Source organism: Podarcis muralis, chromosome 5 (assembly GCF_964188315.1).
Source record: "Podarcis muralis chromosome 5, rPodMur119.hap1.1, whole genome shotgun sequence".
In the NCBI taxonomy this organism is placed as follows: Eukaryota; Metazoa; Chordata; class Lepidosauria; order Squamata; family Lacertidae; genus Podarcis; species Podarcis muralis.
The window spans coordinates 97,700,157-97,771,129 of NC_135659.1; the positions used below are offsets into that span (position 1 = coordinate 97,700,157).

The 70,973-nt window shown below is 47.5% G+C and overlaps 2 protein-coding genes across 4 annotated transcripts in view; one reads left to right on the forward strand and one right to left on the reverse strand.

The window, feature by feature from the left end:
* Positions 1-35,170: 35,170 nt before the first annotated feature.
* PSMF1 (proteasome inhibitor subunit 1) lies at positions 35,171-50,060 on the forward strand. Its single transcript, XM_028735526.2, has 7 exons — positions 35,171-35,530; positions 38,591-38,743; positions 39,947-40,029; positions 43,578-43,772; positions 45,860-45,913; positions 46,029-46,187; positions 47,418-50,060. The coding sequence occupies exons 1-7, from the start codon at positions 35,402-35,404 to the stop codon at positions 47,467-47,469; spliced, it is 825 nt and encodes a 274-aa protein (XP_028591359.2). The 5' UTR covers positions 35,171-35,401; the 3' UTR covers positions 47,470-50,060.
* A 14,181-nt stretch (positions 50,061-64,241) lies between these two features.
* Positions 64,242-70,973, reverse strand: part of TMEM74B (transmembrane protein 74B) — a 7,710-nt gene continuing 978 nt past the window's right edge. Inside the window, exons 1-2 of one of the 3 annotated variants that reach the window (XM_028735528.2) lie at positions 70,920-70,973; positions 64,242-65,352 (exon numbers count right to left, since the gene is read on the reverse strand). The exon at positions 70,920-70,973 is cut by the window's right edge and continues 746 nt beyond it. In XM_028735528.2, the coding sequence (XP_028591361.2) occupies positions 64,611-65,312 (702 nt within the window). In that variant the 5' untranslated portion in view covers positions 65,313-65,352; positions 70,920-70,973 and the 3' untranslated portion in view covers positions 64,242-64,610. Of the gene's footprint in view, positions 65,356-70,919 lie in introns of all 3 variants that reach the window. The other 2 variants (XM_028735527.2, XM_028735529.2) reach the window with 2 other exon arrangements.

Genomic DNA, 70,973 nt, shown 5'->3' on the forward strand with positions numbered 1-70,973 from the left:
TCCCTGCTAGGGTGAGAGAGGACACATCTGTATAAATTATACTCATCATTTCCAGATTTGCACTTACACATATCAATTGTCATGTGCAAATTTTACGCGGAGCCTAAAAGAAAAAAATGTTTTCTTTTGGGGGGGGGGGTGATGCACTGAATGGGTCACTCTGCTTGGCACCAGCCAGATAGAAGGAAGAGCTAGCAACTGGTATTCAGAAGCGATTGTCTCTTTTAAAGGCACCCAGGTTGGCGGCCATCACTGTGGGAGTGAGTTCCATAGTTTAACTATGGAAGAAGTTAGCTGTGTGGAGAAGGACTTTCTCTCTTCTATCCTGAATCTTCTATCATCCGGCTTCATTGGGGTGGAATCTGCATATAAAAAAATGCTTTTAAGAAAACGTTTTGAAAAATATATTGAATTTGCCATAAGCTCACCATTGCCATCTAGTGTCACATTTGCATAATGCACTTAAAACGTTATATTTGCAGGTGTATAGCTCAGTTCTTGGTGTCCTCATAGTTTAGTGTTATGAGAGAGGGAGAAAAACTGTTCTTACTCCACTTTCTCCATGCCACAGATCATTTTATAAACGTCTATCAGGTCATAATTTACTTGCCTAGTTCAACATCCTGTTTCCAGCAGACCCACCTGGTATGCCCACCACAGGAGCCAATTCCTAGGGGCTGAGGTCCCTTTGCCCCCCCCCCCAAATATTTGAAGGGGGGAAAGTTGATGGGCATTGCCATTCAAAAGGTGTGCGTGTGCCATGTCATGTCATCAATTATGTGGACTGGGGCTTACCTGGGCCCTTCCAATCTTTTATTTAGGTTGGCACCCCTGAAGCCCACAAGCAGGCCATAGGAAGCTGCTGGCACCTGGGCCAAAAGGAAGAAAATCAGCCAGGACTCCACAAACACCTGGGTCAATTGGAGGACCCTGGGGGCTATAAATTGTTTGCATTTGTTTTGGCAAATAGAATGAAAAAAATTCTAAAAGAATTTATTCATCATGACCAGGCTGGATTCCTTCCAGGCAGACAAATTAAAGATAATATCAGAAATGTACTGAATATTATAGAATACCTGGAAGTGAGAAATGAGGGAAAAAAGCAGCATTAATGTTTATAGATGCTGAAAAAGCATTTGATAATGTTTCTTGGAGCTTCATGAAGAGGGTGATGGAGGAGATGGGATTTGAAGTAAATTTCAACAGGGGAATGCAGGCTGTTTACTCAGAGCAAAATGCAAAAATAATTGTGAATCGGGTGATTTACCTAATGGTGCCAAGTTCTGGTGCCGCCCAAAAAACTGGGAACAAGGATGTGATGACAACACAGCAGTATTGCTGCGGGGACCCACCTGCCTGCCTTTCAACTGCGCCACAAAATCAGAAAGTGATTTTTTTAAAGGCATCTGGCAACACCTTGCTCTCCTGGGATGATCTCATGGAGCATCCCTCACCCTATCTCCCCATCTTTGGCTAGAGGGAGACCACTGCTGGTACCTTTCTGGGAAAGAGCAAAATTCAGACTCAGGACCCAGCCCACAAAGCAGGTGCCTGGCGATGTTCTCTCCCATAACCCTTGCTTTCTCCAAAATCCCTTCTCAGACCTGGTTCCCTTCAGTCCTCTTTCAAACACCTAGCTCTGCATTTGCAAGGCTCCTCTGAGCATTTCTTAACTAGCAAAGTGGAAAATATATTGATTGCTCCCTACCCCAAATGGCAATGAATGGGACCTTCAAATACCCTTTGTGGTATATGATTGTTCAGTAGGTAAATGCCCCTTTAATAAAGGCCAGTAATATTTTCACACAGACCCCTCAGTCCTGTTTTAAGTGAAATTATTTTTTAAAAAAGAAAATCACCGCTTTGCTGTGATTGCATCGCCTTGATGTTCCTCCTTCAAGTGGTCTGCAGGCTCCGCGGATGTGAAATTGTTTTTCCAATCTGACCACAGAGAGTGGTATTTCTCAAAGCCTGCGAATTTGGAGAGCCTTTTGCTATGTAGCAGTTTTCTGGCTGATGTGAGAGACCAAAGCTTTAAGCTGAAGCAACTCCCCAAACCATTTCATAGCTTAGGGGAACCCACCCTTATGTTCTGAAGGGAAATTGCTTGTCAGAATTTTCCCGCAATTGCAACATTAATGGCGCCTGGCTTGACACGAAACAGCCTTTTGTCTGAAATGTGTGCCTGTCAACTTCTTAGATGTATAAAGCTGAAGACAAAATTTCCCCTCTACCCCCCATGTTTAAATTAAGGCATGGTAGGTGCTTTACGCCTCATAAAAGCAGAAATATTAAAATCCAGCCACATGATCAATTTTCCAGGAATTCCTCTGAAAGGAGGAAGGATTGTTCATTCACTCAGAGTGAGGGCAATGCTGACCCAAAAAGCATTGACCTCCCTCTCAGTTGGCTTCATTTGCCCTCAGTGATGTCATCAGCGACGCCATCAGATCTGATAAGCTATGCAGATGGGAGCACCCATGTGACTGTCCTCATGGAGAAGACCTCCTTGCAAAATGGCTCCCAAACAGCAACAGAGAAAAGAAATAACGGCAATCAGCAAAAATGAGCAGGGATCAACTCCCCGCCCAAAAGCCATTGCAACATGTGTGAACATTCAGCAGAGCTCTACGTGAAACTAAAGTTGCCGTTGAAATTCCACTTAAAAAGGAATTTGAAGAAAATTATTCCCCAGATGAAGCGTCTGAGAAATTTCAAAAGAAGATGAGTGTTTCAGAAAGACTAGAAAAGTTTCTCAAGAGAGTTCTGGGCTTTCCTAGGATGTTTTGGAAACCAAAATGGAAAAGCTGGGATGTAAGCATTGTTGTCAGCTCTTGTCCCTCTAAACCTTAAAGTTTAAGAAATTAATTAAGGACAGAATTTGACTCATGTGGCTCTTCCCCAGCAAAGTGCAATAGACACCGTAGCTAGAAGAATTCCACCTCGCCCCCTCACTGTATGCCTAACACAGTTGCACTGCACAGAATGTTGGTTGAAAATTTCTTCCTATATAAATAAGAATGTAGCATGTCGACACGTTCTGCAGTTTGCGTGGCCACCAACACCGTGTGCTTCCATCTGAAACTATTAATTAAAGCTTTTGTATTTCAGAGAATGATTGTAATCTCTAATTATTTGTATATAATGATTATTGTCGTTGGGTTACTGAGATGATACAAAATAATATATTTTAGAAATGGAATTCCTCCTTCAGGTTTTGCCTCTCAGGATCTAACGGCTGGGGACAAGTGGGGGTTGTGCACTGCGGACACTCAGCCAAGTGGCTAAGCTCACCACAGTAAACTTAACAGAGTTGACTTTACCAGGCCAACACCAACACACACTTTTTATACGTAAACACACTATTCACAGATGTTACAAGTAGTCTTCACTCTCTGAGCCCAGAGAGGGTTCCTTGCTTAGAAATTCCTTGCTGTGGACTTTGTCAAAGTCCATAAGTCCTGAGTTTAGTTGCCTACAAAGTCCTGCAACTCTTCACAAAGTTCTCCTCTACAAAGTGCTCCACAGTCTCCGCACTATCCCAAAACAAAAAAATGAAATACCGTGAAAATCCCTGAAACGAGAAGTAATCGACTAGAAATATTATCTTGTGGAAATAAACTAAATAATAAAAATCAAAAAGTTTAAGGGGGGAAATTAGAAAAACCTAAAATTGAACAAAGCCTTAATGGGATGCTGGCTACAAAACTCATTTCACAGAATTATTCAGTTTCCTTTGCTTTACCTTGGTAGAGCTAGGATTATACTACTTCAGAATTTTGGGGAGTTCTGCCCTTTTTTTTTTTTTTTGAATTTTGGTCATTTAAAGATTATGATTTTCCTATTTCCTTCTGAGGAAACTGAATAATTCAGTGAAATAATTCAGTGAAACAATTCACAATATTTCATTTGTTTTGTTCAATTTCTCCAAAATTGATCGGCAGAACTCCAGGTGAATCCTGGGTGCACTTAGATACAGTGATGTCAAAACTTTTTTCAAAGAGGGCCAGATTTGATGAAGTGAAGGGGCGTGGGGGCCGACCAAAGTTGTTGAGCTTTTTAAGGATTTTACCCCAGGAAATAAACTGCCACAAGGGCCAGATTAAACCGACCGGCAGGCCAGTTTAGGCCCCCAAAACGGACTTTGGACATGCCTGACTTGGAACATGATGCACCAAGGAGCCTTCCAAAGAGTGGAGTGGAAGCTGGTTAAAGGCAGGAAGTTACTCAGAAAGACACATTCTGGCTGTGGGAGGCAAATCGTGCATGGTTGCGTCAGAAGTTCCAAAAAACATGAGCACAGGCGAAGAGCCTAGCTACTGGATGAGGCCAAAGAAGAGAAGTAAAAGGTAAAGGTAAAGGTACCCCTGCCCGTACGGGCCAGTCTTGACAGACTCTAGGTTGTGCGCCCATCTCACTCAAGAGGCCGGGGGCCAGCGCTGTCCGGAGACACTTCCGGGTCACGTGGCCAGCGTGACAAAGCTGCATCTGGCGAGCCAGAGCCGCACACGGAAACGCCGTTTTACCTTCCCGCTGGTAAGCGGTCCCTATTTATCTACTTGCACCCAAGGGTGCTTTCGAACTGCTAGGTTGGCAGGCGCTGGGACTGAGCAACGGGAGCGCACCCCGCCGCGGGGATTCGAACCGCCAACCTTTCGATCGGCAAGTCCTGGGCGCTGAGGCTTTTACCCACAGCGCCACCCGCGTCCCTTAAAAGTAGCTGCCCTTAAAAAATGCTTGGAAGCTGCAGCTGGTGGAGATTGCTGCAGCCAGATTGCTTACTGTGGCCAGTTGCAAGAACCATGCCACTCCCCTGTTAATTCGACTCCACCATCTACCGGTCCATTTCTGGGAACAATTCAACATGCTGGTTATGAACTACAAAGCCCTATATGGCTTGGGCCCAGGCTACCTGAAATTCATATCTCCCTTTGGGAATTGATGTATACTGTAATGAATTAAAGATGTTGTTCAGATATACCTTTCCCCCCCCCAAAAAAACCAGAAGCATTTTTGCTAGGTTTCATGGGAAATGAGATCTCGAAGGTGGATCAAAGACTATTTATGTATGCCACAGTTGCAGCAAGGACGTTGTTGGCCCATAAATGGAAATTGCAAGAAGTACCTACCATTGCGGAGTGGCAGGCGAAGATGATGGGCTTTGCAGAGTTGGCCAAACTGACTTGCAGGATCCGGGACCAGGACAGTCAGAAATTCCAGAGACTGGAGTAAATTTATTGCATATTTGAATGACAATTGTAAGAATTTGAAGACACTAGCAGGATTGAAATAAATCCTACAATGTAGACATAGAGTAAAGAGATAAATTGTGCAATGGGAATTGATATGGGATACCTGTTGAAGGGGCAGGGACGAAGGTGGCACTGTGGGTTAAACCACAGAGCCTAGGACTTGCCGATCAGACGGTCGGCGGTTCGAATCTCCATGACGGGGTGAGCTCCCTTTGCTCGGTCCCTGCTCCTGCCAAGTGCAAGTAGATAAAGAGGTACCGCTCCGGCGGGAAGGTAAACGGCATTTCCGTGCGCTGCTCTGGTTCGCCAGAAGCGGCTTAGTCATGCTGGCCACATGACCTGGAAGCTGTGCGCCGGCTCCCTCGGCCAATAAAGCGAGATGAGCACCGCAACCCCAGAGTCGGCCACGACTGGACCTAATGGTCAAGGGTCCCTTTACCTTTACCTGTTGAAGGGAGGGAGGGAAGCCATAAGCTCAGCAGAGCAAAAAAGTTTTTTTGTGTTGGTTATTATATGGTTGGAAATGTTGTTTAATGGAAAACACTCTGTCTGTTCACTCTGTCTCTCTCTCTCTCTCTCTCTCTCTCTCTCTCTCTCTCTATATATATATATATATATAAATTCATATCTCCCTTGACAAACCTGCCCAGGTGCTAAGATCCTCAGGTGAGCATCTTCTCTTGATACCATCAAGATCAGAGGCATAGTTAGTGGTAGAGAGGGAGAAAGTGAAAGATGGACAGTGAAAGATGGAAAGAATTTGCTGAAATAATTAATAACTAGAATACAAAAAAGGGAGGTGTGAGGAGGTCGATGAAACAAGTTAATGAGAGATAAAAATATGGAAATATTGGATGTGTTTTTAATTGTTTTTGCTTTTGTTTTTGTTTTGATGTATTGTGTCTTTTGTTTTTTTTATATAATGTAATGTATTGATTTGTATTGTTTACTTTTTCTCTTTCTTTTTTACTTCTTTCTGTAATCTTAAACTTTAATAAATATTATTTTTTTATAAAAAAAGAGAGAGGGAGAAAGAGAGAAAGGGGGAGAGAGAGAGAGAGAGAGAGAGAGAGAGAGAGAGAGAGAGAGAGAGAGAGAGACTTTTCTGTGGCTGCTCCCATATTGCAGAAGTCCTTGCCCAGAAAGGGGTTACCCTGGCTCCCTCCTTGTTATCCTTCCACAGCCAAGCAAAGACCTAGATAGGCCTTTGGAAATGACGAGCAGACAATGTTGACCACTGAGCCATTTTTCAGGCAACTGGAAATTTTAATGCTGGTTCTAAATGTGTTTTTTGTCCCTTCCAACTCTGCAACTCTGTGAGAGAGGGACGGAGAGAGGTCCATTTTGTCCAGTATCCAGCTTTCACAGTGACCAACCAGATGCCCTGATAGAAGATCCATAAACAGGACACAAGCATTGTGGCACTCCCCCCGCAAATGACCCCCCAAAAACCAGATATTCTGAGGCAGGCTGCCTATGGACATGCTTAGGTGTCATGGCTACTGCGCCTCTCCTTCAATATTGCCCCCAGCTGTGGAGGCAGCGCATAACTGTTTCGGATGGTAGCTGAACTTCAGATTTCCCGGGGGGGGGGCAAGCGAGAATGAATTATCCTCTTGGCCTCTGGCTCCCAGCCTTCCCCAGCAAACGTTGTCCCCAATACATCAAATCCTCTCTCTTCTTGGAGTCCTCAGAAATTGGGGTGGGGGTTGTGTGTCAACGAGACGCACATGTGCCGAAAAGGGGAGGTGGGGATTTTCCTACAGACCCAAAATTCAAACCATATTTGGAGACACAGTAGCGGGGGGGGGGGGGGAGAGGAGGAAACAGAAGGCAAGAGGAACATTCGGAGCAAGCCGCATAGCTTTCATCAGAAATGTTAAAAGCGAAGGCAATTAGCACTTCCAAACTCCCAGCATGCTTGAATTAAAGATTTGAAGCAGACATAAACGCTGGTTGGGTTGGGTTGCCAATAGGCTTTGGAAAACAATGAAGGCAGCGAAATCTCCGTTCTGTTCCTCTCTCTCTCTCTCTCTTTCTTCCCAGAACCATGTCTTAAAGCTGTGGTCTGGTCTTGCTTGCCCTGACCCCACCATGACTCATCAGATGGCTACATCCAAGAATGATTCGATTTTTGAGAAGGGTAAAACACTGGAGGCATCATTAGCTTGTTCCACATATCCTGGATTCCAACGGAGGTTAATAACCAGGGGGATTTACGGCACAAGCGATATTGAACGGGGGACAAAACCGGGGGAGAGAGAGAGGGGTTGGTTTCCATCCAGATGTGCTCACCACTGTCTTCTTGACCCAACACCGCACCTTTTCAATGAAAAGCACATGTTGGAGCTTCATGGGACAGATTTATTAGAGAAAATTGTGGAGGGCTATCGATGGCTCCTGGCCACAATGGCTCTGCTCTGCTTCCACAGCCAGAGGAAGCGATGCTTCTGAAGACCAGATGCTGGAAACCACAGGAGGGGAGAAAGGTCTTGTGTTCGAATCCTGATTGCAAGTTTCCCATTGAGGCATCTGACTGGCCAGGATGCCGGACTGGATGAGCCATGGGCCTGATCCAGCAGGCCATTCTTACATTCTTATTTTTTGTTTAAAAAGTTCGTGAAGACTTTGTAACAAAGGAGGAATTCGAAACATAAGAAATATATAGGATCCCTATCGGATCAGACTAAAAACTGGGTCAAAATGATTACCATTTCAGGCTCAGTTCATTTTCATCTGCAATTTTTAAAATCTTTCCTTCGATTCCAATTCAGGTGCTTCTGGGATAGCTCAGTCGGTAGAGAATGAGACTCTTAAATTCAAGGTTGTGGGTTCGAGGCCCACACTGGGCAAAAGATTCCTGCATCGCAGGGGTTGGACTAGATGACCCTTGTGGTCCCCTTCAGCTCTCCATTTCTATGATTGTATGATTCAGGGCTAGGGGACCTTTGGCTCTCCAAATGTTGCTGGACCACAAATCCCATCATCCCTATCCCACTGGTTGCGTTGGCTGCAGGGGCTGATGGGTATTGGAGTCCAGCCACATTTGGAGGTCCCAGGGTCTGCAGCCGTGCTTTGAAGAGTGGTTAGCAGCTGAATCAAGTACATTGCATATTGTTGTTATTGTTTAGTTGTATAGTCGTGTCCGACTCTTCGTGACCCCCTGGACCAGAGCACGCCAGGCACTCCTGTCTTCCACTGCCTCCTGCAGTTGGGTCAAACTCATGCTGGTAGCTTCGAGAACACTGTCCCACCATCTCGTCCTCTGTCGTCCCCTTCTCCTTCTGCCCTCCATCTTTCTCAACATCAGGGTCTTTTCCAGGGAGTCTTCTCATGAGAAGAGGTGGCCAAAGTCTTGGAGCCTCAGCTTCAGGATCTGTCCTTCCAGTGAGCACTCAGGGCTGATTTCCTTCAGAATGGAGAGGTTTGATCTTCTTGCAGTCCATGGGACTCTCAAGAGTCTCCTCCAGCACCAGAATTCAAAAACATTGCATATAAACAGATGTAAAAAAACCCCACAAAACCATTCCCTGCAGTTGTAATGAACATCGAGCAAGAGAGGGAAGAAGGGGAGGAAAACTTCTCGCTATCTGCTTTCTCAAGCCTGCCCCTGCTAACTATTCCCGAAAGAAAAATTGCATACTCAAAAGCAAAGCCTGGGAGCAACATCACGTGTACTTTGGGAGCAAGACCCTAAGAGCCTGTTGAACCGTAATCCTGTCAGAAGAAAAGAATTCTCAGGGGACATTTAAAGGCCACAAGGAAGCGCCATTCATTTGCTCCACCAATAGTGAAAAGGACTGTTGTTCGGGAAGCGTTCTTGAAAGCGTAACTCTTTAAAACAAACTTTATGGTACTCTCGGGAGGCTGAATTTCAAAGCAGCATTGAGGGGGTCTGTGATCTCCCACTGGGAAGGCTGGCTCGCTTCTGCCTCTGACGTCCCAAGTGATGACTCCTTCGCCGCAGGTGAAATGGAAGCAAATGTCGGAGAATCTCTACATGCAAAGAACTTGCAGGATTTTCAGGCACGCCCAGAAGAGGTTCCTTAAGACTTGCAGCATTTCTCAGAGAGGCCTCCCATCGTGTCCCTCCTCAGAACTCAGAGGAGGGGGCCAGCTGAGCCAAATTTTCATGGTTTTTCATTTTCTTACTAAAATTGACATTTCCAGCAGACGGGATTATTTTTAAAAATCTATTTAAAAAAAGGCTACTCCATCTTTTACAGTAAAGCGCAGTCGTGTGAATCTACATACTCAGATTTCAGGATGGTATTACTCCATGATACAGAACGCAACACCTCTGGGCTCTAGTAAATGTAGCCTGACAATCAAATCCAATAATAAACTAGGGAATCTACTACCACATAATTTAGCCCTGCCCAATCTAAGACAATCATAAATGGGAATTAGGCATGTGACAGTAGCCAATGGGTCTCAAACCCTTGGTGAGTTAGGTATTTTCCCTGCATCCAAAGACAGGCTCCAGTAGATTGAGTGGACAAGACCAAAAGAGGGTTCACCTTGCCAACAAAGGTCCGTATAGTGAAAGCTATGGTTTTCCCAGTAGTGATGTATGGAAGTGAGAGCTGGACCATAAAGAAGGCTGATCGCCAAAGAACGGATGCTTTTGAATTATGGTGCTGGAGGAGACTCTTGAGAGTCCCATGGACTGCAAGAAGATCAAACCTCTCCATTCTGAAGGAAATCAGCCCTGAGTGCTCACTGGAAGGACAGATCCTGAAGCTGAGGCTCCAATACTTTAGCCACCTCATGAGAAGAGAAGACTCCCTGGAAAAGATCCTGATGTTGGGAAAGATGGAGGGCACAAGGAGAAGGGGGCGACAGAGGACAAGATGGTGGGACAGTGTTCTCGATGCTACCAGCATGAGTTTGACCAAACTGCAGGAGGCAGTGGAAGACAGGAGTGCCTGGCGTGCTCTGGTCCAGGGGGTCATGAAGAGTGAGACACGACTAAACAACAACAACATGGCCAAGAAGGCTGTTTCTACACGTGTTGTAGAGGGAGGTGAGGGGCAGATGGGGCTTGTCAACCTAGGAAGGGAGCCCATCTAGGAGAAGGAAAACTCTGGTCGTAAACCTCTCTTGCCTTGCAGATACACTCATTTGTGAGAGAGGCTTCAGGACTAAAGCCTGAGGAACAACCTGTTCCCCTCTGCCTTGCAGGACATTTTCAGGAGAAATAAAGGCTAGGGAGTAACCCCTTAGGAGTCCCTAAGAGAGTTGGATGGTGCCTTGTCCACCTCCTTCCGGCAACTCCCACAACCAAGCTGTTGCCAAATGTATTGCTCTGCTTTCCTTTGGACCACATCAGAGAGGCTGAGAGGGGGATCTTGAGAGCCAGTGTGGTGTAGTGGTTAAGAGCGGTAGACTCGTATTCTGATGAACCGGGTTCGCGTCTCCGCTCCTCCACATGCAGCTGCTGGGTGACCTTGGGCTAGTCACACTTCTCTGAAGTCTCTCAGCCCCACTTGCCTCACAGAGTGTTTGTTGTGGGGGAGGAAGGGAAAGGAGAATGTCAGCCGCTTTGAGACTCCTTCAGGTAGTGATAAAGCGGGATATCAAATCCAAACTCTTCTTCTTCATCATCTGGTAAGCCTAGGACCTCCGTACAAACTGCCCAGGCATGCCTGTCTTCTGGGGTAGGTGGGGAGGTGTGAGAAACGTTTAGCAGAAAGGAAAACACAGTTGTGTTGCCTTCGGCCACCTCACAACGATTCCAGAGAGCTGTTGTTGCCAGGCTGAAAAAGCTGGGTTGTGTGGTAAATGGTGATGCCATCACATATTCATCACGGAAAGACCATGACTCTTCAGTAAATGGGATGCAATTCAGACCAAGTGCCAGAGCTGATTACTGGCTGAAGACGTTCTGCTTTCCAGGCTCAACATCTCCTCTCCAGGAGGACCTCATAAGAAGTTCCAGTTGCTGTGACTTTTGCAGAATCAGAGCCTCATCCGAGCACCGTTCCCAAACGTTCCTCACTGTGGTTCTTGGTCAGAATTACTTGGCGGTATGGAATGTTGGCTGTGCCGTTAAAGGATCACGGCGGCGTCACAGGAAGGTAAGAAATCCCTTCCTGCTTCGCCCTTTTCCACCCTTCCCAAAAATGCCCAGCTTTATAGGAAGCCACTTCTGAATAATCAGGCAGCAGCAGCTGTTGTTTTTCCATTGCCAACGCACAATCATTTCGGGCTGACCGGTGGATTGAGAAATCTGTTTTCTGTCCTCCTTGTTAAAGTCAGATATTGCTCCAGTGCCCTTCTGCGAGGAGCTGCGAGCCAAGGGAAAACTACGGAGGCCAAGGAGGAATGTGGTTTGCGTGACGGTGGTGGGGCAGCGTGCTAGCTTCTGTGGCCACTGACACATCATTCTGCTGGCTGCGTGCAGCTGCGCTCAACATCCTCCCATCATCAACTGAGCGCAAGGATGGGTCTAATTTGCCCAATCCTAATCATCCGAGCATAACTAGGATGGGCCACCACCCGGTCAGGGGCACAAAAAATAGGCATCATACAATTGTAGAGTTGGAAGGGAGCCCCAAAGTCAATCTAGTCCAGCCCCCTGCAATGCTGGAATCTCAGTTAAAGCATCCCTGACAGATGGCCATCTAACCTCTGCTTAGAAACCTCAAATGTGTGGGAATGTTCAGGGAGGCAGGAGAGGATATATTGTTTATTAATACCCTTCCTAACATGCACTCCCCTTCATGGATCACTGCCTTGCCATGGCGAAGGGGCTTGAAGAACTCAGAGAAGCTATGAACTACGCCGAGCAGGGCAAACAAGATGAACAGGTCATAGTGGAGAGTTTTGACCAAACGTGATCCACCTGGAGGAGGAACCGGCAAGCCACTCCAGTATCCTTGCCAAGAAAACTCCATGGCCCAGTAGTGATGTATGGAAGTGAGAGCTGGACCATAAAGAAGGCTGATCGCCGAAGAATTGATGCTTTTGAATTATGGTGCTGGAGAAGACTTTTGAGAGTCCCATGGACTGCAAGAAGATCAAACACATCCATTCTTAAGGAAATCAGCCCTGAGTGCTCACTGGAAGGACAGATCGTGAAGCTGAGGCTCCAGTACTTTGGCCACCTCGTGAGAAGAGAAGACTCCCTGGAGAAGACACTGATGCTGGGAAAGATGGAGGGCACAAGGAGAAGGGGACGACAGAGGACGAGATGGTTGGACAGTGTTCTCGAAGCTGCTAACATGAGTTTCACCAAACTGCGGGAGGCAGTGGAGGACAGAGGTGCCTGGCCTGCTCTGGTCCATGGGGTCACGAAGAGTCGGACACGACTAAACGACTAAACAACAACAACAACATGCACTAGCAAGTTATTTTACTTAGCAGAGTTTTACATTCCCCTTTTAAACATGCACAGCAGATAGCTGGTTGCAGGCTTGTGTAAGCCTCTCACTTCCATACAATTCAATACAGTCATACCTCAGGTTACAGATGCTTCAGGTTGCGTTTTTTCGGGTTGTGGACCACCAAAACACGGAAGTACCAGAATGGGCTACTTCCAGGTTTCAGCAGTCGTGCATGCGCGGAAGCGTTAAATCGTGCTTTGCGCATGCGCACCGAATCGCCACCCGCGCGTGTGCAGACGCGCTGCTGTGGGTTGCTGATGCTGCGGGTTGCGAACGTGCATCCCACACGGATCACGTTCGCAACCTGAGCATCCACTGTATTGAATTGTATGTTCCTGGTAAGTTCCCTTTTTTTATCCCTCTTAAAAAGAATCAACACACAACAATCTTATTTCAAGCATACAAAAGAAGTTTACTCACATCAGTTCACAGATGGATTCCTGAAGGCAGAAATATACATGTGGACCTATCCCATATGGGGGAATGATCCCAGTGACTGCAAGGCAGCAGTCACTCAAGCTGACATGATGAAACAAAGATGGAAGAGAGAGTGTGTTGTGTGCCCTGTCCTTTTGTTACCTGGGCAGGTAAGGTCACGCCCACCTACTAGTCACATGCAAAGGAAGTATGTCCCAGCCAGGAGGAAACAGGAAGTTTTCGACTGGCTGGACCAAACATTCCCCTGCATGTCCACTCTAGGAAAACAAGGAATGTTGTATTTGACTGCTCCCAGTAGATTACATCCCACAAAATGGAGCAGAGTACCCCACCTTCTGAGGTGATGGCATTTCGTATATTGCCAGTGATTAAATTTTTGGATAACCAACATGGTATCCTCCTGACATTGACTACCACTCCCATCATCCTTGACCATTGGTCACACGGGCTGCGGCTGATAAGACAGAAATCCAATTACATTTTCAGAGGGAAGCATAGGCTGTTCTTGAACGAGTTTTATTTTTTGTTTCTGCGTCTGGTTCAAACAATTTAACCTGTTTCCAGGGTGATGGGCAAGTGCAGAGAACCCAAGCAATGTCATAAGGAGTGTCAGAGAGGATCAAAGTTCCATCTGTTGGTGTTGGTGTTGGTGTTGACCTTTAAAGCTCTAAACAGCCTCAGTCCAGTATACCTGAAGGAGCGTCTCCACCCCCATCGTTCAGCCCGGCCACAGAGGTCCAGCGCCAAGGGCCTTCTGGCAGTTCCCTCACTGTGAGAAGCAAAGCTACAGGGAACCAGGCAGAGGGCCTTCTCGGTAGTGGCGTCCGCTCTCCCACCAGATGTCAAAGAGATAAACAACTACCTGACATTTGAAGACATCTGAAGGCAGCCCTGTTCAGGGAAGCTTTTAATGTGTAACATTTGAATGTATTTTAAATCTTTGTTGGGTGCTGCCCAGAGTGGCTGGGGAAACCTAGCCAGATGGGTGGGGTACAAATAATAAATTATTATTATTATTATTATTATTATTATTATTATTATTATTATTATTATTATTATTATTATTATATTTGGTCCAGCTTCCTATTCCCACAGTGGCTACCTAGACACTTCCTGGTTTGCTATCATCTCCTCCGTGACCTCCACTTCCTCTTCCTTCGCTGGTGCGGCAGGTGTGCTTCCAGAAGTACCACAACAGAAGAAGGAAGGAGAGCGAAGGGGACAAGGTGGTTTTTCCCCTCCAATTTTTGGGTTCCGTGCTCCAGTGGAAGCCAACTGTCTCGTGCCACAGTGCAGAATGGGGGGGTGGTACTCCTCTTCTTGTCCCATGCTCTGGTGTGGCCAGAGCACTGGAACCAAAATGGGCCACTTTGAGGGGAGGGGACGGTCAATGTGAAAACAAGATCCTGGACTAGAAGGGTCAGTGGCCTGATCCAGCAAAGCTCTTTTGATGTAGACTTCTATACATATAATTTACCATGTTCAAATGTGGATCCTCATGGGCCCATGCCCTTGTGATAGGGATTTTGAGGTCTTAGATATATGTTGAATGCTCATAAGTGTACCAACCAAGCAAGGACATAGATCAGCACAGGAAGACCGACCTGAAACCATTTTTGATTCCCAAACTGACCTCAATTATTTCTCTGCAAGGTCAAAGTGGGAAACCTCCCCATTGCCTCTTTCCTCACAAATCCTGTCTTGAGGGCACATTTAAGATATGAATAGGGTGTGAGCCTGTGACCTGGCTCAGGAACTAAGTATTTATCATTACAAAACACTGGCCAGGCTCCCCAGGCTATCCAATCACGTGACCATTCAACAGGTAACCTTGCAGACAAGAGGTAAACAAAGCACTCAGATTTCTGCTGTAGACCGCCCTTTCTGTGATGTATGTATGATGTTTCTGGGGGTGGTCTTGATCTAAAACTTAACGGGACCCCTGACCATTAGGTCCAGTCGTGGCCGACTCTGGGGTTGTGGCGCTCATCTCGCTTTATTGGCTGAGGGAGCCGGTGTACAGCTTCCCGGTCATGTGGCCAGCATGACTAAGCCACTTCTGGCGAACCAGAGCAGCGCACGGAAACGCTGTTTACCTTCCCGCTGGAGCGGTACCTATTTATCTACTTGCAGTTTGACGTGCTTTCAAACTGCTAGGTTGGCAGAAGCAGGGACTGAGCAATGGGAGCTCACCCCGTTGCGGGGATTTGAACCTTCTGATCGTCAAGTCCTAGGCTCTGTGGTTTAACCCACAGCACCATCCGCATCCCAGGTCTTGATCTACATGGCGGCCATTTCAAAAGTCTATATAAGAACTTGCACAGCATTGTTCTGGGTTCCTCCTCCCTCCTGTGTGTGGTGGGTGAAGACCCTGTTGCAACAGATCAATAAAGATCAGGCTTCCTAGCTGCTTTGCTTCTCAATATTCTCTGGTTGGCCTCTGTTATTTTCTCCTACCATTAGGGAACCTACGTAAGGACTCTCTATGGGCTCTTGGATACCCCATAAGGGGGAAAAGGGCAGATTTTTGTTTACAACACCCTGCACCTTTTAAGCATCCAGCAATGCCCTCGCAGAATTCATTTTCCTCCTTCTTGCTCTCCCTCTGACCAACCTGTCAATCAGCTTTCCCCTTTTAGATGGTTGGTCTGTCCCGCTATCTGTGCAATGGGGACTCCATGCAAGGAGCTGTCTCACGCTGCCATAAACACCCTTTGCAGCTCTCACCAGCTAATTAATGGCTCCGTTCAAGTCGCCCACTGCGGTTTTCGTCGTTCAGTACCTCCCACAACGTTCCCCAGACCACAGCGATGTGAGAGGAGCTGGGCAGTTTCATGTGGCCTTTGGCTTCCATCGTAAAGAAGCCACAGCCCTCGACTCACAGGCTTATTGGAGAGGTTTGCATGGCTCCCTCTTCTTGCTCCTTGGCCTGGAGGAAAACTGTGAGTTCAGCAGCATTCAAAACTCCTGGCTCCAGCAAACACGTTGGCTGCTCAGCTACTTGCACACTGAGTAAGGTAAAAGGAAAAGATAAAGGACAGAAGAAGAATTTGGATTTGATATCACATTTTATCACTACCCGAAGGAGTCTCAAAGCGGCTAACATTCTCCTTTCCCTTCCTCCCCCACAACAAACACTCTGTGAGGTGAGTGGGGCTGAGAGACTTCAGAGAAGTGTGACTGGCCCAAGGTCACCCAGCAGCTGCATGTGGAGGAGAGGGGAAGCGAACCCGGTTCACCAGATTACGAGTCTACCACTCTTAAACACTACACCACACTGGCTCACAATGGTGACAGCTAAGTCCAGTCGAATTCGACGGGGGGGGGGGTGTACAGCGCTCATCTCATTTTCAGACTGAGAGAGCCTGCGTTTGTCAGCAGACAGCTTTTTCCAGGTCATGTGGCCAGCATGGCTAAACCACTTCTGGCACAACGGGACACCATGATGAATGCCAGAGCGCATGGAAATGCCGTTTACCTTCCCACCGCAATGGTACCTATTTATCTACTTGTGCTGGTGTGATTTTGAACTGCTAGGTTGGCAGGAGCTGGGACAGAGCAACAGGAGCTCACCACATCGCACGGATTCGAACTGCCGACCTTCCAATCGGCAAGCTCAAGAGGCTCGGTGGTTTAGCCCACAGCGCCACCTGTGTCTTTTCACCTTACTTTTACACCGAATATGGGTCCGGCTCCAGAGGGCGCAGGCAGAGGACTGGTCTCATCATTGCCCTATGTGAACTGTGAATGCACACTTAAAAGGTCTGAGAGCCAGTGTGGAGTAGTGGTTAGAGCACTGAACTAGGATGTGGGAGACCAGGGTTCAAATCCTCACTCAGCCATGTGTGATAATAATTCTTCAGGAATTATTCTTAGTTCTTAGGGAATTACCTGAAGGAGTGTCTCCCCCCTTCCCCGCAACATTCAGCCCAGATACTGAGGTCCAGCTCCGAGTGTCTTCTGGTGGTTCCCTCACTGCGAGAAGCAAAGTTACAGGGAACCAGACAGTGGGCTTTCTCGGTGGTGGGGCCTGCCCTGTGGAATTCCCTCCCTTCAGATGTCAAAGAGATCAAGGTGTTAAGGCGCCACTACCGAGAAGACCCTCTGCCTGGTTCCCTGTAACTTGGCTTCTCACAGTGAGGGAACCACCAGAAGGCGCTGGACCTCAGTGTCTGGGCTGAACGATGGGGGTGGAGACGCTCCTTCAGGTATATTGGACTGAGGCCGTTTAGGGCTTTAAAGGTCAGCACCAACACTTTGAATTTTGCTCGGAAACTGTTATATACTGAAGTTCTCACCCAGGGCCAGCAGGGGGATACTGTAGATAGTTTTCACTCAGGTCCGCATATGCAAATAAGGAATTGAAAGTGACATTCAGTGATTGGATAGTTACAGAAAGTTGTTACTGTTGCGTTGTACTGGAGCTCTATATAAGCAGGCTGACTGAACCCTTCAGTTCTGTTCTGGCCTGTGAATAAACAAGAGCTGTCTGAAGAATCGATGTGTCGTCTGATATGTTCACCCACAACTTAACAGAAACGTAGGGGGAGACAATGTAGGTCTTTCAAGACCAGTGTTATATGGTCTCGGCGGCCGCTCCCAGTCACCAGTCTGGCTGCCGCATTCTGGATTAATTGCAGTTTCCGGGTCACCTTCAAAGGTAGCCCCACGTAGAGCACATTGCAGTAGTCCAAGTGGGGAATAACTAGAGCATGCAGCACTCTGGCAAGACAGTCCGCAGGCAGGTAGGGTCTCAGCCTGCGTACCAGATGGAGCTGGTAAACAGCTGCCCTGGACACAGAATTGACCTGCGCCTCCATGGACAGCAGTGAGTCCAGAATGACTCCCAGGCTGCGCACCTGGTCCTTCAGGGACACAGTTACCCCATTCAGGACCAGGGAGTCCTCCACACCTGCCCGCCTCCTGTCCCCGAAGAACAGTACTTTTGTCTTGTCAGGATTCAACCTCAATCTGTTAGCCGCCATCCATGAAGATGATTAAACTTTGGGCCTAAGTTTGGGTTTAGGGCCTAAACAGCAGTGTTGCCAGTAATATGTTCCTGAGCTCAACCTGGCTGCTGCAGTCTGCACTAGCCGTAGTTTCTGCATCGGATACGAGGGCAGCCCCACATAAAGCGCTCTACAGTAGTCAAGCCTTGAGGTTGCCAGTGCATCGGCCCCAGCCATCAGGTCAAGTGGAAGCAATTAAATGGACAGAATGGAACATTGCCTTTCTTCCACTGCTGATGACGCACGGCAGCCCAACGCAAGCACAGCTATAAATCCAACAGGACTATTTTATTAAAAGATAATATAGTTGTTCTGTTTCCCCCTCTGCCTTACGTACTACACTGGCGCAGCTGCCTCGGACGCGGGTTGCCAGCAAACAAAGCAGGATTGCAAACATATTTTTTTCCAACACACACACACACACACACACAATTGACTCGGCTTACGTTCCTCACATGGGTCACTGCCTCTGAAAGCTTGCCATGCGTTTGCCAGAGCATCTTTCGGATGAGGGAGTTGGGTATGCATAGCCTGGTGAAGAATGAGAGGTGATTTCCTAGCCATCTTTTTTTTTTTTTTTAATTATATTATCTTTATTAAACATTCAACACATATTTACCCAACAGTTTGCCACATTACAGTTTATGCACGGACACTACACAAGAAAAAGAAAAATACAACAATAAATAAATAAAAAGGAAAGGGAAATAAAAAATGAAAGAAGGATAAAATAAACTTCCGCTTGTTCTCAGAAAACTAAGTCTTTTTTGTTATTTTTTTTGCACAGCATCATACTTTGTTTCCTTAATTTCTTTCAGAGAAATATTGATTAGTTTGTTGTCTATACATTACAAGAATCATTTAAGGTCTGCCAGGAGGTTTTTGCTGTCATAATAGGTTTTCAAATACTCTTTAAATACTATCCATTCTTTATTCACCTCTAACTCTCCTTGCCATTATTGCCAATTGGGATGTATTCTGTCATTTTTACCTGCCATTCTGACTTTGTAGGTGTAATTTCACTCTTCCAATTCATCGCGGCCAAAATCCTGGCAGCAGATGTTGCATACATAAAAAGTAGTCTTACTTCTTTCTTGATTTCAGTTGACATTATCCCTAATGAAAAGAAGGCCTCTGGTCTTTTTGTGAAAGTGAATTTGAATATCTTTTTTGATTCGTTGTATACAGTGTCCCAAAACTCTTTGATTATTTTTTTTCACATTCCCACCACATATGCATATATGAACCTCTCCCCTTTTTACATCTCCAACAAATTTCAGATCTTCAAATATCGGAAGGGCTGCCACATGGAAGAGGGAGCAAGGTTGTTTTTTGTTGCTCCAGAGGGGAGTAAACACGAATTAATGGCTTCAAATGTCAAGGAAAAAGATTCCAATGAAACTTTTTGACAGTAAGAGCTGTTCGGTGGTGGAACGGTCTCGCTCAGAAGATGGTGGACTCTCCTTCATGGGAGGTTAAAAAAAATAATTATTAATTTTTTTAACATATCATTTCCAACAATCATATAACATAACTTCTTATCTTATACCATGTTTTAGACTTCCGCCAACACCTCTGATGGTTTTCCGTTCTTTATCACTTATTCTGCATTTCTTAATTTATCTATTACTCTTAATTGTCATTAACTAATAATTCTCATAGTCTTTCTTGCAATATTTCAAATAGTCCCCCTTACAAAACTTCTTGCAGTCCTACTTGCGTAATCTGTTCATTACGGTTACTTTTCAAATAGTTCCTATATTTACTCCAGTCTTCTAAGAATCTCTGGTCCTGCAGGTTTCGAATCCTTCCTGTTAATTTTTCCAATTCTGCGTAGTCCATCAGTTTCATCCGCCATTCTTCTTTCCTCAGTAATTCTTCTTGCTTCCATTTTTGTGCCAATAGTATTCTTGCTGCCGCCATTGCATATAAAAACAACTTACAGTCCTGTCTATCAATATCATCTCCTACAATGCCAAGTAAAAATGCTTCTGGTTTCTTAATAAATGTATATTTCAACATCTTTTTCATCTCATTATATATCATTTCCCAGAAGTTTTTCACTTTTTTACATTCCCATCACCTTCATGGGAGGTTTTTAAAGCAGAGATTGGATGGTCATGTCTCAGATTCTTTAGCTGTGGTTCCTGAATTGTGGGAGCTTGGACCAGATGAGGCTTGGACTCTCCTTCGAGCACGACAATTCAATGATTCTATGAGTGGTGAAGGAAAGAAGTTGATGCACAGAGAGGCAGCCTCAGAGACCTTGACTCATGTCATTCAGGAAAGCCAGAGTAAATTTGTGAGTCGAGGACCCGCCACCCGCATAGGAATATAATAAAACACAAGGACACATTATTTTGGGTTAATGGGCAAAATTAGGCCACAACTTTTATTGGTTACAGCATGTGAGTAGTATTGGCTTAGGATGAAACAGCAATACCAGACTCCACCCCACACAGCCGGGAGTCATATCAGGGTTAACAATCAGTGGGAGGATCTTGCTGATGCAAATACAACTGGAAGCTCCCCCATGACGTCACTGGGGGTCGTGCCATGGCCCTTGCCACCAGCAGGGCATCGGACAGGATCATAACTGTCAACTTTCAGATTTGAAAATAAGGGATCAGCAGCCTCACCTGTCTCGGAGACGGTCTACAGGATATCTACCAATCTGGGATAGCAGCGGGAAGCAGCGGGAAACGGCACTGAAATAAGGGAATTTCTCGCAAAAAAAGGGAAGGTTGACCGCTATGGACAGGATCCACGCCCGCCAGATTCCTTTAACAGAATACCCAAAAGAGGAGGTGTAGATGATGGCCCATACCCAATCCTCCAACACAGCACACATATTCCAATGCCTAACTGCCAATACCAGAAAGTTGTGACGAATTGCTTCGAGGCAGGCGAAAAAACCAAGAGGCTGGTGCCAGTTTGCCAACTGGATAAAAAAGTCCTACTAGGCCCCTTGGGCAACCAAGGCAACCAACTGAAGTCCATAGCAAGGTCAATATGCAAAAAGAAGCTGACCTAAGAGGAAGGGAGGAAGATCTGAAGAAAGCAGGAACCAACTGGGAGCAGAGCGCTGCCGCGGCCGTTTAAATACGGCTAGCCCCGCCCTCCAGCCAGCCCTATTGGTCGGTTGGAAGGCTTGGCCGCGGCAGCAGAAGCAACCAGGAGTAGGGAACCGAGCACGCCTCCCTGCCCCAGCAGGAAGTTGCTCCCGCTCACAACCACTACCCTCTGGGAGGAGGAAAGGCCTTGCCATCTTTTCTGAAATGACAGAGGTCATTATCTGCATATCAACAGAGCAACGTCCAGAACTCCTGTCTGCACTACAAAGGAAGCTCTACGCTCTGTCCAGGATTGCCATGAAATTGTCACTATTTTTTAAAAAGAGTTCACTAATTTTTAGCAATTAAACAGGTATAATATTTTTAAAAAGAAACAAAGTTTTATTCATACAGTGGCGCAACAAAACATCAGTTCAACAAATGTAGTAAATATTTGCAAAAATATTTATAGAATGCCATTTCATTTATAAAAAAAAAATCAAAGTGGTTGACAACAGTACTACATCAATAGTAAATTAATAGTACATCAAACCATACAGTACAAGCTGTACAAACCACATAAAAGGCTAAAATGAGTTATCAATTAACTGCTGCAGAAAGATGCATTCTGAACTGCCCACATTGTCGGCATCCGTCTGTCTGGAGAGACTATGGAGTGTGCCTCCGGTATTCTTATTTTAAGCGACCAAATTAGAGGCACTTCTCTCCTGAGCCAACTTGCTGCTGTTGCCTGCATCGACCTAGTAGAACAGACATAGGCGTAGATTAGAATCTTTATTTGCATCAGCCACAAGGCATGGCAGAATAGAAAAGTTTCTAGCAAGAAGTTGGCCCAGAAGGTGCTGACTGAATGTCTAGCAACAGAGGGTTCCAATGGGCCAATGACACAAAAGGTGTCGGTTTCTAGCTGTTATCGAATGATCCCTAAAATCTGTTGGGATCTCTTCTCTTTCCCAGATTTTTTCCATGAGCTTGTGAAAAAGTTGTGTAAGTTCAATTAGGCCCACTTTGAAGATTTCGGCAGGTATCCCATCAGGTCCACTGGCTTTGTTGTTTTTCATTTGGTTAATAGCTGTGCACAACTCTCCCAGATTTGGAGATATTGCAAACTCATCTTTCACTTGTTTTTGTGGAATGTGTGAGAGGACCTCAGCAGCCACGGGAGAGTTGTGGTTAAGAGTTGTGGTTAAGCAATAGCTTCTTTATCTTTTAGAAGTGTGGTACTGTCTGTTGGGGATGCGGGTGGCGCTGTGGGTTAAACCACAGAGCCTAGGACTTGCCGATCAGAAGGTCGGCGGTTCGAATCCCCGCGACGGGGTGAGCTCCCATTGCTCAGTCCCTGCTCCTGCCAACCTAGCAGTTTGAAAGCACACCAAAGTGCAAGTAGATAAATAGGTACTGCTCCGGCGGGAAGGTAAACGGCGTTTCCGTGCGCTGCTCTGGTTCGCCAGAAGTGGCTTAGTCATGCTGGCCACATGGCCTGGAAGCTGTACGCCAGCTCCCTCGGCCTATAGAGCAAAATGAGCGCTGCAACCCCAGAGTCGGCCACGACTGGACCTAATGGTCAGTAAAGGCTAAAGGGCAAAAATGACTTAAGAGGGTAACTCTCAGCTTCAGGAGAGCCCAAACAAATTTGTAACGCAGTGGGCAGTATCCGGTAACTTGATATTTCACTCAGTTTCATTCCACTTTTGATTTGTATACCGCCTTTCTATATTACTATACACAAGCCGGTTTGCAGCAATAAAATATACAACAAAGAACACACGCCTTATAATAATCTGATCCTATACAGAAAGTCGTAATAAAGCATAACTTTAAAATGGAACGACTTATATCAAAAAAAGTAATATTCAATATTCTATTAGAATATAACAGTACACAATTAAATTAACTCTCAAAACATAAGCAAATAATAATTAAAGTGAAATTCACTCTTAACAATTGCAATAATTGCTGAACTATGGTCAGTAAAAATAATTGCAAGTCACAATGCATAAAATACCACAATGCATACAAACTGATGTGAAAGGTTCACATTGAAAAACAAAGACACACAACTTATAATTATTATTTTTAATGGGGTCTCAACTGGCAGCGACTCTCCAGCAAAGTGATCTTGGGGTCATGGTGAATGAAGTTTGTTTTTATTTATTTCGTAAAATTTACGCAATACCATCTCTTAAGCAGCTTGCCAGAAGTATTAAGACCATCAAGAAAAAGCAGGTAAAAATGTATGAAAGCAACCGAGATTTACGGTAAAAGAGATTAAAGCACATCAACATGCATGTGCCTTGATTGGGTTGGCGAGACAAAAAATGACTCAAATGGAAAACTTGCATCTATTTGCAGCGGGAGAGCAGATCAATTCTGTCCTAGGAATTATTAGGAATTATGAGGAAAGGGAAGGAAATTGAAAACAACTTGCATCGTAATGATCCGACATAAATCTATGGTGACGGCTAGATTTGGAAGATCGCGCATGGTGTGAGTTGCTTCATCTCAAAAAGGGTATTTTCGAGCTAGGAAAACATGTGTTTAGCGGGAACATGGAGCACTTTCCCAAGAAGGGTGCGCTTCATCAACTGGGCGCCTTCCAACTGGGGCCGGCGGGAGTTATAGTCCAAACATCTGGAGGGCACCCGGTTGCCAAAGGCTGAACAAAAGCATTGCGAAGTTTTTAATTTTGGGTGGTGGGGGAGAACTACTGTATTTTTTTACTCTATAAGACGCACCCAATAATAAGATGCACCTAGTTTTAGAGGGGGAGAACAAGGGGAAAAAATATTCTCTCCTTCTCTGCGCAGCGCCCCTTCAGCAAAGTGGCAGGAGAAACTGAGCCCCTTCCATTTCCCCTCCCGCTTCGCTGAAGGGGCGCTGCGCAGAGAGGGAAAGCTGTGCAGCGCCTCTCCAGCAAAGCGAAGCCAGGAGAGCAAGCGGGATCGATGCGCACCAACCCCTCTTGCTCTCCTGGCTTCAACGAAAGCAACGCAAAGCCTCCGGAGGCTGAAGCCATGGAGCCTGCATTCGCTCCATAAGACGCACACACATTTCCCCTTACTTTTTAGGAGGGGAAAAGTGCGTCTTATAGAGCGAAAAATACAGTAAGAGGGAAACAGGAGTCAGCTTCACAAAAATCAATTATGTCTAGCATGGAGAAAGTGGACAGGTTTTCCCTTCCTCTTTTCTCATTATTCACGCCAGAGAATCATAGAATTGTACAGCTGGGAGGGACCACTGGGGTCTAATCCAGCCCCCTGCAATGCAGAAATATTTTGCCCAATGTGGGACTTGAACCCACAGTGTGGTGTAGTGGTTAAGAGCGGTAGTCTCGTAATCTGGGGAACCGGGTTCGCGTCTCCGCTCCTCCACATGCAGCTGCTGGGTGACCTTGGGCCAGTCACACTTCTCTGAAGTCTCTCAGCCTCACTCACCTCACAGAGTGTTTGTTGTGGGGGAGGAAGGGAAAGGAGAATGTTAGCCGCTTTGAGACTCCTTAAAGGGAGTGAAAGGCGGGATATCAAATCCAAACTCTTCTTCTTCTTCTTCTTTCGTGCTCTACCAGCTGAGCTATGAATCACTTGCTAGGTAGCATCCAGAAGCGATTTTGCAACCCAATAATAACACGGATTATATAGAACCAATCACCAATATAAAAACACGACTGTGTATATACAACAATATTTGATTGATTACCGTATTTTTTCATGTATAAGACTAGGTTTTCCCCCTAAAAAATAATGTCCAAAATTTGGGGGCGTCTTATACACGGATAGATCTTTTCTTAAATCGGAATCCCCAAAAATAGGAGGCATCTTATACATGTAGGCATCTTACAGACAGAAAAATACGGTAATTAAAATATGCACAGACTGCCTTTAAGGGTCAAAACCGTCCCAAGGCAGTGTTTGGCAAAACATGTAAGTGGAAGTGCAGAATTTTATAAATGTCTATCATGTCACCTTTTGCTTGTCTTTCCTTCAAACTAAGAAGTCCCAAACGCTGCAAACTTTCTTCCTAAGGGATTTGCTTCATCCCCTTAATCATTTTCTGAACCTTTTCCAACTCCACAGTATTCAATAAGTTTTTCCAACACTACAATATATAGAGAGAAAGCCACACTAAAACACTGATTTTTTTTTAAATGATGGTTTAAGATACACAAACACACACAAACTTGATGTGGAAATCTGGCAAAGGGAACTGAAGAATGGGATAATGAAAAAGTGAGAGAAAACAAAATTGACAGATCCCTCTCATCTGCCCCAGAACCATTCCTAGGACTATGTTGGAGAGTTCTCATAAGCCTCCTTGGGATTACTCCATGGCAAAGCGATTCGAGAACCAAATGCCTTCTGGAAACTGAGACGGCACGTCAGCCCCAACACCTCTGGCTGACTTCGCCCAGCTGTCTCGTACAAATTGTTTCAAAACCTCGCAACAAGCCGTTTCAGGGAATCATGGAATTTTAAAGTTGGAAGGGTCCCCAAGGGCCAATTTGTCCAATCCCCTCCAGTGCAGGAATCTGAACAAAATCATCCATGACAGATGTCCATCCAAACTCTGCTCAAAAACCTGCAAGGAAGGAGAGTCCACCACCTCCCGAGGGAGACTGTTGAGCAGCTCTTCCTGTCAGAACGTTCTTCCAGATCTTCCAGATCTTTAGTTTTGAATCTCCATTCTTGTAACATGAAGCCATCGGTTCGAGTCCTACCCTTGATTCACCAAGCTTGTAACTCTGCTGAGAGAGAAAAAGGAAAAAAGAGATTAATTTGGCATGACTTGTTTTTGAGAAACCCATGCTGGGTCTTAGTAATCACAACATCCTTTTCCTAAGTGCTCACAGACTGTTGAATTATCAGATAGCTGAATAAACAACTATCTGACGTTTAGAAGACATCTGAAGGCAGCCCTGTTTAGGGAAATTTTTAATGACTGATGTTTTAATCTTGCTGTCCATGGAGGTGCAGGTCAATTCTGTGTCCAGGGCAGCTACCAGCTCCATCTGGTACACAGGATGAGACCCTACCTGCCCGCAGACTGTCTCACCAGAGTGGTGCATGCTCTAGTTATCTCCTGCTTGGACAACTGCAATGCGCTCTACGTGGGGCTACCTTTGAAGGTGACCCAGAAACTGCAATTAATCCAGAATGCGGCAGCTAGACTGGTGACCAGGAGCGGCTGCCGGGACCACATAACACCAGTCCTGAGAGATCTGCATTGGCTCCCAGTACATTTCCGAGCACAATTCAAAGACGGCCTCGGTCCTGTATATCTGAAGGAGCGTCTCCACCCCCATCTTTCTGCCCGGACACTGAGATCCAGCACCGAGGGCCTTCTGGCGGTTCCCTCATTGTGAGAAGTGAGGTTACAGGGAACCAGGCAGAGGGCCTTCTCGGTGGTGGCACTCGCCCTGTGGAATGCATTGGCTATCCCTGCCATAGGGAACACCTGAAATTTATTATTAGTATTTGCATTATTTAGCCACTTTTCATCCTAAGATCCTCAGGCAGTGAAAAGGATGGGCCGCCCCCAAAGACCAAGGCAGTTTCAATTCCGTGAGCAGGCCTGAAGCCGGACTGGATTTCAGCTGCTCTCCCAGGGGAAGTGTCGTTTTATGGAAGAGGTCGGGCTGAAGAGAGCATTTTCCCCATTTTCAGAAAATGAGAAGCCAGGACAGCAGAACTGATGTAGGGCAAAAATGCCCATGGATTCCTTTCTCTGTCTGCTCAACACATGAAAGACCGTGATGGTCAAGGTACATATCATTTAGTTTTAGCAGGATGAGTGGTTCCCTTAGCTGAACAGCAGATATACCTGTTCTGTTTTAAATTAAAACAAGCTTTCAAGTATGCTGACTCATGATGCTGGCTAACCATCCGAGATTTAACAAAGCAAATCCGAATCCATTTGCAAAGAATCCGCTGTGAGCAGAGAGAGAACAATTTCCAGGTATTGCAGAGCAAAAAAGGAGCTGGCTTGCAAAGTGCTTGTGCAACCAAACTCTCTTCTGGGACTTTACCACGTGCGAGAATATTCTTTTGGAAAGTCCCGAGGAAATTAAGCATGGGAACAAAATGGAAAGGTGTAATAGTTTTGAGAGTGGGAGGCTGGGCGATCAACCGTAGAACTGGGTGCTTCTGGGCACCCAAAGGTGGTGGTTTGGAGTGGCTGCGTTCTGTTAGGAGGACTAATGATAACATGGTAGATAGATAATGTAAAGACATGTATAATTTTATAACATGCATAGAGTAATATGTACTGAAATCAGAGAGAGGAGCTGAGGGAAGTCTTGGGGGGGAAGGAGGGTTTGAAGGAGGTGGGGAAAGGGGGGGATAATGAATATGATATGTTTTGACATGTTGTTATGTGGAATTTGTTAATAAAACATTTTTTTAAAAAGAGAACCATCGGCTTCCCTCACCCGGTTGAGCCAGCCAGTCGAAGCAGTTTCACGTGGTGTGACAGCTGTCACATGCTGACAGCTTCTAGGAGCCACAGGTGAGAGCAGAGAGCAGGGTGGGGACAAAAGGTGGGCAAACGACCCCAGAAGGAGCGCATGCCCCCCGCCAGAGGTTCTACTCCTCCTCTTAACACCCTATAAGGACCCCTTGATGGTTAAGTCCAGTCAAAGGCGACTATGGGGTTGTGGCGCTCATCTCGCTTTCAGGCCGAGCGAGCCGGCGTTTGTCCACAAACAGCTTTCCGGGTCATGTGGCCAGCAGGACTAAAGCACTTCTGGCGCACCGTGATGGAAACCAGAGCACATGGAAACGCCGTTTCCCTTCCCGCCGCAGAGTTACCTATTTATCTACTTGCACTGATGTGCTTTCGAACTACTAGGTTGGCAGGAGCAGGGACCAAGCAATGGGAGCTTACCCCGTCGCGGGGATTCGAACCGCCAACCTCCTGAATAGCAAGCCCAAGAGTGGTTTAGACCACAGCGCCACCCGCATCCCATTAACACCCCATCCCCTCCAGTAATACAAAAGGAAAGAAGGAATTGGGCGTGTCGTGTATGGAGGTGAAATGAATGTGGTTCATAATCCGGATTGTATTGTGTGTGTTTTCTGGTATGGGTGCTATATAAAAATGGAAGAGAAAAAATATTCTGGCTCGCTTCTGCAATAAGGTCCTCCTGGCACACAGGATCATCTTTTATTTCTGCTTCAAAGTCAGTTCCACTCTGGTTTTTCTCCTTCATGTGCTGGCAAAAGCAGCCAAGATTGAGAAGGGTCTGCAGGGGAGCTCGCAGCTCCATTCCTTGACATGAAGAGAACCAATTCCCACCCAAGCCCTCGGGATGAGGCTGAACTAGAGGTTTAAGTGAAGGCAGCCTCGTATTGAGGAGGGGGTGGGGGAGCCAACGCCAACTTTAAAATTAAAAAAAGTGCTAGGGAATATTACGGAATCAAACCATTCATAGCGATCTTCTTTGAATGTATAGTCCACCCAGTCTCTAAGGGCAAGAACGGGCAAGAGGAGAGAAAACTGGACCACGCTGCAAATATTCCAATATTCTCCACCCTATTTATGGGGTTGATAAATGAGGTACCAAATTTCTCCAAGGGGAGGGGGAACGATGGTGCTCCTCGTGAGGAGATAGGAGAACACAGCTTCATCCTCTCTCCCCACGTTGAAGATGCTGATACAAGTAAGCAACATAAGCACAGCCATTAAAGCATTTTGGAATAACATCTACAGTGAATTAAAAAACCTAAGTTTTCATTTAAGAAAAAACCTGAAACCTTTCTCCTGGGAATAATGTCACCAGATATCAAAAAGAAAATAGACCACTTTTTATGTATACAGTGGTACCTCGGGTTAAGTACTTAATTCGTTCCGGAGGTCTGTAATAACAACAACAACAACAACAACAACTTTATTGTCATTGCCCCCTCTCGGGGACAATGAAATTACTTGACTGCTCCATAAAAACACTAATTAAACAATACAGTATAGTACAGCAAGAAGAAGCTGTTCTTAAGATGGCTCGTTCTTGTCTTCATCGTCCTGTATCTCCGTCCCGACGGCAGGAGCTCGAAGAGACAGTGACCAGGATGCGATGGATCTTTTACTATGTCCAGTGCCTTCCTATGGCACCTTGTGGCATAAATCTGCTCTAAGGTGGAGAGTGGGCAGCCAACAATTCTCTCTGCTGCCTTAACAACTCTGCACAACCCCATCCTGTCCTGGGTAGTACAGCTTCCGTACCACACACATAAGCCATAAGTGAGGACGCTCTCAATGGCACAGTGATAGAAGGCAAGCAGCAGTTTCTGCGGAAGATGGTTTTTCCTTAGAATTCTCAAAAAGTACAGTCTCTGCTGCGCCTTCTTCACAAGCCCCCTTGTGTTGACACTCCAGGACTTAACCTGAAACTGTTCTTAACCTGAGTTACCACTTTAGCTAATGGGGATTTTTGTTAGGGGGCAGACTTTTGTTGAGGGGGACAGAACCTCATATTTGTATTGATTTGTATTCATTGATTTGTATTTAACTTATAGGAGGCAGCTGCTCCCCCCCGGCTACGTCCATGGGGGGGCCTCCTGCTGATGCCGTGCCGCTGCTGCACGATTTCTGTTCTCATCCTGAAGCAAAGTTCTTAACCTGAAGCACTATTTCTGGGTTAGCGGAGTCTGTAACCTGAAGCGTATGTAACCTGAAGCGTATGTAACCTGAGGTACCACTGTACAACAGTAGCAGCCAGGATCTTAATCGCAAAAAAACTGGAAAAGTGGCAAAACACCTACGATAAATGAGTGGCAGGTCCAAATGACAGAATATCTACAGATGGCCATGATGACAGGGAGAATTAGAGGGTATCCAAAACAGAAAGTACAGAAAGAATGGAAAATCTTTAAAAGAGTATTTGGAAAAGTATTACAATAACAAACATCTCCTGGCAGAAATAGAATGGTCCTTGTAAAACAACAAATATGTTTCTTGATATCTGATGAAAAACAAAGAAATACAATAATTTGGAACTGTGTGTGAAAAAACTGTAGAAATAATAATACAATGAGTCTAATCGGAAGTCAAATATGTTCGTTTTGCTTTGTTTTCTTCCTCCTCTTTTCTTTTTTACCCTTCCCTTCACACACCCCTTTTTGTTCTTCTTTTTCTTTCTTTCTTTTTGTGTTTCCTTTCTTGGTATTTCTTGATATGTTAAGAAAAAGATAGAGAGACAAAAGTGTATTGTGGAAACCTCAGTAAGTTAAAAGTGATTTCTTTATTAGGTAAAGGTAAAGGGACCCCTGACCATTAGGTCCAGTCGTGACCGACTCTGGGGTTGCGGCGCTCATCTCGCTTTATTGGCCGAGGGAGCTGGCGTTTTTCTGCAGACAGCTTCCAGGTCATGTAGCCAGCATGACTAAGCCGCTTCTGGCGGACTAGAGCAGCACACGGAAACGCCATTTACCTTCCCACTGGAGCGGTACCTATTTATCTACTTGCACGTTGATGTGCTTTCGAACTGCTAGGTTGGCAGGAGCAGGGCTGAGCAATGGGAGCTCAACGGCGGGGATTCGAACCGCCAACCTTCTGATCGGCAAGCCCTAGGCTCTGTGGTTTAACCCACAGCACCACCCGCGTCCCTCTGTACTGGAATAGCATCATGTTATAAGCATTGTGGACTTTGCAGATGGTCCCCTTCTTGATCTCTTACTTGCAGTCTCTCGGATCGCCCAAAAGATAGATTCTTAATTGTTCCAGCCACCCATCATATGCATAGGACCTCAGAGTCCTACTGGGCCAGACCAAAGAACCATTCATTCTGCCATCTTGATTCCCACAATGACCTTCCTTGGGGAGCCCAAGCTGTACATGGGGCTCAAGTCCTCTCCCTCCTGTTGCAAACCAGCAAATGGTGTTTCTTGCCCCTGAGCCAGAGAATCTCACTTGCCACCTTGAGCTCCTTGGAGGAAAAGGCAGGATATAAATGCAATAATTAATAATAATTTTTTAAAAAACAACAACAACACGCGCCATCTCAGCTTCAGAATCACCCCTTTTTGTCCAATTAAGGCTCCCATAGCTCTTCCGTTCCGATTCCTATTAATGGAATAAAGATGGCACATTTTGCCTATAGCATCCCTCTTCGCCTGCCTGGCTTGCAGAGCACAGCCCACTTCACGTCCCCAGAACAAACTTAGTTGGTCTCTAAGGTGCTACTGGACAATTTATTAATTTTATTTATTTATTCAGACCCTCCCACTTTGTGACGTATTTGTGATGTATGCATGATGTAATTCTTGGGGTGTTGTGGGTATCTTTGTAAAACTGATAAAAGTGGGAGCCATCGTTTGTTCTGGGCTTCTTCCTGCTTCTCCCATGTGGTGGGGGTGGAAGTCCTGTTGCAACAGTCCTTAAAAAATAAAAGACCAGGCTTGCTGACTGCTGTTTCGCTCCTATATTCCTAGCTGGCGTCTTTGCTTGGCAATCCAAGTGAGCCCAAGGATTTTCCTGTAACAGCTTTGAGAAACACGCGTCTTATAGCTGCACTCAGGGAAACAGGTGCCATCAGCTGTTCATGGAAACAAAAGCACAACATCAAAAGAAATACAGAGTAAAGCCACAAGCTATGAATAGAGGCAGTTGTGCCCCCAAATGCAGTTCAGGTAACTTTGCAACTTCCAACGATTACAGGTGTGGGTTTGAAAAAGCCACTTTGGCGTTGCTGGCTCCCCGGTCCTCCAGCGATGGAAGCCTCTCTGTCTCCCGACCCAAACACACAACAGAGAAGGGTACAGAAAGCACAAAATTGAAATCTCAGAAAGGGAGCTTTAGAAAGGGTGGGGCGCCCTCCAGTGGCCCTTCTGAGATCGCCAGGCAACTTCTATTTGATACCATTGGAGGTTAACTCAAGCCAAGGGGTCGGCAAACTTTCTCAGCAGGGGGCCAGTCCACTGTCCCTCAGACCTAGTGGGGGGCCAGACTACATTGGGGGGGGGGATGAACAAATTCCTATGCTCCACAAATAACCCAGAGATGCATTTGAAATAAAAGGACATATTCTACTAATGTAAAAACACACTGATTCCCAGACGGTCCGCAGGCCGGATTTAGAAGGCGATTGGGCCGGATCAGGCCCCCGGGCCTTAAGTTTGCCTACCCATGCTCAAGACCTTTGAATGAAGCATGTTTGTTTATCGTATATACAGTGGCACCTTGGTTCTCAAGATTAACCCGTTCTGGAAGTCCATTCCAAAACCAAAGCGTTCCAAAACCAAGGCGCACTTTCCCACAGAAAGTTACAGGTAGGTAGCTGTGTTGGTCTGCCATAGTCAGAAAAACACAGAAGGATTTTTTTCATTTTTATTTTGTTTCCCATATAAAGTAATGCAAAACAGATTAATCCATTCCAGACTTTTAAAAACAACCCCTTAAACAGCAATTTAACATGAATTTTACCGTTGATCCATAACATGAAAGCAATAATCAATGTACAGTACTATAAAATAAATAAGACAGTATTGTAAATGATAAATATTTGTAAAGAAAATATGGAGTTGTTTGTACAAAATTATTATTATTGATCTGCTGTAATAAAGCATCGCTCCCTTACTCCCGAGTCAGAGGGGCCAGCCAGGAGGCAAGGAAGGCCAGCATCGCAAGCTCACTTAGCACCAGTGATTCAGGCCCAATCCTGGTGACCTGCGCTCTTCCTCTCGGCCCTGATCCCAACTGACTTGGGAGTCTCTTGCAAGAGCTGGGCGCATGGAACATGGAACCCTGGGGGTCTCTGTTGCACGGCAACCGGGCAAGTCGGCAAAGCAAAGCTGGAGGCCATGTTATTGCCCCGGCCTCTGCCCCCCTTCTTCTGTGCCCGTTGGACCATGTGGGGCAGGTGGCAGTAGCCATGGCGGAGAGAGCCCGGAAAACACATGGTCAGTAGTAAAGCATGGGAAGGGTTGGAGGGGTGTGCGGGGGGGGGGGGAGCCTGGCTATAGGGGGCTTCCCCAGTGGGGAGAACAGAGGTAGCTTGGCACAGGCTTTGTTGTTGTTCAGTTTTTTAGTCGTGTCCGACACTGGTTTCAAATCCGGGTACTTTAAGATCTTCATAAGATTGCATAGAGGATGCAATTCAGAGATTCTCCTGAGTCCTCTTAATTTCAGATTTCTGGAAAGTTAGGAAGCCCCAACATTCCTTAGATTGTTGTTGTTGTTTAGTCGTCTAGTCGTGTCCGACTCTTCGTCACCCCCTGGACCAGAGCACGCCAGGCACTCCTGTCTTCCACTGCCTCCCGCAGTTTGGTCAAACTCATGCTTGTAGCTTCGAGAACACTGTCCAACCATCTTGTCCTCTGTCGTCCCCTTCTCCTTGTGCCCTCCATCTTTCCCAACATCAGGGTCTTTTCCAGGGAGTCTTCTCTTCTCGTGAGGTGGCCAAAGTCATGGAGCCTCAGCTTCAGGATCTGTCCTTCCAGTGAGCACTCAGGGCTGAGTTCCTTCAGAATGGATAGGTTGGATCTTCTTGCAGTCCATGGGACTCTCCAGAGTCTCCTCCAGCACCATAATTCAAAAGCATCCATTCTTAGGCGATCAGCCTTCTTTATGGTCCAGCTCTCACTTCCGTACATCACTACTGGGAAAACCAGTAGGCACAGGCTAGTATAAACCAAACCCGTTTATTTGTTTATATTTATTTCATAAAAATTTACGTACTTGGTTGTAAAACAAACAAACCTCAAAGCAGTCCACCAAAAGAATAAAACAATAAAATTATTAGTAAAAAACACACAAACCCAGTTATTATCATTATGCATTTATTTATACCCTGTTGGGGTTTACAGATTAAAACATTCCATAAATTGAAAACATCCATGAACTGTATAAAGACACCAGCATTCTAGATATCTGGGAAGGCTTGTCTAAACAAAGTTCTTTTTAGCAGAAAAGGGTGCAGTGAAGGCACACCCTTGAAATCAGGCCTGTTTGGCAATCGCCAGTGTTTGGGTGCCAGTTTGGGGCAGTGGTTAGAGTGCTGGGCTAGAGTCTGGGCGACCAAAGTTCAAATCCCAACTTCAGGCATGAAACTCGCCTTGGCCCAATCAGAGTCTCTCAGCCTCCTAGATGCTTAGTGTTATGTATTGAGCTGAACAGGATCCAAAAGGCAGCAGTCTGATTGGTCCTAGAATAGGGTCCAGAATGCAGTAGTCTAATTGGTCCACAGGAGCCACCCAATCCAGCTCCAGGTGGAGGTGAACCCACAACCTGATTGGCCTACAGGTGAACCTGATTGGCCCTGTGGAACTCCCTCCCACCAGGTGTCAAAGAGAAAAACAACTACCAGACTTTTAGAAGACATCTGAAGGCAGCCCTGTTTAGGGAAGCTTTTAGTGTTTAATAGGTTATTGTATTTTAGTGTTCTGTTGGAAGCCGCCCAGAGTGGCTGGGGAAGCCCAGCCAGATGGGCGGGGTATAAATAATAAATTATTATTATATTATTATTAATTTCAGGGCAGCGTGTTTGCATTTCTCCACCTCCTCCCCACTTTCCGCTTGCGGCCTTTCTTTTTCTCTCCCCCCCCCCCTATTTTTTTTTTTAAAAATGCTTTATTAATTGAGAAGTGCATAACAGAAATACTCAGTAAATGCAAACAGAAAAAATGGTAACAAATAATCTGCAACCATTTGTTCCTCCATTATTTGCCTTTTATCTTATTTGCGATTTAATGCCAGCGTGACCTCCGATCTTCCCTTTTATGTTTCCAAATCATATTTCTTCAATGTACCTTTGACTTGATTGCGGCCTTGCTTTTTTCCCGGCGCAAAACCACCCCGAACCCGGAGCCCGTTTCCGTCCTCCCCGTGCGCTCTGGCGCATAAAAGCACCAGCGCGCACGCCAACTTGGCGCGCGGTTGCCTGGCTTCGCCATGGACGCGATGCTCCCCTTCTTTGCGCTTTCCCGTCGCCGTCGGAACCCCAACGCCCGGCTCCGCGTTGGCTGCCGGGCTTGTGAGTCGAGCGAGCCGGGGACTCTAACCGGGGAAAGGCTTCCTCCTCCCTCTTTTCCCTTTGCGCGCGCGCGCGGGGGAGGCTCCTTCCCCGGTCGCCACTTTCGCTTTCGCAGCGCGCCTAACCGGAGAGGGACCCTCCTGCGCCGGCGGCTGGTTGTGTGCGCTGCAAGGCCCTTTCTTCTCTTTCTCCTCCTCCTCCTCCTCCTAATCCTTCTCTCCTTCCTTCTCTCCTTCCTTCCCCACGTGCAGGCGGCGGCGGCGGCGGCCGGGACGGCGCCATGGCCGGGCTGGAGCTCCTCTACCACTCGGTCTCCCCGGACATCTCCAGCCCGCAGGACGCCTTGATCTGCTACCTGCACTGGAAGCTCATCACGCAAGGCTTCCGCTGCCTCGGCGCCGGCGACGAGGTGAGAGCAGAAGGGAAGGAGGGTTGCCAACGCTCTCCCCCCCTCTCGGCGCCTCTGCCCAATTGCGTCGCGGAGAAGGGGGCGCGAGGTCGTCTTGGGTAGCTGCGTCGAGGCGGCAGGCTGCGGGAAGGGCAGGGGTTAATGCTGGCGCTGCTTACCAGGCTGGAAAAATGGGGGGGGGGTTGCCAACGCTTGCCCCCCCCTCTCTGTTCTTCTGTCCAGCTGCGTAATCGTGCCAGGGGGCGTGATCTCTTCTGGGTAGCTGCGTAGTGGCGGCCTCCCCTTTGGCAGGCTGTGAAAAGGGCGAAGGAGTAGGCAACGTTTTTCAGCAGGGGGCCGGTCCACTGTCCCTCAGACCTTGTGGGGGGCCGGACTATATTTAGGGGAGGGGGGAATGAACAAATTGCTATGCCCCACAAATCACCCAGAGATGCAGCCCTGTTCAGGGAAGTTTTTAATGCGGGACATTTTAATGTATTTTTAACCTTTGTTGGAAGCCGTCCAGAGTGGCTGGGGAGACCCAGCCAGATGGGCGGGGTACAAATAATAAATTATTATTGTTATATTATTATTTTAAATAAAAGCACACATTCTACTCATGTAAAAACACACCGATTCCCAGACCATCTGCAGGCCAGATTTAGAAGGCGACTAGGCTGGATCCAGCCCCTGGGCCTTATGTTGCCTAATCATGGAGTAGGCTGTCTCCTCTTTACTTCCTGGGGCAAAAAGGGAGAGGGGTTGCCAACTCCTTCCTCATCTTTGGACGCCTCAGGCCAGCTGCATCACAGGGCCTCCCAGGCTAGTGAGAAGCAGTGGCCGCCAGCATAGCAGGATGTGGAATTTGTATAATAATAATAATAATAATAATAATAATAATTTATTATTTATACCCCGCCCATCTGGCTGGGCTTCCCCAGCCACTCTGGGCGGCTTCCAACAAAATATTAAAATACAGTAATACATCGAACATTAAAAGCTTCCCTAAACAGGGTTGCCTTCAGATGTCTTCTAAAAGTCTGGTAGTTGTTGTTCTCTTTGACATCTGGTGGGAGGGCGTTCCACAGGGCGGGTGCCTCCACTGAGAAGGCCCTCTGCCTGGTTCCCTGTAACTTGGCTTCTCGCAGCAAGAGAAGGCCCTTGGCGCTGGACCTCAGTGTCCAGGCAGAACGATGGGGGTGGAGATGTTCCTTCAGGTATACTGGGGTGAGGCCGTTTAGGGCTTTCAAGGTCAGCACCAACACTTTGAATTGTGCTCGGAAATGTACTGGGAGCCAATGTAGGTCTTTCAAGACCGGTGTTATACGGTCTCAGCGGCCACTTCCAGTCACCAGTCTAGCTGCTGCATTCTGGATTAATTGTAGTTTCTGGGTCACCTTCAAAGGTAGCCCCACGTAGAGCGCATTGCAGTAGTCCAAGCGGGAGATAACCAGAGCATGTACCACTCTGGCCAGACAGTCTGCGGGCAGGGAGGGTCTCAGCCTGCATACCAGATGGAGCTGGTAGACAGCTGCCCTGGGACACAGAATCTTACATGTTGTGCCTTTCCCCATAACTCTTTGACATCTGGTGGGAGGTGGTGCGCTCTCCTTCCTTGGCGGTTTTTAAGCAGAGGTTCGATGGCCATCTGTCACACGTGATCTAGTTGAGGTTCTGCATTGCAGAGGGTTGGACTAGATGACCTGCTGGATCCCTTCAATTCTATGATTCTGTTTTAATTTTGGCTTCCTATTCCCGTTCTATTATCTATCTCTCTCTTTTAAGGGTGTGGCAACCAGAACTGTAGGCAGGTGCTTGCTTTGGTTTTAATTTTTTTAAAATATAATTTTTATTAAATTTTAACTTTAAACAATAAACAATAATTTCAAATACTCGTCTACAACTCTCATTCCCTACCGCTCTGGCGAGCTTATGACTTCCCTCCATCACGCCAACAGGCTTTCCCTTTTCAAATGTGCAGGTGAAACTCAAAAAATTAGAATATCATGGAAAAGTTCATTTATTTCAATAATTCAACTTAAAAGGTGAAAAAACTAATATATGAGATGGACTCATGACATGCAAAGCGAAATATGGCAAAGCCTTTGTTATAATTGTGATGATTATGGCGTACAGCTGATGAAAGCCCCAAATTAACAATCTCAGAAAATTAGAATATTGTGAAAAGGTGCAGTAGCTACTCAATCCATAACACCTGCAATGGGTTCCTGAGCCTTTAAACGGTCTCTCAGTTAATAGCTCCACAGGTGATATCCACTATGGTGTTTTCCTCTCCAACAGGTTTTTATTCCTTTCCCAAACCTCATACATATCACATGATTTGTAAAACCTCTATGTACTTTGACTTTATCATGCCCAAGATAAGAATGCCAATGCTTTGGTTTTAATTTTTATTGATCTCTGTATTGTAAAAACTACCCAGAGAACTTGGCTGGATATATAGCTTGCAAATGCCGTTCTTCCTGCACATGTTGTTGTTGTTGTTTGTTTACCTGCCCTTCCCCCTAAGGTCCTATGGCGCATTGCAGCATTAAAATGTCAGAATTGCTTGTGTATATTTATTTGTATGACCTACCTTATTTTTATGATTGCATGCTGTTTTGAACTGTTTTTAATATTGTGACCTGCCCTGGGACCTTAGGGGGAAGGGCGAGTTGTTGTTGTTGTTTATTACAATGATAAGGAGCCAATCCAGTTTCCCTGGGAAGGGAGTTTGAGTCTGGAAGCTGCCACCACTGAGAAGGTCCTTTCCAGGCCATGTTTAAGGACTGGTACCAGACTCAAGAAAGTGCTTGTACTCTTCCTCCTCCCTCCCCAACCCATTTTCCTTTCATGTCGTCTCTTTAACCTGTGAGTCCGCTGGTAAGGAATGGAGGCTTTAAAAAAAAAAATAAGCCCCCCTGGGTGCCTTTTCAGCTGAAGAGGAAGGTAAAAATGCTTTAAGTAGCTAGAATAGTGCCCAAAGTCCACCCAAGTGCACCTTCCATCAGAGGTCAAAGAGATGCAGTCCAGTGAATTTTAAAAAGTTTCACCTGTCTCTTCCGGGGTGTCATTGCACAGCCAGGCGCCAACGAGAGGAAGTCTGAGATGCTGCCTGCCGGGTGGAACGCAGACAGCGACCTGTTCACCCTCCGCTACAGGATGAAGGACGATTCCCGTGACCTACTGCTGAAGGGGATCATGATGGACGGCAGCATCATCCTCAATGCCATGGTGAGGCGGCTCTGCAGGCAGCTGATAGATAATAATAATAATTATAATTTATTATTTATACCCCACCCATCTGGCTGGGTTTCCCAAGCCACTCTGGGTGGCTTCTAACAGAAAACTAAAATACAATAACCTATTAAACAGTAAAAGCTTCCCTAAACAGGGCTGCCTTCAGATGTCTTCTAAAAGTCTGGTAGTTACTTTTCTCTTTGACATCTGGTGGGAGGGTGTTCCACAGGGCGGGCGCCACCACCAGAAGGCCCTCGGCGCTGGACCTCAGTGTTCTGGTAGAATGATGGAGGTGGAGATGCTCCTTCATGTATACAGGACCGAGGCCATTTAGGGCTTTAAAGGTCAGCACCAATACTTTGAATTGTGCTCGGAAACGTACTGGGAGCCAGTGTAGGTCTTTCAAGACCGGTGTTATATGGTCTCAGCGGCCGCTCCCAGTCACCAGTCTAGTTGCTGCATTCTGGATTAGTTGTAGTTTCCAGGTCACCTTCAAAGGTAGCCCCACGTAGAGCGCATTGCAGTAGTCCAAGCGGGAGATAACTAGAGCATGCACCACTCTGGCCAGACAGTCCGCGGGCAGGTAGGGTCTCAGCCTGCGTACCTGGTGGAGCTATTAAACATGGACATGGACATGGGAAGCTGCCTTTTGTAGTCTGCTGGGCCCATCCGGCCCAGTATTGTTTCCACTGGCTGGCAGCAGCTGTCCAGGATTTCAAGCCCTGCTTAGAGTTGGTGCCCTTGGGTCCTTCTGCATGCAAGGAAGATGCTCTGATCATGACCTGCAGCTCTTTTCCAGCAGCATAAAGGTCTTTGCTAGAGCACGAGACTCTTCATCTCAAGGTCAGGGGTTCGAGCCCCACGTTGGGCACAAAATATTCCTGCACTGCAGGGAGTTGGACTTTCCTGTTTGGTTCAATTGTACTTATTTAATTTGAGCACTGGAATCCATTTTCAGTGCTTGGGATCAAACCTGCCGTAGGAGGATAATTGGAGAAGAGTGCCTCTGACCATGCACAGAGCGAGATTCCTTCCCAGCTCCTTTAATCAGATGCAAGGCGGTACAGCTTTCAGGAGGGAGATCTTCCTTGCTGCCGCCCCCCCCCCCCTCAATAGGGGGTGGGTTCATACTCCTCCCGCTTTTCCACCTCCATCCTTCCCAAACTCAGCTCTGTCTCTTTTCTGTTTTCCCTCCAGGATCCCAAGTTACAGAAAGTGACAGCTTTGACCTTGAAAGTGTCCGACTTCGTCGACCCGGAACACCTGGCTGATTTTGACAAGTAATTGCAGCTCTTTGTAAAGGTCTTGGGTGCATTCGGAAGAAGAGTGATGTCTGTTTGCAAAGGGGCCCTTGGGTGGGGGGAGACATGCGTGGCCTTTCCACAGCTGTGGGAACATAAGCCGAGAACCCCCAGCCACATCAGACATGCACGGGGAAAATGAATCATTTTATGTTCAATAGTGGGCAAGCCAAACACACATGTATATTTTTCGCTCCATAAGACGCACCTGACCATAAGACTCACCTAGTTGTTTAGAGGAGGAAAACAGGGGGGGGGGGAATATGCTGAACAAAACAGTGGATGTATGATTTTTGTGGTTCATGTTGTGGCCACAGAGATGTGATTTGACTGTGAGTTTGGGGTAGCCCAGTGCAAAAATCCTGAGGATCCATGTGGATCCGTGCTTTGTAACCATTTTTTTTGTTCCATTGCGGCCCCACGAAACAGTGGATGTGTGATTTTTTTTGGTGCAGGCTGTAGCCATGGACATGCTATGTGATCTGATGGTGAATTTGGGGTGACCCAATGTAAAAATCCCGAGGATCCATGTGGACCCGTGCTTTGTAACCATGTTTTTGCGCCATTGCGCCATCCACGAAACAGTGTATGCGTGATTTTTTCGGGTGCATGCTGTAGCCATAGACATGCTATGTGATCTGATGGTGAATTTGGGGTGACCCAATGCAAAAATCCTGAGGATCCGTGGGCTTTTACCCCCCTCCCAGGCAGCCTCCTTTATCGCTAGTCTCCCGATCGCTTGCCGATCAGCTGTTTCCTTTCAACACCCCCTCCCTCTTTCAAAAAAAAAAAAAAAGCATGATCTGCTTTTTGCCCCTGGGCAATTCGGCTCCAGGGACCACGCATTCGCTCCATAAGACACACAGACATCTCCCCTCACTTTTTAGGAAGAAAAAAGTGCGTCTTATGGGGTGAAAAATGTGGTACATCATTTTATTTGCCTGTTGTCTTTCCATAGTTCAAACCATGCTCAAAGGCAGCTTGCAACATGGAAAAGTACACCATTGCAAACAAAACAAAAGGAGGAATAAACCTAGAGTTGGAAGGGACCTGAGGGTCATCTAGTCCAACCCCCTGCCGTGCAGGAATCTCAGTTTGAGCAGGAATCTCAACATCAAAAAGCACACGGCCAAATTAGACATTTTCCCACTGATGGATTTATGAATTATATCCCACCTTTTCTCCAAGGAGCTCAAGGTGGAATGCACTGTTCTCCCCCCTCCTCATTCCATCCCCCTAAGAACCCTGTGAGGTAGGCCAGGCTGAGAGGAGCAACCGGCCAGGCTTTTTGAGAAGACATTTAGTGACTGAGCCTGAAACCTCTTGAGGGCTTGTTCTCTGCCAACAGTTAGATACCTTAGATAGCCCTTTTTTAAACAAACATAATGGGGTCCAGTATACTCTAAATAGTCTTTTTTGTTGTAGAATTATTATTATTATCATCATCATCATCATCATCATTATTATTATTATTATTTATTTTATTTATACCCCGCCCATCTGGCTGGGTTTCCCCAGCCACTCTGGACGGCTTCCAACAAAAGATTAAAAATACATTAAACCATCAGTCATTAAAAGCCTCCCTAAACAGGGCTGCCTTCAGATGTTTTCTAAAAGTCTGGTAGTTGTTTTTCTCTTTGACATCTGGTGGGAGGGTGTTCCACAGGGCGGGTGCCACTACCGAGAAGGCCCTCTGCAAGAAAGACTATGAGGAGAATTATTAGTTAATGGTAATTAAGAGTAATAGAGAAACTAAGAAATGCAGAATAAGTGATAAAGAACGGGAAATCATCAGAGGTGTTGACAGAAGTCTTAATTATTATATAAGATAAGAAGTTATGTTATATGATTGTTGGAATTGATACGTAAAAAAAACCAATAAATATATATATATATATATATATATATATATATATATGCTTTCGTAGATTTTCACGGGTACAGGAATGCAGGTTTTGGTGTCCTCGGGTGTCTTCCCGTGTAAAAGTTGGGGTGTCTAGGCGACGTTTCGACGAGGTCTCACTCGTCATCTTCAGGCTGGTGCTTTCGGCTTCTTGTTACTGGAACAGAGCAGGATCTCAGTGTTTGAGTTCCTATAAATACTGTTGAGGAGGTGTGGTGTATAGCCTCCAATGTTCTGGGCAGAGAGGAAGTTCCCAGGCTAGTGTGCCTTTTCTTCTTTTGTTCCTTAATTGCTTGAGGGATATCTTGAGTGATTTCTTGAGTGATATCCTGAGTACCACTTAGGTGGGTCATTAGGTGTGGATTAGTTGCTAAAGCCTTTGTGTCTTGACCTCTTGAACTTTGTGAAGAGTTTTTCTGAGAAGATGGCTGTACTGCATTTAGTTGTGCTCTGGCTTGGCTTCGTGTATAGGGGCGAGCTGTGGTTTTGTGGCCTGTGCCAGCCAGATCTGTGTAGGGATTGCAGGGGGGTGCAGCATCCGGAGGTGCCACCATGGTTTGGCTACTGGATGGTGTCTGTAATTTATCTGTGGAGAGGGTCTGGGTTTGGGTCTGGTGTGGTTGATTGGTGATGGCGTTCTGTGTGCCTCTGGATCTGGTGTCAGTTTTTGTGGGGAGGGCTAATTTTTGTGGGGAGCGCTTGCCAGACATCTGGAAATTAGCCCTCCCCACAAAAACTGACACCAGATCCAGAGGCACACAGAACGCCATCACCAATCAACCACACCAGACCCAAACCCAGACCCTCTCCACAGATAAATTACAGACACCATCCAGTAGCCAAACCATGGTGGCACCTCCGGATGCTGCACCCCCCTGCAATCCCTACACAGATCTGGCTGGCACAGGCCACAAAACCACAGCTCGCCCCTATACACGAAGCCAAGCCAGAGCACAACTAAATGCAGTACAGCCATCTTCTCAGAAAAACTCTTCACAAAGTTCAAGAGGTCAAGACACAAAGGCTTTAGCAACTAATCCACACCTAATGACCCACCTAAGTGGTACTCAGGATATCACTCAAGAAATCACTCAAGATATCCCTCAAGCAATTAAGGAACAAAAGAAGAAAAGGCACACTAGCCTGGGAACTTCCTCTCTGCCCAGAACATTGGAGGCTATACACCACACCTCCTCAACAGTATTTATAGGAACTCAAACACTGAGATCCTGCTCTGTTCCAGTAACAAGAAGCCGAAAGCACCAGCCTGAAGATGACGAGTGAGACCTCGTCGAAACGTCGCCTAGACACCCCAACTATTACACGGGAAGACACCCGAGGACACCAAAACCTGCATATATATATATATATATATATATATATATATATATATATATATATATATATGAACGATGGGGGTGGAGACGCTCCTTCGGGTATACTGGGCCAAGGCCATTTAGGGCTTTAAGGTCAGCGCCAAGACTTAGAATTGTGCTCGGAAACGTACTAGTGTGAGCCTCAATTTAAGGTGCAGAGGCACCCTTGTTACAGCAGTTAAAACAGTTTCCCACTGTGTGGTCGAAACGGAGATCTCTAATTCTGTCTGCCTTCTCTCCCGCCTCAGAGTGTACCGGAACACAGAGGAGCTGCAGGCACAGGTCACGGCCCACATCGTCTCTCCCTTCGAGGCGGCCAAAGAGAGGAGCGTGGCCAAGGAGGAGCCCCGGCGTGAGCGCAACCCGTCTCCTCCCAACCCTCCCGACCACGACCCGCTGTGGATCCCGCCTCGCCATCCCCACGGCAGCCGGCAGCCCAACTGGTAAAGCCCCTTGTAATGCGGCAGAGAGTGGGGAGGGACTGGCTTTGGTCCAGAGGTTGCCCCAGGGATGCTCCTAGCATAGCTGTCAACATTTTCCTTTTTTAAAGGGAAATTCCCTTATTCCGAATAGGATTCCTCGCAAGAAAAGGGGAAAGTTGGCAGCTGTGGCTCCTAGGTTCACATGTGCAAGGCTGGATCCTAGCGCTGAGCTGAGCGTTGCTTAGATTTCCTTGTCTTCTCTCTTTTTTTAAAAAAAATGCATTTTATTTATTTGTTAACATTCTTATATTACATCGGTAAACGTTGTCATATGACATTAGAGGACTTACTATAATATAATTTCCAACACGTATACATAAATTATATATGAATTTTATATACCTAGAAAGAAAATGAAAGAAAAAAAAGAAAGAAAAAAGAGAAAAAACAAAAACAAATCTCCCCCCCCAAAAAATCATATACATATCAACACACTAGACTTCTTGCCTTTCCTGTTGTATATTCCTTTTTTGTCAAATGAATGTACTCTTATTGTATATTTCTTTACATATTATCTAATATGTTCCTATATCAATATGTACTCTAGTCTTATTTCTCAATTCAGTCTCACTCCAACGTCAATCAAATGCTAGCATAGATAGTGAACCTTTACAGTGGTACCTCGGGTTAGATACGCTTCAGGTTACAGACACTTCAGGTCACAGACTCCGCTAACCCAGAAATAGTGCTTCAGCTTAAGAACTTTGCTTCAGGATGAGAACAGAAATCGTGCTCTGGCGGCGCGGCGGCAGTGGGAGGCCCCATTAGCTAAAGTGGTGCTTCAGGTTAAGAACAGTTTCAGGTTAAGAACGGACCTCCAGAATGAATTAAGTACTTAACCAGAGGTACCACTGTACTGTATTTTTGAACATATGTTTTATATCTATCCAACTTTTCCATAAATTTTTGTTTGGAATTGCCTCTCAGGGTATTGGTTAACTGCGCCATTTCAGCAAATTCTTGTAGCTTGTAACGCCAATCCGTTATTGTCGGGGCTTCTTCTTCCACCCCTTTGCCACCAAATTCTGAGCTTCGGCCGTTGCATATAAGAATACCTCCCTAAAGGCCTTCGGGATGTCCCTGCCAACAGTGCTTCACAGAAATGCCTCTGGTCTTTTTAAAAAAGTTATTCCAAACATATCCTTGTCTTCTCTGATCTAATCCTGACAAGACAGAAGTACTGTTTTGGGGGGACAGGGGGCGGGCAGGTGTGGAGGACTCCCTGGTCCTGAATGGGGTAACTGTGGCCCTGAAGGACCAGGTGCGCAGCCTGGGAGTCATTTTGGACTCACAGCTGTCCATGGAGGTGCAGGTCAATTCTGTGTCCAGGGCAGCTGTCTACCAGCTCCATCTGGTATGCAGGATGAGACCCTCCCTGCCTGCGGACTGTCTTGCCAGAGTGGTGCATGCTCTGGTTATCTCCCGCTTGGACTACTGCAATGCGCTCTATGTGGGGCTACCTTTGAAGGTGACCCGGAAACTACAACTAATCCAGAATGTGGCAGCTAGACTGGTGACTGGGAGCAGCCGCCGGTACCACATAACACCGGTCCTGAGAGATCTGCATTGGTTCCCAGTACGTTTCCGAGCACAATTCAAAGTGTTGGCGCTGACCTTTAAAGCCCTAAACGGCCTTGGCCCAGTAGACCTGAAGTAGCATCTCCACCCCCATCGTTCTGCCCGGACACTGAGGTCCAGCGCCAAGGGCCTTCTGGCAGTTCCCTCATTGCGAGAAGTGAGGTTACAGGGAACGAGACAGAGGGCCTTCTCGGTAGTGGCGCCTGCCCTGTGGAACGCCCTCCCACCAGATGTGAAGGAAATAAGCAGCTATTCTATCTTTAAAAGACATCTGAAGGCAGCCCTGTTAGGGAAGTTTTTAATATTTAATGCTGTATTGTTTTTAACATTTGATTGGGAGCTGCCCAGAGTGGCTGGGGAAACTCAGCCAGATGGGCGGGGTATAAATAAATTATTATTATTATTATTATTATTATTATTATTATTATTATTATTCTCGGCCGAGAGTGAAAACACCATTTCCGTTTCAGGCCAGACCCCATGGGGCCCTTCGCCGTTGGAGGAGAAGACCTGAACCCCTTTGGGTAAGTCAGTCCCCTTTACCTGAAAGGCTGTTTTTTAAATAAAATAAAATAAGAAATTTACAGCTCATGTTCCCCCATGGATCTTCTTCAATCTCCCCAAATTCTTCTTGCTCAGGAGCCGGAGCGGTGGGATGATCATGGATCCGCTGCGTTCAGGGTTTCCAAATCCCATTCTCGACCCATCTTCAGGACTCCCCAACAGGCTGCCTCCAGGATCCGTGCCTCCCGGTGCCAGATTCGACCCCTTTGGACCCCCTGGGGCAAACCGGAGTGGGTAAGTAGGGGGGCAAGTTTGCTGGGGGGATGGGACTGGGACGGACACCAGCCTAGAATTTTAGCGTTGAAAACGTTGCTGCATTCGAGACATTTTCATGCCAGGGGCAGGAAATCAAAACAGCTGCTCCCTTTTCACTAATTGAACCAATAATTAATTCAACCCGTACCCAGCGGAAACAATAGCATCCTGCCATCTGCAGGAGCTGCAGAGATTTAGCTACGTTTTAAGAATGGGGCCTGCTTTTCAGGGTTGCCGTAGTTCAGGCTCAGTGCATCTGCTTGGAATGCAGAATGCTTCTGGTTCGATTCCTGGCATCTCCAGGCAGGGAAGGGAAGGACACTCTCTCTCTCTATATATATATATATATATATATAAAATAAAATTTGTTCCTGCATGTGAAACTGAAAATGCAAAAATAATCTCCCTCTCTCTTCTCTCTTCTCTCTCAATATATATACACACAGAGAGACACACACAGAGAGAGAGAGAGTTTATTTTAGCATTTTCAATTTTACATGCAATAACAATAAAATAAAACATCATAATAATAATAATCTCCCCAGCCACTCTGGGCGGCTTCCAACAAGGGTGAAAAATACATTAAAATGTCACACATTAAAAACTTCCCTGAACGCCTTCAGGTGTCTTCTAAAAGTCAGATGGTTGTTCTCCTTGATATCTGTTGGAAGGGTGTTCCACAGGGTGGGTGCCACTACTGAGAAGGCCCTCTGCCTGGTTTCCTGTAGCTTTACTTCTCGCAGTGAGGGAACCTCCAGAAGCCCCTCGGAGCTGGACCTCAGCGTCTTGTGGGGGCCAGACTACATTTTGAGAGGGAATGGACGAATTCCTGTGCCCCACAAATAACCCAGAGATGCATTTAAAATAAAAACACACATTCTACTCATGTAAAAACACACTGATTCCTGGACTGTCTGCGGGCCAGATTGCGAAGGCGATTGGGCCGGATCCAGCCCCCGGGCCTTAGTTTGCCTACCCATTCTGTAGACGGAATGGGTAGCATTTTATTCTTGCTCACCCTAGAACAGGCATAGGCAAACTCTGGCCCTCCAGATGTTTGGGACTACAATTCCCACCATCCTCAGCTAACGGGACCAGTGGTCAGGGATGATGGGACTTGTAGTCCCAAACACTTGGAGGGCCGGAGTTTGCCTACCCATGCGCTGGAATATGGGGAGTGATGGTTGATGCTCTTTGTTCACCTTCCAGGCCAAACCCTGACCACCTGCCACCGCCCAACTACGACGACATGTTCATGTGAGGACTGCTGAGGAGCTGCTCCCCTCGGGTTGATCGGCACTCATCTCTGACCCCCCAGGTGTTTGGGGCACGGGCTTCCGTCTGCAAGCAGGCTGCCACCCTGTCTCCTGCTTTGATTTCCCACCACATAAACCGGAAGAGGAAGGCGTGTGCATAGAAATGTGTATATGTATATATATTTTTCCCCCTCTCTCTCTTCTCCTGCTGCCCCAAACTCTTTAGGCTGACTTCCCCGTCGCCCTAAAACAGCAGGCGCCCGTGAAAACGGACTGCCGTGCTCTTAACATCTGCTGGGGGGCTGGTTTTCAAAGGATGCACAAGGGCCAGGGAGGAATTGTCCCCTTCCAAAACCTGGGTGTGCCCAGCAACCCAGTTGGCCACTGGTGTTTTCTGACGTCAATCATAGAAGGGGCAGGTAGGGAAGAGTTGGACCAATCGAAAGCCCGGCCTCCACAAAGCCTCCGCCCTCCCCACCTTGTCACTCAAAACAAGCTCCAACTTAAAAACCCCTTTTTTCCTTGAAAGGCCATTTCCCACCCCCTATTTTCCTAGCTTCTGATGAAACCAGCTGGCTACCTGGCAAGTCAAAAAAAACCCCCACAAAAAAGGCTTCTTCTTTTCCCAGGTGGCACACTTGAGTTGGCACAGAGCGGGCTGGTAAGACGCTGAAATAGCAGCAGGGTGAGTGGGTGTTAGTGGCAGGCAAATTGAGTTGGCTCCTTGGTCTGGGCAGAGCCGTTTATAAACAGTGTTTTGCCGCTGGCATCCCTGTCTTGTGATGATGTGTTTTGCTTTAGAGGGTATCTCTTGCATGCTGGCTCGAGAACAGGCTTCCCAAACTGGAATTCCCTCCAGAGGTCTAGGACTACAATCCCCATCAGGCTCAGTTTGTGGGGGGGGGGAGACAGCTGGGTCCCCAGAACTGCCTCTGAAAGCACAGTTAACTGTGGTTCCCCTTCTCCCGTTGCCACACACACACAGCCGTCCCCAGCAAAGTAGGCCCAGATCAACCCATTTGTGTTGCATGCAAGGACGTGGACTTCCTTTGCGGGCTCTGTGCCTTTTGAACTGCAGGCTGGCAGCAGAAATTCAACAGGTGAAGTTTCCTCCTTTTATACCCATGCTAAGGAACAGCATCCCTCTCCTCGCTCGGCTGCTGTTAAGGGAACAGATCCATTAAAAATAAAACAATAATATTGGATAGCGTACATGCAAAAAAAGGTCAGTTGTTTCTGTCTCTTGTGGACTTGGATTCTGTTCCCCTTAAGTACAAAAGGGCTTTTTATGCTGCCTGGCTTCTGTTTTGGCTTCTCTGGGGACTAGGGCTTGAAGTGGAGGCAAACATATTCTACCCTCTCTATTCAGGGTAGAGAACTGGCCAGCCAACACTGCAGGGCTGTATGGAAAAGGCTTGCCCCCCCCCCCCCTCTCTCTCTTTGGCCAGAAATGGCGTTCTCTGCCTTATCTTCCAGGCACTGCCAAACAGCGTTTCTTGCGGAAGGGGAACCTGTGACCCTCCGGTCATCTGATTCCCATCAGCCCTGAGCATCGGCCATGCTACCTGCAAGGGCTGATGGGAGTCCGTCAGTATCCGTAGAGCATCAGCCTCTCTGTCTCTGATGCGGCTGAAAGATTTAGCAGTATACTCTGCCTTAGAGCAAGTTCCCGCAATCGTATTCAAGCATGGTGGTCACAGTGGCCTTCGAGTTAGCTTTGTGTGTGTGTGAGAGAGAGAGGACAGTTTTCTTCCTCTAGTTGGCGAATTTCTATTATTCCGCCCCGTCCATCCCTGCAAAGAAGGGGGCACTGCTGTGATTTTTCAGGTCAGCTGATATTATCGGATTGTTTTTTCCTGCAAGGCTTGCAGCCGCCACAAGATGGCTTTAAATAAAAAATTGAAATTGAAATTGCTGATTCTCTGAGCGGTGCAGTTGCTTTGCTCTTCACCACGCCACCGGGAGGTCTTGGGAACCCCCTGCCACCAGAGATGGGAATATTTCTGCTTCGAGCAGTTACCATACCAGCCAGGGGGCTGTTTGGGTGTGGACTGGCAGCACATGACTTCTGAAAGCCACCTAAGCTCTTAATAAGCACAGGGAGTAAACCTGGAGTGTTCATTTCCCCTTGGGGCATTTCAGTGGCTTTGAGACTTCCAAACTGCTGCATTTTCTACTTGCTTGAGAACAAAAAGCGGATGGGCCCTGCTCCGCAGGGACTTAGTCTCTACAGACAGGCTGTGATTTGATATAATCAGGACTGTGTGTGTTGTCATAGGGGTGACCTGAGTAGGTGTGTTGCAAGTTAACCCCTTTAAACTAATAATAAAAGTTCATGCTCTTTCACGCGGTGGTGGTTGATTCTTTGGGGTACGGCACTCAGACGACTACCATAGATCCATAGTACAGCCCCCTGAAATGCAGGAATCACAGCTGGGTTGTGTGGAGGTGCACTCTCTGTGTCACCAGGACTTAAATGCTGGCGAGAAGCACAATGTCAAAAGTATAATGCATGTTCTTGCTGGAGAGAATAGGCTTCTAAACCCTAGTCTGTGCTTTCCCCCCAAAGCCCCATGAGGAAGGTATTGGGTTAAAGGGGGGAAAAAATCAAATAGCTGAATCAAAAGCTAAGGCAATGGATAATAAACCATTAGGCCAGCCCCCACCATAAGGTAAAGGTAAAGGGACCCCTGACCATTAGGTCCAGTCGTGGCCGACTCTGGGGTTGTGGCGCTCATCTCGCTTTACTGGCCGAGGGAGCCGGCGTACAGCTTCCAGGTCATGTGGCCAACATGACTAAGCCGCTTCTGGAGAACCAGAGCAGCGCACGGAAATGCCGTTTACCTTCCCGCCAGAGTGGTACTTATTTATCTACTTGCACTTTGACGTGCTTTCAAACTGCTAGGTTGGCAGGAGCGGGGACCGAGCAATGGGAACTCACCCCATCGCAGGGATTCGAACTGCCGACCTTCTGATTGGCAAGTCCTAGTCTCTGTGGTTTAACCCACAGCACCCCCTGCGTCCCTTCGCCCCCACCATACTGGACTACAACTCCCAGCCAGCATGACCAATACCCAAGGATGATGGGATATGTAGTCAGCCTTTGTTCCTAGTGTAAAAGCAGACTCGCAAAATAAACTCCAGAACTGTATTTGTCTGCCTCTGGTCCATTTTGCCAGCTGATGGGCTCAGTGTGTGAATTGAATCAATTCCACCCCATTTGAGAAATACTTATCTCTTGTTATCCTAGCGGACTGTTATTTGATTAAAATAATTGCCACTCGCTTAATTGTTTGCCTTCAGATAGGATTGGCTGGCTAATCAATTGAAATAAACGAGGCTGTTGCCGAAATTTCAGTATAATCATACCTCATGTTAACGTTTGCTTCAGGTTGCACGTTTTCAGGTTGCGTCCTGTGGCAACCTGGAAGTAATGGAATGGGTTACTTCCGGGTTTCGCCGCATACGCAGACGCACAAAATGACGTCATGCGCAGAAGCGGGTTGCGTTCTTTTCAGGATGCAAACCGGCCTCCGGAACAGATCCCATTCGCAACCAGAGGTACCGCTGTAGATGTGCGTTTCGAGATACGAAATGAATGGAAAGACAATTTAGTAAAGGAAAGCAAGTACAGGGGACGCTCAGGTTGCGAACGTGATCCGTGCAGGAGGCACGTTCGCAACCCGCAGCATTCGCAACCCACGTCTGCGCATGTGCGGGTTGCGATTTGGCGCTTCTGCGCATGTGCAAAGTTCGATTTAGTGCTTCTGCGCATGTGCGACTGTCTAAACCCGGAAGTAACGTGTTCTGGTACTTCTGGGCTTCGGCAGTCCGCTACCCGAAAAAACGCAACCTGAAGCTGCTGAAACCTGAGGTATGACTGTATCAACCATGGAAGGGAGGGTCATCTCAATGCCAATACTCCTTCAAGTCAAGTCTCCCTGTGAGGATGTGACTGGAACCACCCCACTAGCACATAAGAGGGAAGTGCAGCTGGCAGACTAGTTAACTCCCAAGATGTGAGCAACGGTAAAAAAGAAAAAAACGGCAGCAGGGAGCCCCGCAAGTAGTCTCAAAGTAACTCAATGGGATGTTGAGAGGTGCAAGCTGGAACAGGAAAACAGATCTATGTATAAAGTGTAGAAAAAAACCATATTTCTGTCTGGGTGGGTCACTTTTGTCCCAGGAAAATGCAGAGAAATAGCTTGTTGGCGTGAATCAGGAAGAGAGTGTTTCTGGTCAGTGGGGGAACTAAAGAATTTAATGCAACTGGGATTAAGCACACAGGATTTCGCTCACGGACCATGGACTACTGTACAAGTGAGAGAGGAATGAAGTGGCTGAAGCTCTGGACAGAAGCACACTGCGCTGCAACACTTAGTTGCAGGCTCGAGTCGGCCGTTGCTGATTTCTTCTTCTGTAGCAGCAACACACCGGAAACAAAGTAGCTGCAAAGAACAAGTGTCCCTTTAAATATAAGCCCTTCTTATTAAATGATCGTGAAGTTAACCCTTTACCAGGATTAATTTACCAAAGCGCTACTATGACTGCTTTTGGCAGCAAGCTTTGTAGCGATATTTTGGCCAAAGAACTGGGAATGGGTGGCCCAGAGAACATCGTTTTTTGGTGTAGCTACCTGGCTCACTTCAAGCAGGTATGTCCCCCCCCCCCCCACCTCAACCTTTGGGTACTTGTGTGTTTTCCGTCCACCAGTTCCAAAAACGCCATGAGCAGCGTGTGACCCCAAGAGCCCTCTGAAAGAACGGCAGAGAGATGTTAAGTATTACAGGATCAACTTTTAATTTGATGGAGGAACACAGTGGGGGATGGGGGAAGAAATATAGACAAATACATCATTGGGGGGAACATTTCTTAAAACACCCTCAGTCACCTGTTGGGTGTTGCTGACTGTGACTACGAACAGTGGAAACACAGAACTGCAGTTTTGTTCCCCGGAGTTGGCAAAAAAGACCCTCTGTCCCTTGAAATATCTAGAGCAGCCTCCGCCAGCCTTGTTTCCTGCCCTCGCCAGGTTTTGGGCTACAACTTCCATCGGATCCATCCAGCAGGGCCTCGCTACTGTTAGCCCCGTCATCGTACAGCTGTGTTCCCTAGCGATGGTGGGAGTTGAAGCCCGAAACCTCTGGAAGGCTGACCTAGAGCCACAGAAGCTGTTTCAGCCTCCCTCCTTGGGGAGGTCAGGGTTTGGGGTCTGTAAGGCAGGAGGGGCTGGTGGCCCTTTGGCTAATGCCCCACAGCTACCTGGCTAGTAAGGGAGAGTCCCTATAACTCAGTGGCAGAGCATCTCCTTTGAGGTCCAAGACTCAGACCCTGGCTTCTCCACTTTCTGGGGGAAGAAGCCTAGGAGAGGTGGTCCTCAAAGACCCAAAGGAGATGTGAAATTTGGCGATAGACGATGCTTGGCTAGGTGGACCACTGGTCTGGTCGAAAATAAGGCCACTTGGTGGATGTCCCTACTAGAGAGGGCCTCTTCTGCTCTTCGCTTGGCTGAATGAACAAAGAACGACTGCTGGTCGTATGAGTACTGTCCCTTTTTGCAACAGCTCCACCTAAGTGTCAGGCGTGGTACGGAAAGTGGAAGCGATTTGGTTGCTACCAAGAGCTTTCCTGGGGTGGCTCTCCAAACTTCAACTCCCATCAGCCAGCACGGCCGATGCTCAGGGATGATGGGAGCTTGAGCACAGAAAGATCTAGAGAGCCACAGGATCCCTATTCCGTCTCTTAGGGCTTTCGCTTGACCCGTATTTCGGTCATATTGTGTACCGATCAGTTCCCCTGCGTCTGAGAGCTTATCTCGTTCCACCACCGTGCCTTGGGAAAATCCAGTCTTGCCCACTGAATTGAAGCCCAGCTAAGCATAATCTGATGGGGATAGGAGTACAAACTGACTTGGGGAAAGCTGGCTGAGTTATATAGCAAAGGTGCCGTTTTTACTGATGAAGTCCAGTAGTTGCATTTTATGAATGCTGAGCCTTAATTTTACAAAAAGAAGACCTGTTACAGAGACCTGCTTAGTCATCTCCCCAGCTTAGCCCTCTCCTTCCCCTTTGAGTGTTAGTTGAAGGTGCAAGGCACAGCTCGTAATTTTAGGTTCGGTTAAAGGCTTGTTGTGGTCAGTGCTGCTCAGATGACAACTGCAATCTGAGCAGAGACCAGAGGAAGCTGTGGGGATGGGTCTAAAAAAGTTGGGCTGCTGGTGTAGGCGATACTGAGCTGTGGGCAGACCAAGAGTCCGACTCAGGAGATGGCAGCGTCATAAGTGTCACAACCTCCCTGCTCCAGATACACAGACTGGCCTCATCACTAAGAAGCATCTCAATGTCAGGGCCTCCTCTTTACACTAAGGCCTTGACTGTGGTGGCCCCCAGGAAACCCTGCACCCTTCCTTGTGATCCCTTTGTGTGCAACAACCAAGGGCCGGCCCAATACATTTTGCTGCCCGAGGCAAACCAGAAAATGATGTCCCCTCTGGAAAGTGTGGTTAGATATAGGGATAGGAACGCCACCCTCTATGCCTCTCTGTCAGAGCTAAATGCACCTCCTACTTTGCAGATGACTTGAGTCTCTTTGATGGACTGAAATATGCCTTTGGGTGGAGAGAAGGTACTGTGGTGGTTGGAGAGCGCCCGGCCAATTCTGCGCCCAAAAGATGTCTGCAAACCCACCAGCTGGGAATCGCTTGCAGGCAACCGCAGTGCCTGGAGACAAGACAGTCTTGCCGGGCATCCACAGCAGTGACCAGAGAAGGAATGACTGCTTGGAGGAGTGCAGAGAGAGGGAAAGCCCTGGTGCATCTGCAGCAGCACAACCGGACGCCTTCACTGGCCCAAGCTGCAACGAAACATGTCTCTCCCTCATTGGTCTCCGCAGCCACAGCAGGTGCTGTAACTGCCCTATGGTTTGACTTCACTCTTCCAGTGTCTCCCAAGACAGACGGATGCCAACCAACCAACCAACCAGTGGCTGAAGGGTGCTCGTCTCACAGCCACCACCACCCTTACCTGAATGGAGGATAAAAAGGGATGTGCATGTGTGAATAGACTACACCAGGGAGGAGGAGGGAGCAGGAAGGGAAGCAGGTGCGCCACTCGGATCCAAATCTGCCATCTCTCCCATCTCTGCCTCAGGAAGCCTCAAGGTAGTGTTGGCCCTCCACCAACCACAACACACAGGTTCCAGCTTCCAGCTCGGGTTAGCTGGACGGTTCGCCAGGGTTGCATCCTGCAAAGAGTCATCGGACCGGCTGACCAAGCTCATGCCAAGGCCAGAGACATTTTTAGGCCAACGCTGGTGAGGAGCTGCTGCCAGCCGTGGAGGCCACCATGAAGGAGAAAGAGGAGAGGAGGGATGTGGCTCTGCTATCCAGTAGAGAACAGCTCTTGGTCATCTCTGACCATCTCCAGAAGCTCAGCTCTGCCCTCACCGGTCCTGGAAGGATCCTTTAAAAAAGTCCCATATGCTCAGAGACTTTGCGCCTGTTCATTGGGGGATATAGGAAGCCCAGAGCACTTGTTCTTTAGATGTCCCTTTTATGAAGAGGCACGTAGTGAGACCATTCCCCTGCTGGTGAGGCTCGCTGACCTCCTGGAAAAGCAAAAAATTGACCTTTTCCTGTTAGACAAAGATCATAAGACGACCCAGATGATTGCCAGATTCTGTGTAGGTGCAGACCATCCCCCAACCCAAACTAGTTCATTAAGAAAATCCCCAAACTCGTTTCCATGGGTGACTCGGGGTCATCTCTCTGCGGTAGCTTATCTTAAAGTCTTAAGTGTCTATACGCTTATCGCATTTATAAATTTTAAACTTATTGTTGTACATTGTTTTAAACGTTTGCTTTCCTTCTGGGATTGTGCCCCCAAGTGTGTTTTATAAGCTGGTCTCTGACCGTAATAAATTTATCTATCTCTGACCATCTCCTGGTGGATGTTCCTCGTAGCATCTTTCCCACTTGTCCCTAGAGGTGAACTTGTCTCTGAGTGAAGACGCTCTTCTGTGCAGGTATAGGGCTGGTTGACAGGTCTCCTGAAGTTTTAGGGGCTTAGCTTCCTTTTCAGAACTTCGTGTGGAAGGAGCAAGATTCAGAATATTTGGAAGGTTCAGGTCAGATTTTTGAAAGCCCTTCTTCACGCAGCACTTAGTTAAACTATAGAACTCACTCCCTTGGGGGGCAGTGATAGCCAACAAAATTTGGATGGCTTTCAAAGAGGATTAGAGGAATTCAGGGATGAGAGGGTTATGGGAGGGGAGAACGCTCTTGTTCTCAGGTCGTGCTTGTTGGTTTTCCACAAGCATCTGGTTGGCCATTGTGAGAACAGGATGCTGGACTAGATAGGTTATTGGCCAGATCCAGCAGGCTTTTATTACGTTCTGAAGTTCTTAAAATCTCAGGGCAAGGAGCCAGGGTCAAGGGTGAAGGCTACGTTCTGTTTGACTAGCAAATTTTGCCTGTTAAAGGTAAAAGGTAAAGGATCCCTGGACGGTTGAGTCCGGTCAAAGGTGACTATGGGGTTGCGGCGCTCATCTCACTTCCAGGCCAAGGGAGCCAGTGTTTGTCCACAGACAGCTTTCCAGGTCATGTGGCCAGTATGACTAAACCACTTCTGGTGCACCGGAACACCATGATGGAAGCCAGAGCGCATGGAAACACCATTTACCTTCCCGCCACAGTGGTACCTATTTAGCTACTTGCGCTGGTGTGCTTTAGAACTGCTAGGTTGGCAGGAGCTGGGACAGAGCAACGGAAGCAAACTCTGTCACAGGGATCTGAACCGCCAACCTTCCAATTGCCAAGCCCAAGAGGCTCCGTGGTTTAGACCACAGCGCCACCACCCGCGTCCCTACTTTGCCTGTTAGCCCTGTTTCACCAGACCACAGACAGGTATTTTCTAGATCAGTGGTGGCCAAACTTGGCCCTCCAGCTGTTTTGGGACTACAATTCCCATCACCCCTGTCCACTGGTCCTGTTAGCTAGGGGTGGTGAGAGTTGTAGTCCAAAAACAGCTGGAGGGCCAAGTTTGGCCACCACTGCTCTAGATGTTTTGGACCATCAACCCTAGTGGGACTTGACATCTTTCTGCAGGGTCTGCAAGACACAGCTGTTCCGCCTGGCCTTTGATTTGGACTCAGTCTGACCCTTATGTTTTCCCTCCCCTTACGGTTTTGATCTACAGTATGGGCTACTTCTAAAACGAGGCTGCATTTTAAATTGCATTCTAACCTGTATTTTAAATTGGTCCCCCCCCCCATTATGTTTTTATTGTAATTTTACTGGTGTTAGCCACCCTGAGCCCGGTTCTGGATGGGGAGGGCGGGGTATAAACAAAATTTACTATTATTATTATTATTATTATTATTATTATTATTATTATTAATTATTATTAAAGAGCAGCCTTGCCAGGTCAGAGAGAAGTTCAGCATTTTGTTTCCAACAGTGGCCAGCTCAAACACAGAACACCAGGGTGTAAAAACCACCCCCTGCTATTGGTCCGCAGAATCTAATTTTCAGGGGTAGACTAGCTCTGTACAAGGAGGCTCCATTGAGCAATTATGGCAAAGAGCCGAGCTGTGCTCCGACAACTCGTTTCTGAAAAGCCATCTAAGTCAACTCCTGCAGATGCCATAAAATCATTACCTGGAATCAGTGAAAGGAGCAGATCCTTCTGTCCATCCAGGTCAAACCTCATCCAGGTCAATTCACCAGATGACCTAAGGCTTTCTAGTAGTATGTGAGACTCATAATTTGGAAAGCCTCTATCATCTCTTCCCTGCACATTCATTCATGGAACTTGCAGAAATGCCTATTTTGCTGCCTCCCACCCACCCATCTGCAAGGGACTTTATCTTTAATAATTGCATTTGAAAGGGATGTTATGTCACACTCTGCACACTCTCCCCATTCTTCCGAGCTACTGAAGACACAGGGCAAAGGCTCTTGTCTTTAACATCTCTTCACCGTCACAGAATCACAGACTCGTAGAGCTGCAAGGGACCCCATGGGTCATCTAGTCCAACCCCCGCAACACAGGAATTAAAGCTAAAGAATCCCTGGCAGGTGAACACCCAACCTCTGCTTTAAAAACCTCCAACGAAAGAGGGTCCACCACCTTCCCTGGTGGTCTTGACACCCACTTCTCCCACAGTATGAATTCTTGTCATGTCCCCATAAAAAGGTAAAGGGACCCCTGACCCTTAGGTCCAGTCGTGGCCGACTCTGGGGTTGCGGCACTCATCTCGCTTTATTGGCCAAGGGAGCCGGCGTACAGCTTCCGGGTCATGTGGCCAGCATGACTAAGTCACTTCTCGCGAACCAGAGCAGCGCAGGGAAACATTGTTTACCTTCCCGTTGGAGCGGTACCTATTTATCTACTTGCACTTTGATGTGCTTTCGAACTGCTAGGTTGGCAGGAGCAGGGACCGAGCAACGGGTGCTCACCCCGTCGCGGGGATTTGAACCACCAACCTTCCGATCGGCAAGTCCTAGGCTCTGTGGTTTAACCCACAGCGCCACCCGCGTCCCCTTGTCCCCATATATGATGCTTTATACAGGCACATTCCCATGCTGTCTGGTACTCAATATCCTCCCCACCCCACCCCAGATTCTCTCATGCTCTGTTATCTATCATCTATCTATCTCTAAATCTACAGTCATTTAAGCTTGCTGTCTCTAGCATTAAGCCCACTTTATTTCCAGGGGCACAGCACAATCGCCGCCACCCCCGCCTCTGTCCCCTTTGGAAAATTAGGAGGGCTTCGCGAACCTCACAATCACCCAGGACTCAGCGGTTCTCAACCTGTGGGTCCCCAGATGTTGTTGGACTACAACTCCCATCATCCCTGAGCTCTGGCCTTGCTAGCTAGAGGTGATGGGAGTTGTGGTTCAACAACATCTGGGGACCCGCAGGTTGAGAAAGGCTGATCTAGTTCAACCCCCCGCAGCAACCCTAATCCCAAGTGCAATATTTTGCAGGGAGGCAAAACCATTCCTAGGGACCCAGGTCTTGGTGTGGCAAAACCTGCCCTGTCTCTTCTGCTACACACATTTTCAACAAGCAATTTCTTCTCTCTCTTTCTCTCTCTTTGCAAACCGATTGCCCCTAATATGTGCATTTTTCATCAAGTTACCATATTTTTCGCTCTATAAGATGCACCAGACCACAAGACGCACCTAGTTTTTGGAGGAGGAAAACAAGAAAAAAAATATTCTGAATCTCAGAAGCCAGAACAGCAAGAGGGATCGCTGCGCAGTGAAAGCAGCAATCCCTCTTGCTGTTCTGGCTTCTGGGATAGCTGCGCAGCCTGCATTCGCTCCATAAGACGCACACACATTTCCCCTTACTTTTTAGGAGGGAAAAAGTCAGTCTTATAGAGCAAAAAATACGGTACTTGGCTGGAGAAGTGCAAAGTTCGGAGCAGTGCGAGTTTTGCCGGATGTCTGAGTTTGGGTTCACACCTTGCTTTGGAAAGGGAGATTTGGGCAAGTCCCCCTTTAAAGGTGTACTGCATCCGGTTTCCCCCCCCCCTTCCTAACTTGCCACCCTCTCCTGCGGTCTGCTCTCTTCACCTAAGGGAACTCCCATCAGCATCAGCCAGAGTCTGGGACTGGGGAGTTACATAATCTGGCTGCATCTACAGGGCACTACATTCATTACCCCCAGGTGCAGCCAATCAAGGGCAATCCAGTGATGGACATGTTTGTGTGATGAACAGACTTTAAAACTCCTGCCATGCAGCCATGTGCACAGAGACCCTCTGGAAAGCTCTCCAGTGCAGGCTGCCTTGAGATCTGTCCCAGAAACTCCAGCGGGTGCAGAATGCTGCAGCGAGGCTCCTCACAGGGTCCCTGCCATGGGAGCATATTCACCCAGTGCTTTACCGGTTGCACTGGCTCCCGGTGGAATATCGGGTCAGATTTAAGGTGCTGGTTTTGACCTTTAAAGCCCTTTGTGGCTTATGGCCCTCGTGTTTACAGGACCGCCTCTCCTGGTACGCACCACAGAGGTCTTTAAGGTCCATGAATAATCATAGTTTAGAGGTCCCGGGCAGTAAGGAAGTCAGATTATCCTCCACCAGGGCCAGGGCCTTCTCAGTGATGGCTCTGACCTGGTGGAATGCTCTGTCCCAGGAGACTAGGGCCCTGCAGGATTTAACCTCCTTCCGCAGGGCCTGTAAGACAGAGCTATTCCGCCTGGCTTTCAATTTGAACTTAGCCTGATCTTTTATTCCCCTTCCTTCCCTCCCTCTCTCCTTTTTATGAAGATTACCCACTCTGGGATCCCACAGCTAATTCTGCCCTGGTCTCCTCGCTGGCCCAAATAGGACTAACTTAGCCAGCTAGCCCTGGTGATCATCTAATGTTCATTGGATGGATTTCTCCCTTAAATTGATTTCTGAATTCTGAATTTATCGTTATTCACGTTTTATACTGTATTTTATGCTGTTTTTTGTTGCATCAATAAGTGTTTTAAATTTGTTGTTAGCCGCCCTGAGCTCGGTTTTCTGAACCAGGAAGGGTGGGGTATATATAAAAAAATATTATTATTATTATTATTATTATTATTAATTCAGCTTGCAGATTGCTCGTTTTGCATTGAAGCAGAATCTTTCCGCTTTGGCTACGGAGAGGATCCCTATGCTTGGGAAGGGCTGTAGATCAGTGGGAGAGCATCTGCCTTCATGAAGACGGTCCCAGATTCAATCGCCAGCATCTCCAGCTAGGATTAGGGTAGACTCCCTGCCGGAAATGTTTGAGAGCTGCTGATAATCAGTGTAGACCAGTGGGGGTTAGTGGGATTGCCACGGTGAGGGCGCTAAGAGGGATGGGGGGCAGCAGGCTAGGGTGCTGGAGGTATAAATGCCCACCAGGCTCTGAAAAGTTGGCATCACGGAATCAAGTTTTGCTGAATCAATTAAATCAGCTTTAGCTGGATTTTGAATAAATATGCAATTAATCGTTACTGCTTGAATTTGATGTTGTGGACTGGCTTGGGGACAAGGGGGCGCCTCGCCAGGGAACCCCACCTCCAAGGGAAAACCCCAGAGGAGGAAGGCTCAGAGCCCAGGGATTGGTGGTGGGATGCTGAGGAGAGGTCAGAGGGGGAAGATTGGGATGGTGTGCCAGATGCTGAAGGAGCAACAGGGTTTAGTGAGCAGGGAGAGCTGTTCAGAGCAGTTCAGACTCTGAGGCTGAAGCAGAGGGACGCGGAGATCAAGAGGCTGCTGAAGAACGCAGGGAGTCTCCCTCGCCTGCTGCAACCAGCTCCCCTCCCCTCTGGCCTCCAAGAACGGGCAGAGTATTGAGGAGAGCAGAACAGAGGTGGGCGGACACAGTTTGAGACTGCTGGGGAAACATCCGCGAGAGGGGGAGCCTTAGAAGGGCTGGGAGGCAGGGACCTTAAGTCCTGGCCACTGCTCCATAGGGGCAAGACTTGCTGTAACATGTTGCAGAGTTGCCTGCCATTGCACTCCATAAGACGCACCTAGTTTGTAGAGGAGGAAAACAAGAAAAAAATATTCTGAATGAAACGGTGGATGTATGATTTTTGTGGTTCATGCTGTGGCCACAGACATGTGATTTGACAGTGAGTTTGGGGTAGCCCAATGCAAAAATCCTGAGGATCCATGTGGATCCCTGCTTTGTAACCACGTTTTTGTGCCATTGTGGCGTCCCTTTTTCTCTCTCCCCAATCACTTGCCGATCAGCTGCTTCCTTTCAACGCTCCCTTCCCTCTTGTTTGCCTTAGTGTCTTTTCTTTTAGCTGGAGCAGTTTTTTGCTCCTCCTTTTCTTCTAATTTCTCTCCTCATTGCTTTAGTCTTCCTGTCTCCTCTCCTTGCAAGTTTGCTCTTTACCTCCCCCCTCCCAGGCATCCTCCTTTATCTCTAGCGTCCCTTATCTCCCTCCCCGATCGCTTGCCAATCAGCGGCTTTGTTTCAACATCATCTTCCCTCTTTCAAAAAAAGAAGAAGAAAAAAAAGCATTACCTGCTTTTTGCCCCTAGGCAATTCAGCTCCAGGGACCACACATTCGCTCCATAAGACGCACAGACATTTCCCCTTACTTTTTAGGAAGAAAAAAGTGTGTCTTATGGAGCAAAAAATGCGGTAACTTGACGGACACCTGACTGTTCCTTTGTGCTGACCTGCATCTGACTCCAGCCTTGACCATTTCTATCCTTTTTAGTGGGTTGTGCAAACTGCCATTCTGAATAATTGCCTTTTATAGGGTAGGAGGCACTGAAGATGAGTTTATGGAGTCAAGGAGCAGTGATTCCCCCCCAGTTGAGGAACCGCTGGTGTTTCCTGAGCTCAACAGATCAGTGGTCCAATTCAGCATAAAGCAGCTTCTATTGTTCCAGTGTCCACCCCTTAGGAGAATTTTTTCCAGGGTCTCCTTAAGTAACGGCGCAGGAGCAAGACAGTGCCCGCGTAATTCCATTAAAGCCTCATGAGAAACAGCCTTTACTTTATAATGCAAATCCGAGCCTGTCTCCTTCGCCAATAAACCGGGGCCTTCTGCAGATTTAATCTCTTTAACGGGCTGATCGCTCTTAAAGGGCATTTAATCTTATTGAGAGCGAAAGCAATTGATGTTCGCTCAGCGAGTTTGCTCTTCGGCGGTGACCTGATGGATGGCGGCCTGGCAGGCGTGCCAGGGACGTAGCGGGGGGGAGGGGTGCCTTTTAATCCAGCTTGGATTATTATTCCAAAAGGAACAAGGCAGGTGCTGCGATTTCTATCAAAGAGCGGCTCATACGACTCTGCTGGCAGTATCAGTACATTTAAATAAGGCCCCATTACTTAGTTCAATTCCCTTTTGGGACAGCTGCATATTCCTGCAATGTAGGGGGTTAGACTAGATGATCCTTAGGGTCCCTTCCAACTCGACAATTCTATGATCCAATGCTGTTCTCCAAGATTAATTTAAAGACATAGGAAACTGCATTATATTGAGTCAGAGCACTAGCTCAGTATTGTCTACACTGACCGACAGTGACTCTCCAGGGTGTGAAGTCAGGTTGTTTCTCCCAGCCCTACCTGCAGATGTCAGAGATTGAACCCTTCCTTCTGCATGCCAAGCAGCTGCTCTACCTCTGAGCTGCAGCCCTTTCTACCAAAACACAGGCCGATATCCACCAGGTCAGTGTGCAAGAGCAAACCTTTTTGGTGAACATTGCAGGATACGGGTGATATTGGAGGCACATAATCCGAATGGCAGCTGGCTGGAGAAGGTGGGCTTAGCTGGTTTAGTGCCCAGCCGTCAAAACTGGCCAGTGGCATAAATTGAATTGATTCACATACAAGCATGGTCCCTAAAGCTCTTAGTGTGCAATGCTAGGCATGTGCTGACTCTGAAGTACAGCAGCCCTCTCCAACAAGGTGCCTTCCAGACAGTTTAGACTACAATTGCTACCAGCCTTGGCTATTATTAGAGCAGGCCTAGGCAAACTCCAGCCCTCCAGATGTTTGGGACTACAATTCCCATCATCCCTAGCTAACAGGACCAGTGGTCAGGGATGATGGGAATTGTAGTAGCCTTCATTGGGGATGGGCTGTAGCCCATGCTCTATTCAGAAGGTCCTGAGAATCAAACTAGACTGCTGCAAATTTTTGCAAGCACGCACAGCTATCCCAGAAGCCGGAACAGCAAGAGGGATCACTCCTTTCACTGTGCAGCGATCCCTCTTGCTGTTCTGGCTTCTGAGATTCAGAATATTTTTTTCCTTGTTTTCCTCCTCCCAAAACTAGGTGCGTCTTGTGGTCTGGTGCATTTTATAGAGCGAAAAATACGGTACTTTTTTCCTCCTGCTTCCACTTATAAGCAATTATAGGAATTTCTGGGGGCAACAAATGGACCAGATTTGAAGGGCAAGTGATGGCACAGCATTCTGAACAATGCTTTCCCTCAGTTTCTCATGATGGCAATACTGAGTGATACACATTTCCTGGGATGTGGCTGCACATTTTATATTTAGCTGAGAGTGGCATTTAAAAAAAATATTAGGAGGGGGGATTTACCGGCAGCTGTACCTTTTAGAGGTCACCTTTCATTTGGCCGCTTCTGAGCAATATCCATTTTTAAACTTCCTGCTGACACATTTTCATTTGCATTGCCCACATGCCGGCCTTCATTAATGTTTCATGCTTTGCATTCGAGACGTAATTGTATCTCCTGACTGCAGCGAGTGCCTCCCGCATCCGAGGCAGGCGACTTGGCGGGCCAACCCATTGAGGAGGAAGCAGAACCGCGGAAGGTTCTTTGAAAGCGCTGCTCCCTTCCCGCTTTCCACGAACAACTCAGAAACAGTTTGGACATGGTGTTCTTTTCCCAGCGAGGCCAGGGAAATAGGGTTTGCTGGTGTGGCAAGGCGGTGTGTTTGTGAGTCAGGCTGTGTGGCTGCGCGTGAAGGTGTGGCTTCAACAGACCGAGCATGTTGCAAGTGCGAAAGTTGCAGCAAGGTCTTGGGAGCTCCAGAAAACTCATACAAACCATGGAGCGGTTGGGCGTGTTCTGAACTTTTGCTGGGAGCGGCGACGGTTGCACACGTCTTCCAGATGGAACTATTGCTAAGAGTGTTTGCTGCAGGGAGGAGTGGAGCGAAGGAACCCAGCTCAAAAGTACAGGCCTTAAACTGTGCTTGGTAGTATACAAAGAATTCCAAAGAGGCCTCTGAAATGTGGCTTTGGCTCTGTGTCTTCAGCATAGGCGATTTGGTTGTGCAACAGTTTTTTTAATTTTAAAAAAGGTGTGTGGGGTTTCTTTTAACCACAGCAGTGGTGCAGTACGTAGCACAGAACAATTTCAGAGGGAGACCACGAGTTTTCTTGGAAATCTTTTCTTAAGTTGCCAAAATGTAAAGCAACATTTGGCTTCCTAAAGTCCGTCCTCATCCTTTCGTGTGTAAGTGAAAGAGGCATTTAAACAAGAGACGACATTTCCTCTACTGTTCCCCCATTGAGGTGCAAAGCTATACTTAAATATGAATGTTGAACCTTTCCCCTCCCCCAACCCCCCAGCAAATCCTCCTCTGAGCTCAGTGCTTTTAACTTGTAGAATAGAATCAAAGATTTGTAGCGTCGGAAGAGGACCCTTCATCTAGTTCAACTTACATCACCTACGTAGAAACGTCAGCAGCTCTGGCTGGTGTTTGTGACTTCAGTCATCTGAATGACCTCATTCTCGACCAAAGTCTGCCCCCCTTCTCCATTCAGCTGCCTCATCCTCAGGTTTATAGACCCGTAAGTCTTCCGGGGAGCCCTGGAAGCCGGGAACGACCTCCTGCGGTACAGCTCCCCTTTGTAGATGGAGACCATCAGCAGGATGGAGAGCAGCATCCCACCCAAAGTCAAGAGCCCCAACCCTGCGATGATGCACTTGTCCAGGTGGGAGCCCAGGTGGGCGTAATACATCTCCAGCCTCTCCATCTCCCGGGCGGACACAGAATCCGGGTCAACTCGCGCCTCCCGCGGGATGCTGTAGGCGACAATCACCAGCAAAATCCCACTGACCAAGAAGACTAAAGCCAAGATGAAGCCATAGTCCACTGAGTTGCCTGCTGCGTCCGGCAAAGGGCCGTCCTCGGACCGTGGGGAGAGGTCTCCCCTAGGGGGTGCTGTGTGCTCCCTGAGGCTGCTTCCTGTGCCTTGACGGTTCCGGAAGGAAGTTTCTGCCTCTTCCTCTTCCTCTTCTTCCTCCCCCTGGTAAGAGGCGTTCTCAATGCCCAAGCCAGGAGCTGTCCGTGGTGCTGAAGGTCCCCCTTCTGGGACTCCCCGGCTGGGCCCAGGTACATTCCCCAAGACTGTCAGTTCCAGGGGCTGTGAGGACGCCATTGGGATGCAGTCGCCTTGCTCATCCCTCTCAGCACTTCAGCTGCTGGGGCAGAAGAATGGAGAGGAGGAATCAATGAGAACCATCTGCAGCCTGGCCTTCATTCACTGAACGCTCTAGTTATCTCTCGCTTGGACTACTGCAATGCACTCTATGTGGAGCTACCTTTGAAGGTGACCTGGAAACTACAACTAATCCAGAATGCGGCAGCTAGACTGGTGACTGGGAGTGGCATCTAAGACCACATAACACTGGTCCTGAAATACCTAAACTGGCTACCAGGGCATTTCCAAGCACAATTCAATGTGTTGGTGTTGACCTTTAAAGCCCTAAACGGCCTCAGTCCAGTATACCTGAAGGAGCGTCTCCACCCCCATCATCCAGCCTGGACACTGAGGTCCAGCGCCGAGGGCCTTCTGGTGGTTCCCTCATTGCGAGAAGCAAAGCTACAGGGAACCAGGCAGAGGGCCTTCTCGGTAGTGGCACCCGCCCTGTGGAACGCCCTCCCAGCAGATGTCAAAGAGATAAACAACTACCTGACATTTAGAAGACATCTGAAGGCAGCCCTGTTCAGGGAAGTTTTTAATGTGTGACATTTTAGTGTATTTTTCATCTTTGTTGGAGGCCGCCCAGAGTGTCTGGGGAGGCCCGGCCAGATGGGCAGGATACAAATAATAAATTATTATTATTATCAAATCATCCTGATCCACCACACGTCTCAGGGACCTCAGGGGACCTTCCTGACATGAAGCCAATTCCTCCAGAGTTCGCTCCCAGTCCTCTACCAATGAAGGGGGGGGAGAGCTCTCCTAGGTTCAATCCCTGAAGGCATCTTCAGGTAGGACTTGGTGGGAAGGTCTCCTGCCTGAAACCCTGGACAGCCTCTTCTGGTCAGTGTAGACCATACTGAGCTAGATGCATCAATGGTCCAACCTTGTATAAGGCATCTTCTATGTTCTCATGCCCTCTTCTAGGTGCCGATTGAACACATGGAAGGCAGCATGAAAGGGGCTTCAAAATTGGTGGTGTTGGGGAAGCATCAAAATCCCCCATGGTTCCTATGCAGCTTTCTGTGTTCCTATGCAAAACCGAATAAGGCCAGTGATTTTTTTCTGGGAGGATGCAGGGGTACGCATACTCCTAAACATTTTGTGAATCTTTGTACTTTTGTCCATTTACTGTATTTATTTTTGAACTAGAGTTTGAGAGCCAGTGTGGTGTGGTGGTTAAGAGCGGTAGACTCGTAATCTGGGGAACCGGGTTCGCTTCCCCTCTCCTCCACCTGCAGCTGCTGGGTGACCTTGGGCCAGTCAAACTTCTTTGAAGTCTCTCAGCCCCACTCACCTCACAGAGTGTTTGTTGTGGGGGAGGAAGGGAAAGGAGAATGTTAGCCGCTTTGAGACTCCTTAAAGGGAGTGAAAGGCGGGATATCAAATCCAAACTCTTCTTCTTCCAAATCCAAACTATAAAAAATAAACTATATTTTTGATAAACTATATTTTTGAACAGTTACAGATAGGTAGCCGTGTTGGTCTGCCATAGTCAAAACAAAAAAAATTCCTTCCAGTAGCACCTTAAAGACCAACTAAGTTAGTTCTTGGTATGAGCTTTCGTGTGCATGCACACTTCTTCAGATACGTATCTGAAGAAGTGTGCATGCACACGAAAGCTCATACCAAGAACTAACTTAGTTTATATTTTTGAACTATACAAAATAAACTATTTGAACTATAAAATGGTGGTTTTCTTGAGTCAAAATGAGAGTACCCCTAACCTTTTTTTTTATTTAGAAAAAAGCACTGAATAGGGCACTCCATACTGCAACATTTTGTTGAAGGCAGCACACACATTCACCACTTTCACCTTCAGTGCGGCATGCATATTCTGCGCTTTCTATTCTTAGGCAGGCAGAGGGCCAATAGAGAGCAACTGGGGCAAGGTCGCCCACCAGGCCCCATTGACCAGACAGGGATTGGAACATGGAACTCCTTGGTCAAAGTCCAATGTTCTATGCACTACATAAAGAAGACAAGAAGAGCTGGCTGCTGGATCCGGCCAATGGCCCATCTAGTCCAGCATTCTGTTCTCACAGTGGCCAAGCAGGTGTCCCAAAGGGAAACTGATAAACAGGATCCGTGCACAGCAGCACTCCTGCAGTTTCCAGCGACTGGAACTCAGCAGCATTGCTGCCTCTAGCCGTGGAGATAGACCACAGCCATTATGTCTAGTAGCCATTGAAGGCTACATCCTTGTCCTCCTTTAAAGCCATCCAAGTCAGTGATCATCACTGCTGCTTCCTGTGGCAGAGAGTTCCATAGTTTAGCTGAGCCCTGCTATCTTAAGTTATCCCCAGGGAAACGGGATCATCCCTGGAATTCCTTGCAGAGGAGGTAATAATAATAATAATAATAATAATAATAATAATAATAATAATAATTTATACCCCGTCCTCCCCAGCCAAGACCGGGCTCAGGGCGGCTAACATCCGATATAAAAGCAAATCAATTGAAATGCAACTTAAAAACAAGATTGAAATACAACATTAAAATGCAGCCTCATTTCAGTAGGAACTCAAATCAAAAACTTCTGGGGGGATGAAAGCGTCAAGTCTTCACCAAGGCTAACTTTCCAGACTGGTCCTACGTGGGCCAGAAAAATGCCAGGGAAGTCCCCAGGTAGGAGTTCCATCACAGGAGGAGAAAGGGAAAAAGAAGGGGGGGGGGGGAATCTGATTACAATCAAGTGGTATGCGGTTTTTGTTAATTAAGTGTGTCTCTTGAGGCTGGTGAGGTGGGTCTTGATCTTGCCTGCACCCTGTGTGACCAAACGGCTGATATCCTGATTTTGCTGAAGCTGCTGGCAGGGCAAAAGCTCTGCCTGAGGCACCTCCTTGCAGGGAAAGTGCGGCTGAGTAGACACCTCTTGCAGGCGGAAGAAGCAATGTAAAGATCAGCAGAAAAGGAGGTGTGCAGGAGTCTGCCAATCTTACACACACACACACACACACTTGGGATTTTTAAATTTCTTTTAATCCACAGAAGTTCTACACAAAGCACCTTCATGGTAAGAGTGCCGGACTAGGATCTGGGAGACCAGGGTTCGAATGCTTACTCAGCCAGGAAGTACATTGGGTGACCTTAGGCCAGTCCCAGCCTCTTAGCCTAACCTACCTCACAGGGTTGTTGTGAAGGTAAAATCGAGGTGAGAAAGAAGCATGCATGCCACCTCGAGCTCCCGGGATATGAACGGGATATAAATGTAATCAGCAGCAGCAGCAGCAGCGAGCAAACCAATAGCCACTGGCAGGGGTTGCTGACTTTGGTAAAAGGTAAAGGGGGGACGCGGGTGGCGCTGTGGGTAAAAGCCTCTGTGCCTAGGGCTTGCCGATCGAAAGGTCGGCGGTTCGAATCCCCACGGCGGGGTGCGCTCCCGTTGCTCGGTCCCAGCGCCTGCCAACCTAGCAGTTCGAAAGCACCCCTGTGTGCAAATAGATAAATAGGGACCGCTTACTGGCGGGAAGGTAAACGGCGTTTCCGTGTGCTGCGCTGGCTCGCCAGATGCAGCTTTGTCACGCTGGCCACGTGACCCGGAAGTGTCTCCGGACAGTGCTGGCCCCTGGCCTCTTAAGTGAGATGGGCGCACAACCCTAGAGTCTGTCAAGACTGGCCCGTACGGGCAGGGGTACCTTTACCTTTACCTAAAGGTAAAGGGACCCCTGACCAACTCTGGGGTTGCGGCGCTCATCTCACTTTATTGGCCGAGGGAACCAGCGTACAGCTTCCAGGTCATGTGGCCAGCAGGACTAAGCCGCTTCTGGCAAACCAGAACAGCGCACGGAAACACCATTTACCTTCCCGCTGGAGCGGTACCTATTTATCTACTTGCACTTTGACGTGCTTTCGAACTGCTAGGTTGGCAGGAGCCGGGACTGAGCAACGGGAGCTCACCCCGTCATGGGGATTCGAACCGCCAACCTTCTGATCGGCAAGTCCTAGGCTCTGTGGTTTAACCCACAGCGCCACCCACGTCCCTGCCGACTTTGGACACATTTGCAAATTGGGGGTATTGTTGTGGTCACCACACAAACACACACCATGGCCAAACACACACCACAACTTGTTCCGTTGGCTATAGCAGAATGATTTTTTCTGCTGGCAGGGTGTGGGGGCACTCTTGGGGTGTCAGACCTAAACCCAGTGGGACCACCTTTGTTGGTTGCCATGGCTGCTGCCCAGCATGACCCCCCCCCCACTGCTATGCGCCATGCCATTTATTTCCCTACTCTCTCCCTCTCACACATGCACATTTTCTGTGTCTTTTTAACCCTGCAGGGAGTAGCCTGGGATTCCCCTGGTGAGGTTGCAGAGCAGCAGGTGTGATCCTGATCAGCACCGGGATGTGGGCCCCGCATTGGAGCACTCCGAAAACGAGAAGCAAGAGAGGAGTTGTAAAATAGCAATCAGCGCCGGGCTGCCGGCGCAAAGCAACTTCCTTCTCACACCCACCCAAGCTGTGAGAGGATAGTAGGATGGATCCATGGCTGCTCAGAACACACCCTTCACTCAGGCATAATAATAATAATAATAATAATAATAATAATAATAATAATAATAATAATTTATTTATACCCCACCCATCTGGCTGGGCTTCCCCAGCCACTCTGGGCGGCTTCCAACAAAATATTAAAATACCGTAATGCATCAAACATTAAAAGCTTCCCTAAACAGGGCTGCCTTTAGATGCCTTCTAAAAGTCTGGTTGTTGTTGTTCTCTTTGACATCTGGTGGGAGGGCGTTCCACAGGGCGGGTGCCACCACCGAGAAGGCCCTCTGCCTGGTTCCCTGTAACTTGGCTTCTCGCAGTGAGGGAACCGCCAGAAGGCCCTTGGCACTGGACCTCAGTGTCTGGGCAGAACGATGGGGGTGGAGACGCTCCTTCAGGTATACTGGACTGAGGCAGTTTAGGGCTTTAAAGGTCAGCACCAACACTTTGAATTGTGCTGGGAAACATACTGAACGAATCACTCTAGGGCAGCCTTCTTCAATCGAGGTGCTCTCCAAATGTTGGGGAAGACTGCTCTAGGACAACGCGCCTTCCTCTTCCCCACCCTGTGCAGTTACCATAGGGAATAACACCAGAGTGGCCCATCTAGTCCAACATCCTGTTCCCACGGTGGCTTGTGGAAAACCCGCAAATGGGATTCGAACACAGGAGCAACTCTCCCTGCGGTTTCCAGCAACCAACGATCAGAAGCGCTGCTGCCTCCAGCCGTGGAGCCACCGTGGCTAATAGTGATGCTGTCCTTCGTGAATTTGTCTAATATTTGGGCTCACGCATCCTGGTCCCTGGTGCCAGCACTGAAGGATGACTTCATAGCTGCTGCTGCTGCCGCCGCCTCCTCTCCCGCGCGTCCCCAGTCCCTTCCACCCAGATTACAACCTCTTATCATTTAGGAATAATCTTTCCCCACGCCCTGCCGCTGCCTCAGACAGGCATGCAGCAATCCTCTCCTCCTCCCCAGCAATGGAAGCCCCAAGGAATAAGCGGGTGGGCGCGCACGGCTGCCTATTCCCCACGCACGCCCCCCACTTCCCGCTGCCCTGTCCTACCTGCCCGGCCTGCCTGCCTGGCTGCCGCGGGGCGCATGCTGCCTGTCTGGGGAC

What these genes read in the sequence shown, in the direction of transcription:
- PSMF1 (XM_028735526.2), top strand. Translation starts at nt 35,402, where the DNA reads ATGGCCGGGCTGGAGCTCCTCTACCACTCGGTCTCCCCGGACATCTCC. An exon ending in GCATCATCCTCAATGCCATG is followed by an intron (nt 38,744 to 39,946) that starts GTGAGGCGGCTC and finishes TTTTCCCTCCAG; the next exon opens with GATCCCAAGTTACAGAAAGT. An exon ending in GAAGACCTGAACCCCTTTGG is followed by an intron (nt 45,914 to 46,028) that starts GTAAGTCAGTCC and finishes CTTCTTGCTCAG; the next exon opens with GAGCCGGAGCGGTGGGATGA.